Here is a 69,928-nt window from a genome sequence, read left to right as displayed (position 1 = left end):
TAGGAGCGGCGCCGCGTCATTTACCCGCGCCGGGCCTTGGCGCCGCACGAGAGCGGCGCCGCGTAGATGACGCGACCGGCGCCGCGTAAATGACGTGACCCGCGCACGCGCGGTTTCCGGCCTCCCCGCGGTCGCCCCGCAAGAAGATGGCGGATGGATCTTGCGGGGCGGCGGAGGAAAGGAGGTCCTCCTTCAGAGAGGCCCACCGATCGGCGGGCCAGACCCCTTTTGAGCCCCCCCCCGGTGCAGGAACCCCCCCCCCCCCGAACAGGCCTCCCCCCCCCCAGCGTTCCCGCGCTGTTCCCGCCGGCAGCGACCAGGTGTGGACGGCGCCGGCGGGAACCCGTCGCGTTGGGCAGGCCGCTCGGCCCATTCGGGCCGGAGAATCGCCGCTCGCCCGTTACCAACGGCGAGCGGCGATTCTCCCAGCGGCCAGCCGTGATTCGCGCCGCGCCGGTTTGGGGGGGGGGGGGGGAATATCGCGCGCGGGCGTCGGGACGGCGTGGCGGGACACGAGCGGCGCCCGGGCGATTCTCCCCCCCCCCCCGGCGTGGGGGGGGGGGGAGAATTCCGCCCATGATGTCCGCAAACCCCAGCCAAAATCCCCCAAGCTTCGGACATGCCCAGAACATGTGGACGTGGTTCGCCGGTCCTCCCGCACATTTTGCACACCTGTCTTCCACCCCAAAGAATCCGCTCATCCCGGCCACTGCCATGTGACCCCGGTGAACGGCCCTGAATTGGATCAGGCTGAGCCGCGCACATATGACGGACTTGTTCACTCTCCTCAGCGCGTCCGCCCAGAGACCATCCTCTATCTCTCCTCCCAGCTCCTCCTCCCACTTGCGCTTCAGCTCCTCGGTCTGCGTCTCCTCCGACCCCATAAGTTCCTTGTAAATGTCCGAGACGCTCCCTTCTCCTGCCCACCTTCTGGAAACTACCCTGTCCTGAATCCCCCGTAGGAGCGGGAAGGTTGACGCCTGTTTACGTAGGAAGTCCCACACCTGCAGATACCTGAATATGTGTCCCCTCACGACCCAAACTTCTCCTCCAGCGCCCTCGTACTCGGAAAGCTTCCCTCTATGAACATATCCCCCATCCTCTCAATCCCCGCTCTCCGCCATATCCAGAACCCCCCATCCATACTTCCCGGGGCAAACCGGTGATTATTACAGATTGGGGACCAGACCGACGCTCCCTCTGCTCCCACGTTTCCTCAATTGCCCCCAGACTCTCAGGGCCGCCCACCACCACGGGGCTGGTGGTGTACCGCGTCGGCGGGAACGGCAGAGGCACAGTTACCAATGCCCCCAGACTGGTGCCCTTGCATGAAGCCGCCTCCATACGCTCCCATGCCGACCCCTCCCCCCCACCACCCACTTCCTGATCACGGCGATATTCACCGCCCAGTAATCGTTACTAAAATTTGGCAGCGCCAGCCCTCCCTCTCCCCGACTCTGTAACCTCCTCCAGCCCCTTCAACCCTCCGTATCTCTGTAACCTCCTCCAGCCCCTGCAGCCCTCCCTATCTCTGTTACCTCCTCCAGCCCCTACAACTCTCCCTATCTCTGTAACCTCCCCCAGTCCCTTCAACCCTCCGTATCTCTGTAACCTCCTCCAGCCCCTGCAACCCTCCCTATCTCTGTAACATCCTCCAGCCCCTGCAACCGTCCCTCTCTCTGTAACCTCCTCCAGCCCCTACAACCCTCCCTATCTCTGTAACCTCCTCCAGCCCCTACACCCCTCCCTATCTCTGTAACCTCCTCCAGTCCCTACAACCCTCCCTATCTCTGTAACCTCCTCCAGCCCCTTCAACCCTCCGTATCTCTCTAACCTCCTCCAGCCCCTACAACCCTCCCTATCTCTGTAACCTCCTCCAGCCTCTACAACCCTCCCTATCTCTGTAATCTCCTCCAGCCCCTACACCCCTCCCTATCTCTGTAACCTCCTCCAGCCCCTACACCCCTCCCTATCTCTGTAACCTCCTCCAGCCCCCTACAACCCTCCCTATCTCTGTAACCTCCTCAAGCCCCTACACCGCTCCCTATCTCTGTAACATCCTCCAGCCCCTACACCCCTCCCTATCTTTGTAACCTCCTCCACCCCCTACACCCCCCCATCTCTGTAACCTCCTCCAGCCCCTACACCCCTCCCTATCTCTGTAACCTCCTCCACCCCCTACACCCCCCCCATCTTTGAAACCTCCTCCAGCCCCTACACCCCTCCCTATCTCTGTAACCTCCTTCAGTCCCTACAACACTCCCTATCTCTGTAACCTCCTCCAGCCCCTACACCCCTCCCTATCTCTGTAACCTCCTCCAGTCCCTACAACCCTCCCTATGTCTGTAACCTCCTCCTGCCCCTACAACCCTCCCCGACTCTGTAACCTCCTCGAGCCCCTTCAACCCTCCCTATCTCTGTAACCTCCTCCAGTCCCTACAACCCTCCCTATCTCTGTAACCTCCTCCAGTACCTACAACACTCCCTATCTCTGTAACCTCCTCCAGCCCCTTCAACCCTCCCCATCTCTGTAACCTCCTCCAGCCCCTTCAACCCTCCCCATCTCTGTAACCTCCTCCAGCCCCGACAACACTCCCTATCTCTGTAACCTCCTCCAGTCCCTACAACCCTCCCTATCTCTGTAACCTCCTCCAGCCCCTTCAACCCTCCGTATCTCTCTAACCTCCTCCAGCCCCTACAACCCTCCCTATCTCTGTAACCTCCTCCAGCCCCGACACCCCTCCATATCTCTCTAACCTCCTCCAGCCCCTACAACCCTCCCTATCTCTGTAACCTCCTCCAGCCTCTACAACCCTCCCTATCTCTGTAACCTCCTCCAGCCCCTACACCCCTCCCTATCTCTGTAACCTCCTCCAGCCCCTACACCCCTCCCTATCTCTGTAACCTCCTCCAGCCCCCTACAACCCTCCCTATCTCTGTAACCTCCTCAAGCCCCTACACCCCTCCCTATCTCTGTAACATCCTCCAGCCCCTACACCCCTCCCTATCTCTGTAACCTCCTCCACCCCCTACACCCCCCCATCTCTGAAACCTCCTCCAGCCCCTACACCCCTCCCTATCTCTGTAACCTCCTCCAGTACCTACAACACTCCCTATCTCTGTAACCTCCTCCAGCCCCTACACCCCTCCCTATCTCTGTAACCTCCTCCAGCCCCTACACCCCTCCCTATCTCTGTAACCTCCTCCAGCCCCTACACCCCTCCCTATCTCTGTAACCTCCTCCAGTCCCTACAACCCTCCCTATGTCTGTAACCTCCTCCTGCCCCTACAACCCTCCCCGACTCTGTAACCTCCTCTAGCCCCTTCAACCCTCCCTATCTCTGTAACCTCCTCCAGTCCCTACAACCCTCCCTATCTCTGTAACCTCCTCCAGCCCCCACAACCCTCCCTGTCTGTGTAACCACCTCCAGCCCCAACAACCCTCCCTGTCTGTGTAACCTCCTCCAGCCCCTACAACCCTCCCTATCTCTGTCACCTCCTCCAGCCCCGACAACCCTCCCTGTCTGTGTAACCACCTCCAGCCCCTACACCCCTCCCTATCTCTGTAACCTCCTCCAGCCCCTACAACCCTCCCGATCTCTGTAACCTCCTCCAGCCCCTACAACCCTCCTTATCTCTGTAACCTCCTCCAGCCCCTACAACCCTCCCGATCTCTGTAACCTCCTCCAGCCCCTGCAACCCTCCCTATCTCTGTAACCTCCCCCAGCCCCTACAACCCTCCCTATCTCTGTAACCTCCTCCAGCCCCTACACCCCTCCCTATCTCTGTAACCTCCTCCAGTCCCTACAACCCTCCCTATCTCTGTAACCTCCTCCAGCCCCTTCAACCCTCCGTATCTCTCTAACCTCCTCCAGCCCCTACAACCCTCCCTATCTCTGTAACCTCCTCCAGCCCCTTCAACCCTCCGTATCTCTCTAACCTCCTCCAGCCCCTACAACCCTCCCTATCTCTGTAACCTCCTCCAGCCCCGACAACCCTCCATATCTCTCTAACCTCCTCCAGCCCCTACAACCCTCCCTATCTCTGTAACCTCCTCCAGCCTCTACAACCCTCCCTATCTCTGTAACCTCCTCCAGCCCCTACACCCCTCCCTATCTCTGTAACCTCCTCCAGCCCCTACACCCCTCCCTATCTCTGTAACCTCCTCCAGCCCCCTACAACCCTCCTTATCTCTGTAACCTCCTCAAGTCCCTACACCCCTCCCTATCTCTGTAACATCCTCCAGCCCCTACACCCCTCCCTATCTCTGTAACCTCCTCCACCCCCTACACCCCCCCCATCTCTGAAACCTCCTCCAGCCCCTACACCCCTCCCTATCTCTGTAACCTCCTCCAATACCTACAACACTCCCTATCTCTGTAACCTCCTCCAGCCCCTACACCCCTCCCTATCTCTGTAACCTCCTCCAGCCCCTACACCCCTCCCTATCTCTGTAACCTCCTCCAGCCCCTACAACCCTCCCTATCTCTGTAACCTCCTCCAGTGCCTACAACCCTCCCTATCTCTGTAACCTCCTCCAGCCCCTACACCCCTCCCTATCTCTGTAACCTCCTCCACCCCCTACACCCCCCATCTCTGAAACCTCCTCCAGCCCCTACACCCCTCCCTATCTCTGTAACCTCCTCCAGTCCCTACAACACTCCCTATCTCTGTAACCTCCTCCAGCCCCTACACCCCTCCCTATCTCTGTAACCTCCTCCAGTCCCTACAACCCTCCCTATGTCTGTAACCTCCTCCTGCCCCTACATCCCTCCCCGACTCTGTAACCTCCTCTAGCCCCTTCAACCCTCCCTATCTCTGTAACCTCCTCCAGTCCCTACAACCCTCCCTATCTCTGTAACCTCCTCCAGCCCCCACAACCCTCCCTGTCTGTGTAACCACCTCCAGTCCCCACAACCCTCCCTGTCTGTGTAACCTCCTCCAGTCCCTACAACCCTCCCTATCTCTGTCACCTCCTCCAGCCCCGACAACCCTCCCTGTCTGTGTAACCACCTCCAGCCCCTACACCCCTCCCTATCTCTGTAACCTCCTCCAGCCCCTACAACCCTCCCGATCTCTGTAACCTCCTCCAGCCCCTACAACCCTCCTTATCTCTGTAACCTCCTCCAGCCCCTACAACCCTCCCGATCTCTGTAACCTCCTCCAGCCCCTACAACCCTCCCTATCTCTGTAACCTCCTCCAGCCCCCACAACCCTCCCTATCTCTGTAACCTCCTCCAGCCCCTACAACCCTCCCTGTCTGTGTAACCACCTCCAGCCCCTACAACCCTCCCTGTCTGTGTAACCACCTCCAGCCCCTACAACCCTCCCTGTCTGTGTAACCACCTCCAGCCCCTACAACCCTCCCTGTCTGTGTAACCTCCTCCAGCCCCTACAACACGAAGCCCCACTTCGAGTCCCAACACCAGTGAATTCACCAATAATTCTTCTTTTTTCTAAATAAACATTTTATCGAGGTATTTTTTGGTGTTATAACAACAACACAATAAACACTGTACATGAAACTGTAAACCTAGTGCAAAAGCCATGTCCCTGCCTTACAGGTCCCACGTTTATTAACCCCCTACTCTAAGCTAAACTAACCCCCCCACCCCCCTTCTGCTGACGATTAATTTCCCCGCGAAGAAGTCGACGAACGGTTGCCACCTCCGGGCGAACCCTAACAGTGACCCTCTCAAGGCGAACTTGATTTTCTCCAAACGGAGAAAGCTAGCCATGTCCGATAGCCAGGTCTCCGGCTTCGGGGGCTTTGAGCCCCTCCGTGCTAATAGTATCCGTCTCCGGGCTAGCAGGGAAGCAAAGGCCAGAACGTCTGCCTCTTTCTCCTCCTGGACTCCCGGGTCTTCCGTCACCCCGAAAATCGCCCCCCCTGGACTCGGCGCCCCCCTTGTTTTTAACACCGTGGGCAGGGGGCGCAATTCTCCCGTCGGGGGACTAAGTCCCGAGGCCGGGGTGAAAACCGGAGTGTTTCACTCCGGCGTCGGAGGCCGTTCCCAGCCCCCGTATTCTCCGCCCCCCCCCCCCGGGGGGCTAGGAGCGGTGCCGCATCATTTACCCGCGCCGGGCCTTGGCGCCGCACGAGAGCGGCGCCGCGTAGATGACGCGACCGGCGCCGCGTAAATGACGTCACCCGCGCACGCGCGGTTTGCGGCCCCCCCGCCGCCGCCCCGCAAGAAGATGGCGGATGGATCTTGCGGGGCGGCGGAGGAAAGGAGGTCCTCCTTCAGAGAGGCCCACCGATCGGCGGGCCAGACCCCTTTTGAGCCCCCCCCCCGGTGCAGGAACCCCCCCCCCCCCCGAACAGGCCGCCCCCCCACCCCCAGCATTCCCGCGCTGTTCCCGCCGGCAGCGACCAGGTGTGGACGGCGCCGGCGGGAACCCGTCGCGTTGGGCAGGCCGCTCGGCCCATTCGGGCCGGAGAATCGCCGCTCGCCCGTTACCAACGGCGAGCGGCGATTCTCCCAGCGGCCAGCCGTGATTCGCGCCGCGCCGGTTTGGGGGGGGGGGGGGAATATCGCGCGCGGGCGTCGGGACGGCGTGGCGGGACACGAGCGATTCTCCCCCCCCGGCGTGGGGATGGGGGGGGGGGGAGAATTCCGCCCATGATGTCCGCAAACCCCAGCCAAAATCCCCCAAGCTTCGGACATGCCCAGAACATGTGGACGTGGTTCGCCGGTCCTCCCGCACATTTTGCACACCTGTCTTCCACCCCAAAGAATCCGCTCATCCGGGCCACTGCCATGTGACCCCGGTGAACGGCCCTGAATTGGATCAGGCTGAGCCGCGCACATATGACGGACTTGTTGACTCTCCTCAGCGCGTCCGCCCAGAGACCATCCTCTATCTCCCCTCCCAGCTCCTCCTCCCACTTGCGCTTCAGCTCCTCGGTCTGCGTCTCCTCCGACCCCATAAGTTCCTTGTAAATGTCCGAGACGCTCCCTTCTCCTGCCCACCCTCTGGAAACTACCCTGTCCTGAATCCCCCGTAGGAGCGGGAAGGTTGACGCCTGTTTACGTAGGAAGTCCCACACCTGCAGATACCTGAATATGTGTCCCCTCGCCACCCAAACTTCTCCTCCAGCGCCCTCGTACTCGGAAAGCTCCCCTCTATAAACATGTCCCCCAACCTCTCAATCCCCCCTCTCCGCCATATCCAGAACCCCCCATCCATACTTCCCGGGGCAAACCGGTGATTATTACAGATTGGGGACCAGACCGACGCTCCCTCTGCTCCCACGTTTCCTCAATTGCCCCCAGACTCTCAGGGCCGCCCACCACCACGGGGCTGGTGGAGTACCGCGTCGGCGGGAACGGCAGAGGCACAGTTACCAACGCCCCCAGACTGGTGCCCTTGCATGAAGCCGCCTCCATACGCTCCCATGCCGACCCCTCCCCCCACCACCCACTTCCTGATCACGGCGATATTCACCGCCCAGTAATCGTTACTAAAATTTGGCAGCACCAGCCCGCCCTCTCCCCGACTCTGTAACCTCCTCCAGCCCCTTCAACCCTCCGTATCTCTGTAACCTCCTCCAGCCCCTCCAACCCTCCCTATCTCTGTAACCTCCTCCAGCCCCTACACCCCTCCCTATCTCTGTAACCTCCTCCAGCCCCTACAACCCTCCCTATCTCTGTAACCTCCTCCAGCCCCTACACCCCTCCCTATCTCTGTAACCTCCTCCAGCCCTACAAACCTCCCTATCTCCGTAACCTCCTCCAGTCCCTACAACCCTCCCTATCTCTGTAACCTCCTCCAGCCCCTAAACCCTACTCTATCTCTGTAACCTCCTCCAGCCCCTACAACCCTCCCTATCTCTGTAACCTCCTCCAGTCCCTACAACTCTCCGTATCTCTGTAACATCCTCCAGTCCCTACAACTCTCCATATCTCTGGAACCTCCTCCAGTCCCTACAACTCTCCGTATCTCTGTAACCTCCTCCAGTCCCTACAACCCTCCCTACCTCTGTAACCTCCTCCAGTCCCTACAACTCTCCGTATCTCTGTAACCTCCTCCAGTCCCTACAACCCTCCCAATGTCTGTAACCTCCTCCAGCCCCTACAACCCTCCCTGACTCTGTAACCTCCTCCAGTCCCTACAACCCTCCCTATCTCTGAAACCTCCTCCAGTCCCTACAACCCTCCCAATCTCTGTAACCTCCTCCAGCCCCTACAACCCTCCCTATCTCTGTAACCTCCTCCAGCACCTACAACTCTCCCAATCTCTGTAACCTCCTCCAGCCCCCTACAACCCTCCCTATCCCTGTAACCACCTCCAGCCCCGACAACCCTCCCTATCTCTGTAACCTCCTCCAGCCCCCTACAACCCTCCCTATCTCTGTAACCTCCTCCAGCCCCTACAACCCTCCCTATCTCTGTAACCTCCTCCAGCCCCTACACCCCTCCCTATCTCTGTAACCTCCTCCAGTACCTACAACCCTGCCTATCTCTGTAACCTCCTTCAGCCCCTACAACCCTCCCTATCTCTGTAACCTCCTCCAGCCCCTACAACCCTCCCGATCTCTGTAACCTCCTCCAGCCCCTACAACCCTCCCTATCTCTGTAACCTCCTCCAGCCCCTACAACCCTCCCTATCTCTGTAACCTCCTCCAGCCCCGACAACCCTCCCTACCTCTGTAACCTCCTCCAGCCCCTACAACCCTCCCTATCTCTGTAACCTCCTCCAGCCCCTACAACCCTCCCGATCTCTGTAACCTCCTCCAGCCCCTACAACCCTCCCTATCTCTGTAACCTCCTCCAGCCCCGACAACCCTCCCTATCTCTGTAACCTCCTCCAGCCCCTACAACCCTCCCTGTCTGTGTAACCTCCTCCAGCCCCTACAACCCTCCCTATCTCTGTAACCTCCTCCAGCCCCTACAACCCTCCCTGTCTGTGTAACCACCTCCAGCCCCGACAACCCTCCCTGTCTGTGTAACCACCTCCAGCCCCTACAACACGAAGCCCCACCTCGAGTCCCAACACCAGTGAATTCACCAATAATTCTTCTTTTTTCTAAATAAACATTTTATCCAGGTATTTTTTGGTGTTATAACAACAACACAATAAACACTGTACATGAAACTGTAAACCTAGTGCAAAAGCCATGTCCCTGCCTTACAGGTCCCACGTTTATTAACCCCCTACTCTAAGCTAAACTAACCCCCCCACCCCCCTTCTGCTGACGATTAATTTTCCATGAAGAAGTCGACGAACGGTTGCCACCTCCGGGTGAACCCTAACATTGACCCTCTCAAGGCGAACTTGATTTTCTCCAAACGGAGAAAGCTAGCCATGTCCGATAGCCAGGTCTCCGACTTCGGGGGCTTTGAGCCCCTCCGTGCTAATAGTATCCGTCTCCGGGCTAGCAGGGAAGCAAAGGCCAGAACGTCTGCCTCTTTCTCCTCCTGGACTCCCGGGTCTTCCGTCACCCCGAAAATCGCCCCCTCTGGACCCGGCGCCCCCCTTGTTTTTAACACCGTGGGCAGGGGGCGCAATTCTCCCGTCGGGGGACTAAGTCCCGAGGCCGGGGTGAAAACCGGAGTGTTCCACTCCGGCGTCGGAGGCCGTTCCCAGCCCCCGTATTCTCCCGCCCCCCCCCCCCCGGGGGGCTAGGAGCGGCGCCGCGTCATTTACCCGCGCCGGGCCTTGGCGCCGCATGAGAGCGGCGCCGCGTAGATGACGCGACCGGCGCCGCGTAAATGACGTCACCCGCGCACGCGCGGTTTGCGGCCCCCCCGCCGCCGCCCCGCAAGAAGATGGCGGATGGATCTTGCGGGGCGGCGGAGGAAAGGAGGTCCTCCTTCAGAGAGGCCCGCCGATCGGCGGGCCAGACCCCTTTTGAGGCCCCCCCCGGTGCAGGAACCCCCCCCCCCGAACAGGCCGCCCCCCCCAGCGTTCCCGCGCTGTTCCCGCCGGCAGCGACCAGGTGTGGACGGCGCCGGCGGGAACCCGTCGCGTTGGGCAGGCCGCTCGGCCCATTCGGGCCGGAGAATCGCCGCTCACCCGTTACCAACGGCGAGCGGCGATTCTCCCAGCGGCCAGCCGTGATTCGCGCCGCGCCGGTTTGGGGGGGGGGTGGGGGAGTATCGCGTGCGGGCGTCGGGACGGCGTGGCGGGACACAAGCGACGCCCGGGCGATTCTCCCCCCCCCCGGCGTGGGGATGGGGGGGGGGGGGGGGAGAATTCCGCCCATGATGTCCGCAAACCCCAGCCAAAATCCCCCAAGCTTCGGACATGCCCAGAACATGTGGACATGGTTCGCCGGTCCTCCCGCACATTTTGCACACCTGTCTTCCACCCCAAAGAATCCGCTCATCCGGGCCACTGCCATGTGACCCCGGTGAACGGCCCTGAATTGGATCAGGCTGAGCCTGGCACATATTACGGACTTGTTCACTCTCCTCAGCGCGTCCGCCCAGAGACCATCCTCTATCTCTCCTCCCAGCTCCTCCTCCCACTTGCGCTTCAGCTCCTCGGTCTGCGTCTCCTCCGACCCCATAAGTTCCTTGTAAATGTCCGAGACGCTCCCTTCTCCTCCCCACCTTCTGGAAACTACCCTGTCCTGAATCCCCCGTAGGAGCGGGAAGGTTGACGCCTGTTTACGTAGGAAGTCCCACACCTGCAGATACCTGAATATGTGTCCCCTCACTACCCAAACTTCTCCTCCAGCGCCCTCGTACTCGGAAAGCTCCCCTCTATAAACATGTCCCCCATCCTCTCAATCCCTGCTCTCCGCCATATCCAGAACCCCCCATCCATACTTCCCGGGGCAAACCGGTGATTATTACAGATTGGGGACCAGACCAACGCTCCCTCTGCTCCCACGTTTCCTCAATTGCCCCCAGACTCTCAGGGCCGCCCACCACCACGGGGCTGGTGGTGTACCGCGCCGGCGGGAACGGCAGAGGCACAGTTACCAACGCCCCCAGACTGGTGCCCTTGCATGAAGCCGCCTCCATACGCTCCCATGCCGACCCCTCCCCCCACCACCCACTTCCTGATCACGGCGATATTCACCGCCCAGTAATCGTTACTAAAATTTTGCAGCGCCAGCCCGCCCTCTCCCCGACTCTGTAACCTCCTCCAGTCCCTCCAACTCTCCGTATCTCTGTAACCTCCTCCAGTCCCTACAACCCTCCCTATCTCTGTAACCTCCTCCAGCCCCTACAACCCTCCCTATCTCTGTAACCTCCTCCAGTCCCTACAACTCTCCGTATCTCTGTAACCTCCTCCAGCCCCTACAACTCTCCGTATCTCTGTAACCTCCTCCAGCCCCTACAACCCTCCCTATCTCTGTAACCTCCTCCAGTCCCTACAACCCTCCGTATCTCTGTAACCTCCTCCAGCCCCGACAACCCTCCCTATCTCGGTAACCTCCTCCAGCCCTACAACCCTCCCTATCTCTGTAACCTCCTCCAGTCCCTACAACCCTCCCTATCTCTGTAACCTCCTCCAGCCCCTACAACTCTCCCTATCTCTGTAATCTCCTCCAGCCCCTACAACTCTCCGTATCTCTGTAACCTCCTCCAGCCCCTACAACCCTCCCTATCTCTGTAACCTCCTCCAGCCCCGACAACCCTCCCTATCTCTGTAACCTCCTCCAGCCCCTACAATCCTCACTATCTCTGTAACCTCCTCCAGTCCCTACAACCGTCCCCATCTCTGTAACCTCCTCCAGCCCCTACAACCCTCCCTGTCTCTGTAACCTCCTCGAGCCCCTACAACCCTCCCTGTCTCTGTAACCTCCTCCAGCCCCTACAACCCTCCCTATCTCTGTAACCTCCTCCAGCCCCTACAACCCTCCCTATCTCTGTAATCTCCTCCAGCCCCTTCAACCCTCCCTATCCCTGTAACCTCCTCCAGTCCCTACAACCCTCCCTATCTCTGAAACTTCCTCTACTCTCCTACAACCCTCCCAATCTCTGTAACCTCCAGCCCCTATAACCCTCCCTATCTCTGTAACCTCCCCCAGCCCCTACAACCCTCCCTATCTCTGTAATCTCCTCCAGCCCCTTCAACCCTCCCTATCCCTGTAACCTCCTCCAGTCCCTACAACCCTCCCTATCTCTGAAACTTCCTCCACTCTCCTACAACCCTCCCTATCTCTGTAACCTCCAGCACCTATAACCCTCCCTATCTCTGTAACCTCCCCCAGCCCCTACAACCCTCCCTATCTCTGTAACCTCCTCCAGCCCCTACAACCTTCCCTATCTCTGTAACCTCCTCCAGCCCCTACAACACTCCCTATCTCTGTAACCTCCTCCAGCCCCTACACCCCTCCCTATCTCTGTAACCTCCTCCAGCCCCTTCAACCCTCCCTATCTCTGTATCCTCCTCCAGTCCCTACAACCCTCCCTATCTCTGTATCCTCCTCCAGTCCCTACAACTCTCCCTATCTCTGTAACCTCCTCCAGCCCCTACAACCCTCCCTATCTCTGTATCCTCCTCCAGCCCCTTCAACCCTCCCTATCTCTGTAACCTCCTCCAGCCCTACACCCCTCCCTATCTCTGTATCCTCCTCCAGTCCCTACAACTCTCCCTATCTCTGTAACCTCCTCCAGCCCCTACAACCCTCCCTATCTCTGTAACCCCCTCTAGCCCCTACAACCCTCCCTATCTCTATAACCTCCTCCAGCCCCTACACCCCTCCTTATCTCTGTAACCTCCTCCAGCCCCTACAACCCTCCGTATCTCTGTAACCTCCTCCAGCCCCTACAACCCTCCCTATCTCTGTAACCTCCTCCAGTCCCTACAACCCTCCGTATCTCTGTAACCTCCTCCAGCCCCGACAACCCTCCCTATCTCGGTAACCTCCTCCAGCCCTACAACCCTCCCTATCTCTGTAACCTCCTCCAGTCCCTACAACCCTCCGTATCTCTGAAACCTCCTCCAGCCCCTACAACTCTCCCTATCTCTGTAACCTCCTCCAGCCCCTACAACTCTCCGTATCTCTGTAACCTCCTCCAGCCCCTACAACCCTCCCTATCTCTGTAACCTCCTCCAGCCCCGACAACCCTCCCTATCTCTGTAACCTCCTCCAGCCCCTACAACCCTCCCTATCTCTGTAACCTCCTCCAGCCCCGACAACCCTCCCTATCTCTGTAACCTCCTCCAGCCCCTACAACCCTCACTATCTCTGTAATCTCCTCCAGTCCCTACAACCGTCCCCATCTCTGTAACCTCCTCCAGCCCCTACAACCCTCCCTATCTCTGTAACCTCCTCGAGCCCCTACAACCCTCCCTGTCTCTGTAACCTCCTCCAGCCCCTACAACCCTCCCTATCTCTGTAACCTCCTCCAGCCCCTACAACCCTCCCTATCTCTGTAACCTCCTCCAGCCCCTACAACCCTCCCTATCTCTGTAACCTCCTCCAGTCCCTACAACCCTCCCTATCTCTGTAACCTCCTCCAGTCCCTACAACCCTCCCTATCTCTGTAACCTCCTCCAGTCCCTACAACCCTCCCTATCTCTGAAACTTCCTCCACTCTCCTACAACCCTCCCTATCTCTGTAACCTCCTCCAGTCCCTACAACCCTCCCTATCTCTGTAACCTCCTCCAGACCCGACAACCCTCCCTATCTCTGTAACCTCCTCCAGTCCCTACAACCCTCCCTATCTCTGAAACTTCCTCCAATCTCCTACAACCCTCCCTATCTCTGTAACCTCCTCCAGCCCCTTTAACCCTCCCTATCTCTGAGACCTCCTACGATCCTCTGAGATCTCGAATTCCGGCCTCTTCAGCCTCCCTCGATTTGAATCCCTCCACCATTGGCGGCCGTGCCTCCAGCCGGCTGGGCTCCCGATCTCTGGAATTCCCTCCCCTGAACGTCCATGCCTCCCTCGAGACCAAGATGCGAATTGGGATCAGTAGTCGGCCGCTCGGCCCCTCGACCCTGCTCCCCCGTTCGATAAGTCCGAGGCTGATCTGATCGTGACCGCGACCCTACATTCCTGCCGACGCCCCCCCCCCCACCCCCCCCGTGAACTTTCACCCCCCTCGTTAATCAGGAATCCCGCCCCCTCTGCCTTAGAAATATTCCCAGATCCTGCTCCCGCTGCCTTTTGAGGAAGAGAGGTCCGGAGACTCCCCGGCCTCCGAGAGAGAACACTCTTCCCCATCTCCGTTTGAAACGACCCCTTTCCTTCAGTAAGGAGACCGACACTGTGCGCAATACTCCAGATGTGGCCTCCCCAACGCCCTGGACACCGAATCACAACCTCCCGACTTTTATATTCAATTCCCCCTCCCAGTAAACAGCGACATTCCTTAACTTTCCCAATCACTCGCTGTACCCGAACCCCGGCCTTTTGTGGTTCATGCCCTCAGACACCCAGATCCCTCTGTAGCTCGGAGCTCTGCAATCTCTATCTCTCCTTTCTTTTTCTTTAAAATTTCGAGTATGCAATTCATTTTTTCCAATTAAGGGGCAATTTAGCGTGGCCAATCCACCTACCCTGCACATAGATACGTAGAACATACAGTGCTGAAGGGGGCCATTCGGCCCATCGAGTCTGCACCGACCCACTTAAGCCCTCACTTCCACCCTATCCCCGTAACTCAATAACCCCTCCTAACCTTTTTGGACACTAAGGCCAATTTAGAACATAGAACATAGAACATTACAGCGCAGTACAGGCCCTTCGGCCCTCTATGTTGCGCCGACCTGTGAAACCACTCTAAAGCCCATCTACACTATTCCCTTATCGTCCATCCGTCTATCCAATGACCATTTGAATACCCTTAGTGTTGGCGAGTCCACTACTGTTGCAGGCAGGGCATTCCACGCCCTTACTACTCTCTGGGTAAAGAACCTACCTCTGACATCTGTCCTATATCTATCTCCCCTCAATTTAAAGCTATGTCCCCTCGTGCTGGACATCACCATCCGAGGAAAAAGGCTCTCACTGTCCACCCTATCCAATCCTCTGATCATCTTGTATGCCTCAATTAAGTCACCTCTAAACCTTCTTCTCTCTAACGAAAACAGCCTCAAGTCCCTCAGCCTTTCCTCATGAGATCTTCCCTCCAGACCAGGCAACATTCTGGTAAATCTCCTCTGCACCCTTTCCAATGCTTCCACATCCTTCCTATAATGTGGCGACCAGAATTGCACGCAATACTCCAAATGCGGCCGCACCAGAGTTTTGTACAGCTGCAACATGACCTCATGGCTCCGAAACTCAATCCCTCTACCAATAAAAGCTAACACACCGTACGCCTTCTTAACAACCCTCTCAACCTGGGTGGCAACTTTCAGGGATCTACGTACATGGACACCGAGATCTCTCTGCTCATCCACACTGCCAAGAATCTTACCATTAGCCTAGTATTCTGTCTTCCTGTTATTCCTTCCAAAATTAATCACCTCACACTTTTCTGCATTAAACTCCATTTGCCACCTCTCAGCCCAGCGCTGCAGCTTATCTATGTCCCTCTGTAACTTGTAACAACCTTCCGCACTGTCCACAACTCCACCGACTTTAGTGTCATCTGCAAATTTACTCACGCATCCTTCTACGCCCTCCTCCAGGTCATTTATAAAAATGACAAACAGCAGTGGCTCCAAAACAGATCCTTGTGGTACATTTTGCCCACAACCTGCACGTCTTTGGACTGTGGGAGGAAACCGGAGCACCCGGAGGAAACCCACGCAGACACGGGGAGAACGTGCAGACTCCGCACGGACAGTGGCCCAGCGGGGAATCAAACCTGGGACCTTGGCACCGTGAGGTAGCAGGGCTAACCCACTGCGCCACTGTGCTGCCCTGTCTATCTCTGTTTTAAGACGCTTGTCCAAACCTTCCACCTTTGGGCTTTCGGTCAGTTGTCCTAATACGTGGTTAGATGTCAATTTTCTTTATGGAGTCGCCCATGTTGAAGTGCCTTCAACTTTATTGTGACGGTCAAGGCGGTGTTTAAATGATGCCTTGCATATGTGGATGTGGTGAACCGCTGTAATAGGAGCTGTAAGGTCGGACCTGCACTACAGGTTCGCCGGTAGCCCCTGCCGGCTGGCTCCGCCCACTAACATCTGTATAAATATGCGTGACCTCCAGTGCCCTGCCATTTCGCCAGCTGCAGCAGGAGGCCACGCATCTGACTGTAATAAAGCCACAGTTGTACCCAATCTGCGTCTTTGTACAATTGATCGTGCATCAAGTTATCACACTCAGATGTTCCACAGAATGGATATCCGAATTAAGCCCGATCGCCCGCAGCTGGATCCGCACTCGCCCGATGCCAGAAAAGTCTTTACTCACTGGCTGGCATGTTTCGAGGCCTACATCAACGCGGCGGACCCCGCGCCAATGGAGGCTCAGAAGATAAACGTCATGTACTCCAGACTGAGCTCCAGCGGGTTCCCGTTGAGCCACGAATTACGCAAAAGCAATGGAACTCCTTAAGGAACACTACGCGCGGAAGGCGAACACGCTCTTCGCCAGGCACTCGCCACCCGCTCGCAACTACCTGGTGAGTCCATCGAAGGCTTCTGGCGGGCCCTAATTCCACTTGTCCGGGACTGTGACTGTCAGGCCGTTACGGCCGCTGAACACGCTAATCTCCTCATGCGCGACGCCTTTGTGACGGGGATTGCGTCGGACCGCATCCGAGAACGATTACTGGAAGGGGCCACGCTCGAACTGGCGGAGATGAAAACTTTGGCGCTTTCCATGACGGTCGCGTCCCGTAACGTACAATCGGACCCCTCCCGCCGCGCTGCCCACCCTTCTACCCCTTCCTACCCCTCCTGGACCCCGCCGACGACCTCCTCAGCCGGGGCCCTGCCTTCCCAATACGCCTGCACCGCACGCCGATCCGCGCACCCCGGGGGTCCCCGCTGCTACTTCTGCGGTCAGCAGAAGCACCCCCGCCAACACTGCCCGGCTCGCACTGCAGCTTGTAAAACCTGCAGTAAAAAGGGCCACTTCGCGGCGGTGTGCCAGGCCCGGGCAGTCGCTGCGATCGCGCCCGCTATCGCCCCCTCCCCACGCCAGACGCACAATGGGAGCCGCCATCTTCTCCTCCCGGGGCCATTTGCGGCCAATGGGCGCCGCCATCTTGTCCCGACCCCGCAATGTGCAGCCCCTGAGCACTGCCATCTTGTCCCGACCCCGCAATGTGCGCACCATGGGCGCCGCCATCTTGTCCTGACCCCACAATGTGCGCACCATGGGTGCCGCCATCTTGTCCCGACCCCGCAATGTGCGCCCCCTGAGCGCCGCCACCTTGTCCCGACCTCGCAATGTGCGCACCATGGGCGCCGCCATCTTGTCCCCCTTCGGCCATGTGCGCCCCATGGGCGCCGCCATCTTGTCCCGACCCCGCAATGTGCGCACCATGGGCACCGCCATCTTGTCCCCCACGGGGTCTCCGGACATCCCGACATCGGAACCGCACACCCTCGCCATCCGAAACATCCGACGACTACCCGCAGCTCGCTTCGATGACGCTGGACCAATCTCGCCCGCACAACCTGGCCACCGCGTCGACGACGGTCAAAATCAACGGCCACGCGACCTCGTGCCTGCTGGACTCCGGGAGCACCGAAAGCTTCGTTCACCCAGATACGGTAAGGCGCTGCTCCCTCGCGGTCCACCCTGCCAATCAAAGGATCTCCCTAGCCTCCGGATCCCACTCCGTCCCGATCCGAGGCTTTCGTACAGTCACCCTCACGGTCCAGGGCGTAGAATTCAGCGGCTTCCGCCTCTATGTCCTCCCTAATCTCTGCGCTGCACTCCTGTTGGGTCTGGACTTCCAGTGCAACCTCCAGAGCCTCACCCTCAAATTCGGCGGGCCCTTAACCCCCCTTACCGTTTGCGGCCTCGCGACCCTCAAGGTCGATCCCCCCCTCCCTTTTTGCCAATCTAACCCCGGATTGCAAGCCCGTCGCCACCAGGAGCAGACGGTACAGCACCCAGGACAAGACCTTCATCAGGTCCGAAGTCCAGCGGCTGCTTAAGGAGGGTATTATTGAGGCCAGCAACAGCCCCTGGAGAGCCCAAGTGGTAGTGGTTAAAACTGGGGAGAAACACAGGATGGTCGTGGACGACAGCCAGACCATCAATCGGTACACGCAGCTCGAAGCGTACCCCCTCCCACACATATCTGATTTGGTCAATCAGATTGCGCAGTACCGAGTCTTCTCAACGGTGGACCTGAAATCCGCCTACCCCCAGCTCCCCATCCGGAAGTCGGACCGGCTATACACGGCCTTCGAGGCGGACGGTCGCCTCTACCACTTCCTTAGGGTCCCTTACGATGTCACCAATGGGGTCTCAGTCTTCCAAAGAGAGATGGACCGAATGGTCGACCAGTACGGTTTGCGGGCCACCTTTCCGTGCCCAGGCAACGTCACCATCTGCGGCCATGACCAGCAGGACCACGATGCCAACCTCGATAAATTCCTCCGCACTGCCACTCTTCTCAACCTGACCTACGACAAAGAGAAGTGTGTGTTCAGCACGACCCGGTTCGCCATTCTCGGCTATGTGGTTCAGACCGGAGTTCTCGGGCCCGACCCCGACCGCATGCGCCCCCTCATGGAGCTCCCCCTCCCCCACTGCCCCAAGGCCCTCAAACGCTGCCTGGGGTTCTTTTCCTACGACGCTCAGTGGGTCCCAAACTACGCGGACAAGGCCCGCCCACTCATTCAGTCCACCCAATTCCCCCTCACGGCCGAGGCACAACACGCTTTCGCCCGCATCAGAGCAGACATCGCCAAGGCCGGGATGCGCGCAGTGGACGAGTCACTGCCTTTCCAAGTAGAAAGCGACGCTTCAGACGTCGCCCTTGCCGCCACTCTAAACCAGGCGGGCATGCCCGTGGCATTCTTTTCCCACACCCTTCATGCCTCTGAAATTCGACACTCATCCGTCGAAAAGGAGGCCCAAGCTATCGTTGAAGCTGTGCGACATTGGAGGCATTACCTGGCCGGTAAGAGATTCACTCTCCTCACTGACCAGCGGTCGGCAGCCTTCATGTTCAATAACACACAGCGGGGCAAGATCAAAAATGATAAAATCTTGCGGTGGAGAATCGAGCTCTCCACCTATAATTACGAGATCTGATATCTCCCCGGTAAACTCAACGAGCCCCCAGACGCCCTCTCCCGAGGTACATGTGCCAGCACACAAGTGGACCAACTCTGGGCCCTACAGGACAGCCTTTGTCACCTGGGGGTCACTCGATTGTACCATCTGGTCAAAGCTCGCAATCTGCCCTACTCCGTCGAGGAAGTAAGGACGATCACCAAGGACTGCCAGGTCTGTGCGGAGTGCAAGCCGCACTTCTACCGGCCGGACCGTGCGCACCTGGTGAAGGCTTCCCGCCCCTTTGAACACCTCAGCGTGGATTTCAAAGGGCCCCTCCCCTCCACCGACCGTAACACGTACATTCACAGTGTGGTCGATGAGTACTCCAGATTCCCCTTCGCCATCCCATGCCCCGATATGACGTCTGCCACCATCATCAAAACCCTCAGCACCATCTTCGCTCTGTTCGGTTTCCCTGCCTACATCCACAGTGACAGGGGATCCTCATTCATGAGCGATGAGCTGCGTCAGTTCCTGCTCAGCAGGGGTATAGCCTCCAGCAGGACGACCAACCCCCGGGGGAACGGGCAAGTAGAACGGGAGAATGGGACGGTTTGGAGGGCTGTCCAGCTGGAGGGCTGTCCAGCTGGCCCTACGGTCCAGGAACCTCCCAGCCTCTCGCTGGCAGGAGGTCCTCCCTGACGCTCGACACTCCATCCGATGACTATTGTGCACCGCCACTAATAACACACCCCATGAACGTGTTTTTACCTTCCCCAGGAAGTCCACATCCGGGGTGTCCCTCCCGACTTGGCTCGCTGTTCCAGGACCGGTCCTCCTCCGTAGGCACGTCCGACTCCACAAGGCGAACCCCTTGGTGGACAGGGTTCACCTGCTCCACACCAACCCTCAATATGCCCACGTGGAGTTCCCCCGACGGCCGCCAAGATAGTGTCTCACTCAGGGACCTGGCACCGTCAGGGACCTGGCCCCTACCAATGCGCCCCCCCCCTCCCACCGCGCCACCAATATTGACCCCACCAGACCACACCCCCCCCTCCCCTTTTCCGCACAAGAGGACGAAGAGGATTTCGGCACGCTCCCGGAGTTCCCCCATGACTGGCCAGTATCAGCACCGCCATCAGCACCGCCGCCACCGGCGCCACCGCCAGCACCGACTTCGCCGCCACCGTTACGCCGCTCCCAACGAAGCACCAAAGCTCCGGACCGGCTGAACCTTGGACGGACTCCGGACCGTCAACATGGACTTTTCTTTCCCTACCACTGCACATAATTCCACTAATTGTGTATAGTTTCACGTCACCCCCGCCGGACTCATTTTTAACAGGGGGTGAATGTGGTGAACCGCTGTAATAGGAGATGTAAGGTTGGACCTGCACTACAGGTTCGCCGGTAGCCCCTGCCGGCTGGCCCCGCCCACTAAGATCTGGAAAACATGCGTGACCTCCAGTGCCCTACAATTTCGCCAGCTGCAGCAGGAGGCCACGCATCTGACTGTAATAAAGCCACAGTTGTACCCAATCTGCGTCTTTGTGCAATTGATCGTGCATCAGTGGAATGGAATTTGCGAAGGAAAATAACACATTTCTCACAGCCCCCTGCGTCCCATGATAACCCTTTCAATGTTCAGTTTTGCTATCAAAGGATTCAAGTCTGGACAAGCAGAAAGCAATGTTCCTGGAATTAAAGGCCAGAGTTGGAAGCTTTCTGCACTGCTAACTGGGTGATCTCATCGCCGATGCACAGGCAAATGAGGCAGGCAGAGAGGTGAGGGCAGGGAAATGGCAGAGGGAGTGGCACAGAGAAGAAGTGGAGTGAGACAGAGAGGAAGCTCGGTCAATGCGAGGGAGAGGAGGAGAGGGATAGACAGTGGGCGAGGGAGGGAGGGAGAGGTGGAGAGACAGCAAGACAGGTAGAGACAGAGGAGGGAGAGAGAGGAGCGAGAGAGAGGGGAGGGTGGCAGAGAGAGGAGAGAGAGGGGGAGAGAGGCAGAAGAGAAGAGAGACAGTCAGATGGAGATTGAGAGAGGAGAGAGGGCTGAGAGAGAGGAGAGAGAAAGACAGTCGGACGGAGGCAGAGAGGAGCAAGAGAGAGAGGCGTGAGAGTCAGATAGAGAGAGAAAGAGGGAGAGAGGAGAGGGAGAGAAAGAGAGATGTGTGAGGCGGAGGAGGAGAGAAAGAGAGACAGACAGTGAGACAGAAGAGCGAGAGAGGCAGAGACAGCCCACCCTCAGTGCTGACCCTCTGATAGTGCGGCCCTCCCTCAGTACTCACCCACTGACAGTGCGGCACTCCCTCAGTACTGACCCTCTGACAGTGCGGCCCTCCCTCAGTACTGACCCACTGACAGTGCGGCACTCCCTCAGTACTGACCCTCTGACAGTGAGGCACTCCCTCAGTACTGACCCACTGACAGTGCAGCACTCCCTCAATACTGACCCTCTGACAGTGCGGCACTCCCTCAATACTGACCCTCTGACAGTGCGGCACTCCCTCAGTATTGACCCTCTGACAGTGCAGCACTCACTCAGTACTGACCCTCTGACAGTGCAGCACTCCGTCAGTACTGACCCTCTGACAGTGCAGAACTCCCTCAGTACTGACCCTCTGACAGTGCGGCACTCCCTCAGTACTGACCCTCTGACAGTGCGGCACTCCCTCAGTACTGACCCACTGACAGTGCAGCACTCCCTCAATACTGACCCTCTGACAGTGCGGCACTCCCTCAATACTGACCCTCTGACAGTGCGGCACTCCCTCAGTATTGACCCTCTGACAGTGCAGCACTCACTCAGTACTGACCCTCTGACAGTGCAGCACTCCGTCAGTACTGACCCTCTGACAGTGCAGAACTCCCTCAGTACTGACCCTCTGACAGTGCGGCACTCCCTCAGTACTGACCCTCTGACAGTGCAGCACTCACTCAGTACTGACCCTCAGACAGTGCGGCCCTCACTCAGTACTGACCCTCTGACAGTGCGGCACTCCCTCAATACTGACCCTCTGACAGTGCGGCACTCCCTCAATACTGACCCTCTGACAGTGCAGGACTCCCTCAGTACTGACCCTCAGACAGTGCTGCACTCCCTCAATACTGACCCTCTGACAGTGCGGCACTCCCTCAATACTGACACTCTGACAGTGCTGCACTCCCTCAATACTGACCCTCTGACAGTGCAGCACTCCCTCAGTACTGACCCTCTGACAGTGCAGCACTCCCTCAGTACTGACCCTCTGACAGTGCAGCTCTCCCTCAGTACTGACCCTCTGACAGTGCAGCACTCCCTCAGTAGTGACCCTCTGACAATGCGGCACTCCCTCAATACTGACCCTCTGACAGTGCAGCACTCCCTCAGTACTGACCCTCTGACAGTGCAGCACACCCTCAGTACTGACCCTCTGACAGTGCAGCACTCCCTCAGTACTGACCCTCTGACAGTGCGGCACTCCCTCAGTACTGACCCTCTGACAGTGCAGCACTCCCTCAGTACTGACCCTCTGACAGTGCAGCACTCCCTCAGTACTGACCCTCTGACAGTGCGGCACTCCCTCAGTACTGACCCTCTGACAGTGCAGCACTCCCTCAGTACTGACCCTCTGACAGTGCAGCACTCCCTCAGTACTGACCCTCTGACAGTGCGGCACTCTCTCAGCACTGACGCTCCGACGCTCCTTCTGTCCTGACCCACCAACAGTCCAGTGCTCCCCAACTCATATCTGTCTCCCAACCCAATCGCATCCCATTCATGCCTCCTCAGTTCAACGGCCATTAATCCTCAATCCATCCTACAGAATTCATACAACATGAGAAGAGGGTGCCGATTCGTTGGCAAGTCGAGTCTGATAGAATCATAGAATCTACAGTGCGGACGGAGGCCATTCGGCCCATCGAGTCTGCACCGGCCCTTGGCAAGAGCACCCCATTTAAGGCCACACTCCCAACCTATCCCGTAACCCAGTAACCCCACCTAAATTTTTTTGGGACCCGCAGGGCAATTTATCACGGCCAGTCCAACTAACCTGCACACCTTTGGACTGTGGGCGGAAACCGGAGCACCCGGAGGAAACCCACGCAGACACGGGGGAGAACGTGCAGACTCCGCACTGGCAGTGACCCGAGCCGGGAATCGAACCCGGGACCCTGGAGCTGTGAAGCGACAGTGCTAACCACTGTGCAACCCGTGGTTGGGGTGTTGCCATGGAAAAGGCAATGGGCAACCATAGGCTCCAAATCCTTAGTAATTTGGAAAGGCCCAAGGCATGATGCAAATCCATGGGTTGGATGTGGGTATAGAGGGATAAGGCAGTAGGAGGCGTACAGAGCAAGGCCCTCCGTCACAGTTAATCCTCTGCCATGAATTTGTGTGCGTGTGTGTGGCCCCTTTTTGAAGCGGTTATTCGTTCTACAAAATAACTCAACAGCCAAGCGTCATTGTTGGACAGGTTGAAGGTTAGTTCATTCCAAAAATACTGCTGATACTGCTCCCCGTGACTGCGAGGGTCTCGCCCCCACAACCTAAAGATGGCCACGCTAAATTGCCCCTTCACTGGGGGGGGGGGGGGGGAAAGAATAATTGGGTCCTCTCAATTTAAGAAACAAAAAAATACGGATGAAGGCTGCTTGTTGAACAGCGACCAAGCTGTCAGCTGAAAGGCCGACAGAACGATTCGAATTGGGCAACGGGTAAAATAATTCTTTAAGAATTATTCAAATCCGTCGCTGTAAAATTGGACAAAGCTCAAATGATTCCTTGAGAATGATTCAAATTCGGCCAGCCGCCGCTGGTCCGCTGGGAAGGGGCGGGAATTTGCAGTTTGGTTCAGTAGCTGCGATGGCCTGTGTAGTCGAACAGTCGGAGTTTTCCTTTGTGGGCGAATCCGGCAGGTAAAGCAGATGCTGGAAGGGAGCAGACTAGGGATGGTTGGACTGGATGTATTTCTTGTGGAGCTTGACAAATACGTGAATAGGATGGGAATAGAGGGATACGGACCCAGGAAGTGGGGAAGATTTTAGTTTAGACGGGCAGCATGGTCGGCGCAATGGCACCCAACGCCAGGGTACCCCAGCGCTCACACGAGGCTCACGTTGGTTGTTTCCCCTACGGGATTGAAGCCTTTCGCCCTGCCATGATGGAGGCTGGCAACCTCCCCTTCACGCAGCTCAAAGACGGCTGCTAGGTTAATTTCCAACAAGTCATTCCTTCAAACGAGGAAGGAGGTTGATTACGCTGGTGTCCTCTGCGTAAAAAACCTGCCTCGGGCGTCTCCTCTAAACTTTGCCCCACGGACCTTAAACCTATGCCCCCTGGTGACTGACCCCTTCACCCTGGGGAAGAGTGCCTGCCCGTCCACTCTATCCATTCCTTCTTGTCGACCTCTGTCAGGTCACCCCTCAACTTCCGTCGTTCTAATGAAAACAGTCGGAGTCTATTCAGCCTCTCGGCATCGCTAACACCCTCCAGACCGGGCAACATCCTGGTGAACCTCCTCTGCACCCTCTCCAAAGCCTCCACATCCTTCTGGTAGCGTGGCGGCCAGAGTTGTGCGCAATATTCCAAGTGCGGCCTTGCCAAGGTTCTGCACAACTGCAGCCTGACTCGCCAGTTTCAATACTCGCTGCCCCGTCCAATGAAGGCGAGCATTCCGTATGCCTTCTTGACTGCCTTGTCCACTTGTGTTGCCGCCGTCAAAGATCTGTAGACCTGCACGCCCAGATCTCTCTGACTTTCTATGTTCAAAGAACAAAGAACAAAGAAAGGTGCAGCACAGGAACAGGCCCTTCGGCCCTCGAAGCCCGTGCCGACCATGCTGCCCGTCTAAACTAAAATCTTCTGCACTTCCGGGGTCCGTATCCCTCTATTCCCCATCCTATTCATGTATTTGTCAAGATGCCCCTTAAATGTCACTATCGTCCCTGCTTCCACCACCTCCTCCGTCAGCGAGTTCCAGGCACCCACTACCCTCTGTGTGAAAAACTCGCCTCGTACATCTCCTCTAAACCTTGCCCCTCGCACCTTAAACCTATGCCCCCTAGTAATTGACCCCTCTACCCTGGGGAAAAGCCTCTGACTATCCACTCTGTCTCTGCCCCTCATAATTTTGTAGACCTCTATCAGGTCGCCCCTCAACCTCCGTCGTTCCAGTGAGAACAAACTGAGTTTATTCAACCGCTCCTCATAGCTAATTCCCTCCATACCAGGCAACATCCTGGTAAATCTCTTCTGCACCCTCTCTAAAGCCTCCACATCCTTCTGGTAGTGTGGCGACCAGAATTGAACACTATACTCCAAGTGTGGCCTAACTAAGGTTCTATACAGCTGCAACACGACTTGCCAATTCTTATACTCAGTGCCCCGGCCAATGAAGGCAAGCATGCCGTATGCCTTCTTGACTACCTTCTCCACCTGTGTCGCCCCTTTCAGTGACCTGTGGACCTGTACACCGAGATCTCTCTGACTGTCAATACTCTTGAGGGTTCTACCATTTACTGTATATTCCCTACCTGCATTAGACCCTCCAAATGCATTACCTCACATTTGTCCGGATTAAACTCCATCTGCCATCTCTCCGCCCAAGTCTCCAAACGATCTAAATCCTGCTGTATCCTCTGACAGTCCTCATCGCTATCCGCAATTCCACCAACCTTTGTGTCGTCCGCAAACTTACTAATCAGACCAGTTACATTTTCCTCCAAATCATTTATATATAGTACGAACAGCAAAGGTCCCAGCACTGATCCCTGCGAACAGTACTAGGCACAGCCCTCCAATCAGAAAAGCACCCTTCCATTGCCACTCTCTGTCCTCTATGACCGAGCCAGTTCTGTATCCACCTTGCCAGCTCACCCCTGATTCGTCAGAGTGTTGCCATTTACAAACAAAGCAAATACATGAGCAAGAGCAGCATAGGGCGCCGTGAATAGTGTTCTTACAGGGAACAGATCAGTCCCAGGGGGAGTCGTTGAGGAGTCTGGTAGCTGTGGGGAAGAGGCTGTTCCTATGTCCGGATGTGCGGGTCTTCCGCCTCCTGTACCTTCTGTCTGACGGAAGGGTCTGGAAGAGGGCAATGCCTGGGTGGGAGGGGTCTCTGACAATGCCGTCTGCCTTCCCGAAGCTACGGGAGGCGTAGACAGAATCAATGTGGGGGTGGCGAGCTTGTGTGATGGGCTGGGCTGAGTTCACCACACTCTGCACTTTCTTGCGATCCTGGGCCGAGCAGTTGCCAGACCAGGCTGTGATGCAGCCGGATAGGATGCTCTCTATCGCACATCTGTCGAAGTTTGCGAGAGTCGATGCAGATATGGCAAATTTCTCCAGCTACCGTAGGAAGTAGAGACGTTGTTGGGCTTTCGTGGCTGTTGCATCAACGTGAGTGGACCAGGACAGACTGTTGGTGATGGTGACCCCCAGGAACCTAAAGCGATCGACCACCTCCACTTCGGAGCCATTGATGCAGACGGAGGGGGGGGATTGTTGTGCTACACTTCCTGATCCTTGGTCTTTCCAACATTTACTTCAGGTGTTACTGAATATACTGAATGTTGATAAGCTAATTTAGCTCTAACTCCCAAGTCAGTAACATTGCTCTTACTGCAAGGATTTGCAGATATCATGTCTGCTGTTCTTTACGATGCCCAGCTGATGTTTTATGGTGGTACCTATCTAGCCGCTGACCCCTGAAGTCAACGTGGGCCCCAAACTCTTCAGTGTAATGAACTCCAAGCTTGCTTTAATTGCAATGACCACATTTTCTATGGTTGGCATCAATAATGCGGCAAGATGGGAGGAGGCTGGAGTAAGTATAAACACCGCAGCGGACTTCCGGTTGCGGTGATGCCTCGCTAGCCGCACGTTTCGGCGGCTCCAGCTCCGACGGACCTTCGGGCTCTTTTAAGAGCCCCAACGGGGAATTTTTCGACGACCCAGCCCGGTGTGGGGTGTGTGAGAAGGGAGTCCCCCCCCCCCAACGAAGGAGGAAAAAACCGGCGGCGGCGGCTGCAGCGCGAGGAATCGTCGACCAAAGGGTCAGAAAGAGAGAAGCACAAGATGGTACGTAGGGAAGAGGTGTTGGCAATTCTGGACAGGCTGAAAATAGATAAGTCCCCGGGACCTGATGGGATTTATCCTAGGATTCTCTGGGAGGCCAGGGAAGAGATTGCTGGACCATTGGCTTTGATTTTTATGTCATCATTGGCTGCAGGAATAGTGCCAGAGGACTGGAGGACAGCAAATGTGGTCCCTTTGTTCAAAAAGGGGAGCAGAGACAACCCCGGCAACTATAGACCGGTGAGCCTCACGTCTGTAGTGGGTAAAGTCTTGGAGGGGATTATAAGAGACAAGATTTATAATCATCTAGATAGGAATAATATGATCAGGGATAGTCAGCATGGCTTTGTGAAGGGTAGGTCATGCCTCACAAACCTTATCGAGTTCTTTGAGAAGGTGACTGAACAGGTAGACGAGGGTAGAGCAGTTGATGTGGTGTATATGGATTTCAGCAAAGCGTTTGATAAGGTTCCCCATGGTAGGCTATTGCAGAAAATACGGAGGCTGGGGATTGAGGGGGATTTAGAGATGTGGATCAGAAATTGGCTAGCTGAAAGAAGACAGAGGGTGGTGGTTGATGGGAAATGTTCAGAATGGAGTACAGTCACAAGTGGAGTACCACAAGGATCTGTTCTGGGGCCGTTGCTGTTTGTCATTTTTATCAATGACCTAGAGGAAGGCGCAGAAGGGTGGGTGAGTAAATTTGCAGACGATACTAAAGTCGGTGGTGTTGTCGATAGTGTGGAAGGAAGTAGCAGGTTACAGAGGGATATTGATAAGCTGCAGTGCTGGGCTGAGAGGTGGCAAATGGAGTTTAATGTAGAGAAGTGTGAGGTGATTCACTTTGGAAGGAAAAACAGGAATGTGGAATATTTGGCTAATGGAAAAGTTCTTGAAAGTGTGGATGAGCAGAGGGATCTAGATGTCCATGTACATAGATCCCTGAAAGTTGCCACCCAGGTTGATAGGGTGGTGAAGAAGGCCTATGGAGTGTTGGCCTTTATTGGTAGAGGGATTGAGTTCCGGAGTCAGGAGGTCATGTTGCAGCTGTACAGAACTCTGGTACGGCCGCATTTGGAGTATTGCGTACAGCTCTGGTCACCGCATCATAGGAAGGACGTGGAGGCTTTGGAACGGGTGCAGAGGAGATTTACCAGGATGTTGCCTGGTATGGCGGGAAAAGCTTATGAGGAAAGGCTGATGGACTTGAGGTTGTTTTCGTGAGAGAGAAGAAGGTTAAGAGGAGACTTAATAGAGGCATACAAAATGATCAGGGGGTTGGATAGGGTGGACAGTGAGAGCCTTCTCCCGCGGATGGAAATGGCTAGCACGAGGGGACATAGCTTTAAACTGAGGGGTAATAGATATAGGACAGAGGTCAGAGGTAGGTTCTTTACGCAAAGAGTAGTGAGGCCGTGGAATGCCCTACCTGCTACAGTAGTGAACTCGCCAACATTGAGGGCATTTAAAAGTTTATTGGATAAACATATGGATGATAATGGCATAGTGTAGGTTAGATGGCTTTTGTTTCGGTGCAACATCGTGGGGCGAAGGGCCTGTACTGCGCTGTATTGTTCTATGTTCTATGTTCTATGGCGGCGGAGAAAGCGCAGGCGACATGGGGGCCTGAGCAGGATGAAATTTTGAGATGGTGCATGGAGCTGCTGAAGAGGGAGGTGCTGACCCCGATGCTACAGGCAATTGAGGGGCTCAAGGAGACACTAAAGACCCAGGAGACAGAGCTCCGCGTGGTGGAGCAGAAGGTGACAGATATTGAGGACGAGATCCTGGGCCTGGCGGTTAAGACACAGACGCACGAGGCACTTCATAAAAAGTGGACTGAAAGGATCGAGGCCCTAGAAAACGGAGCGCGAAGGAAGAACCTTCGGATACTGGGTCTCCCTGAGGGTGTGGAAGGAGTGGACTGTGGAGCGTACGCAAGTACGATGCTGAGCTCACTGATGGGTGCTGAGGCCCCTACGGGCCCCATGGAGGTGGAGTGGGCAAATCGTATCCCGGCGAGAAGACCAAAAGCGGGAGAACCACCCAGGGCGATAATCGTGCGATTTTACCGCCTTAAGGACAGAGAAGAGGTCCTGAGATGGGCTAAAAAGGTGCGGAGAAGCAGATGGGAGAATGCAGTGGTACGGATATACCAGGATTGGAGTGCGGAGGTGGCGAGAAGGAGGGCGAGCTTCAACCGAGCCAAAGAGGTGTTGCATAAAAGGAAGGTGAAGTTAAGGATGCTGCAGCCGGCAAGACTATGGGTCACGTATCAGGAGAGACACCATTATTTTGAGACGGCGGAGGAAGCATGGTCCTTCATCAAAGAAGAGAAATTGGATGGGAACTGAGGGACTGATGCTGCAGTAAATGTTATTGTTATTGATTTTGTTCATGTTATGGGTGAAGTTAATTGAGAAGCAAACTTGGAAGTGGGTGGACATTGGGGAAATGTGGGCGCCGGTGATGGGGGAAAGACGGGACACAGTCGGAGAATGGGGAAGGGGAGGGGGAGGGGAAAGGGAGCTGTGCCATAAGAGGCGGGTCAGGTAAACGGATGTTCCCGCGCTAGAAAGAATAAGGCGGGAAGACAGGCGCAAGGCGGATGGGAGTTCTCCCACACGGGGGGGGTCGAGGAGTGAGCAGGAGCAGCCGGGGTCAGTTGAAGTCAGCTGACTTACGGAAGTGACATGGGGGGAGCAATCACGCTAGAAAGAGATCTAGCGGGGGGGGGGGGGGGACAACTGGGTTGCTGCTGCGGAAATCCAAAAGGAAATGGCTAAAGAGTGGGTGGACGGGGATGGTGTGCGACGCTGGGGGAGCGAGCGGGAGCGCGGAGGCGGGATATGGGACTGGCCTAGAGAAGGTAATGGCTAGTTGACACGGGAGGGGAGCAGGTAGCCCCCTAGTGAGGCTGATCACGTGGAACGTGAGAGGCCTGAACGGACCGATAAAAAGGGCCCGAGCGCTCGCGCATTTGAAAGGACCAAGGGCAGACGTGGTTATGCTCCAAGAGACGCACCTAAAGGTGGCGGACCAAGTTAGGCTAGGGAAAGGATGGGTGGGACAGGTGTTCCACTCAGGACTGGAAGCAAAGAACAGAGGGGTGGCCATTTTGGTGGGGAAACGGGTAGCATTTGAAGCAAAGAACATCGTAGCAGATAGCGGAGGTAGATATGTAATGGTGAGTGGTAGGCTGGAGGGAATGGAGGTCGTGTTGGTTAATGTGTATGCCCCAAGTTGGGACGATGCGGGATTTATGAGACGGATGCTGGGGCGTATACCGGACCTGGAGGTAGGAAACTTGATTTTAGGAGGGGACTTTAATACGGTGCTGGACCCGGGGCTAGATAGATCCAGCTCAAGGACCGAAAGAAGGCCGGCAGCGGCCAAGGTACTTAAGGGGTTTATGGACCAAATGGGGGGAGTGGATCCATGGCGATTTCTTAGACCTAGGGCCAGGGAGTTTTCCTTCTTCTCCCATGTCCATAAAGTGTACTCCCGGATAGATTTTTTTGTTTTGGGAAGGTCGTTGATCTCTAGGGTGGAAGAAGCTGAGTACTCAGCCATAGCGGTTTCGGATCATGCCCCACATTGGGTGGACCTGGAATTAGGAGAGGGCAGGGAGCAGAGAACACTCCGGCGATTAGATGTGGGACTGATGGCAGATGAGGGAGTGTGTGCAAGAGTGCGGGGGTGTATTGAGAGATACCTGGAGGTCAATGACGACGGCGAGGTCCCTGTGGGAGTGGTCTGGGAAGCACTAAAAGCGGTGGTCAGAGGAGAGCTGATCTCTATTGGGGCCCACAAAAGGAAAACAGAGGCCAAGGAAAGGGAAAGATTACTGGGGGAGATTTTAAGGGTGGATAGGGAATTTGCAGAGACCCCGGAGGAGGAACTGTACAGGGAGAGGAGACGACTCCAGGCGGAGTTTGACCTTCTGACCACCAGATAGGCGGAGGTACTGTGGAGGAAGGCACAGGGGAGGAGGTATGAATATGGGGAAAATGCTAGTCGCCTGTTGGCTCATCGATTGCGAAAGAGGGCAGCAGCGAGGGAGATAGGAGGAGTTAGAGACGAAAGGGGAGACACGGTGCGAAGGGCAGGAAAGATAAATGAGGTGTTCAAGACCTTCTATGAGGAACTGTATAGGTCTCAACCCCCAGAGGGAGAGGAGGGGATGCGGCAGTTCCTGTACCAATTGAGGTTCCCGAAAGTGGAGGAGCAGGAGGTGGTAGGCCTGGGGGCACCGATTGAGGTGGATGAGGTTATTAAGGGACTGGGAAGCATGCAAGCAGGGAAGGCCCCGGGGCCAGACGGGTTCCCGGTGGAATATTACAGAAAATATGTGGACTTGTTGGCCCCGTTGATGGCGAGGACGTTCAATGAGGCCAGGGAAGGGGGGACTCTACCCCCGACGATGTCGGAGGCGACGATATCGCTAATTTTGAAGAGGGACAAAGATCCGTTGCAGTGCGGGTCCTATAGACCTATTTCACTATTGAACGTGGACGCCAAATTGCTGGCAAAGGTACTGGCATCGAGGATAGAGGACTGTGTCCCGGGGGTGGTGCACGAAGACCAGACAGGGTTCGTAAAAGGGAGACAACTGAATGTTAACGTGCGACGACTATTAGGGGTGATAATGATGCCCCTAGTGGAGGGGGAGGCAGAGATAGTGGCGGCAATGGACGCAGAGAAGGCATTTGATAGGGTGGAGTGGGAGTATTTATGGGAACTGTTAAGGAGGTTTGGGTTTGGGAACGGGTTTATTAGCTGGGTTAGACTTCTTTATGGGGCTCCAACGGCAAGCGTAGTTACAGGTCGACATAGATCGGAGTATTTCCGACTATATAGGGGAACAAGACAGGGATGCCCACTGTCTCCATTGTTGTTCGCGTTGGCAGTTGAACCTCTGGCCATGGCGTTGAGAGACTCCAGGAAATGGAGAGGGGTGATTAGAGGGGGAGAAGAACACCGAGTCTCGTTATACGCAGATGACCTATTGTTATACGTGTCGGACCCAGCGGGGGGGATGATAGAGGTTATGCGAATTTTAAGGGGGTTCGGGGAATTCTCGGGGTATGGGCTAAACATGGGGAAGAGTGAATTATTTGTGATACATCCAGGGGACCAGAGTAGAGAGATAGAAGGCTTGCCTCTAAGGAAAGTGGAAAGAAACTTCCGATACCTGGGGATTCAGATCGCTAGGAGCTGGGGAACCTTGCACAGACTTAATCTGACACGGCTGGTAGAACAAATGGAGGACTTCAAGAGGTGGGACATGCAGCCTCTGTCGCTGGCGGGCAGGGTGCAAGCAATCAAGATGATGGTCCTCCCGAGGCTCTTATTTGTATTTCAATGTCTCCCTATTCTAATCACGAAGACCTTTTTTAATAAAATAGACAGGAGCATAACGAGCTTTGTGTGGGCAGGGAAAGTTCCGAGAGTAAGGAGGGGGTTCCTTCAGCGTAGTAGGGACAGAGGAGGATTGGCACTACCGAACTTGGGCGATTACTATTGGGCCGCCAATGTGGCAATGATACGTAAATGGATGATGGAGGGTGAGGGAGCGGCGTGGAAAAGACTGGAGAGAAAGTCCTGTAAAGGGACGAGTTTAGAGGCGCTGGTGACGGCGCCGCTACCGTTCTCACCTAAAAAGCTTACCACGAATCCGGTGGTGGCGGCAACATTGAATATCTGGGGACAGTGGAGGCGACAGAGAGGGGTGCGGGGAGCCCTGGTGGGGTCCCCAATCAGGAACAACCATAGGTTCGCCCCAGGAAGAATGGATGGAGGATTTCAGAGCTGGCACCAGTTGGGAATTAGGAGGGTGGGAGATTTGTTTATAGATGGGACTTTTGCGAGCTTGGGAGCATTGGAGGAAAAGTATGGGTTGCCCCGGGGAAATTTCTTGAGATATATGCAGGTGAGGGCGTTTACTAGACAACAGATGAGGGAATTTCCGTTGCTCCCGACACAGGGGATTCAGGACAGAGTGCTTTCAGGGGTGTGGGTCGGAGAGGACAAGGTGTCAGAGATATACCGAGAGATGAGGGAAGAGGGGGAGGAGTCGGTGGGCGAACTAAAAGGAAAGTGGGAAGAAGAACTAGGGGAGGAGATAGAGGAGGGTATGTGGGCTGATGCCCTAAGCAGGGTAAATTCCTCTTCCTCATGCGCCAGGCTTAGCCTGATTCAATTTAAGGTGCTACATAGAGCACACATAACGGGAGCAAGATTGAGCAGGTTCTTTGGAGTGGAGGACAGATGTGGGAGGTGTGGCGGGAGCCCGGCAAACCACGCACATATGTTTTGGGCATGCCCGACACTGGAAGGGTATTGGAAGGGAGTGACGGGAGTGATTTCGCGGGTGGTGAAGGCCCGGGTCAAACCAGGCTCCATTTGGAGTTGCGGAAGAGCCGGGAGTGCAGGAGGCGAAAGAGGCCGACGTCGTGGCCTTTGCGTCCCTCGTAGCCCGGCGCAGGATCCTACTCATGTGGAAGGAGGCAAAACCCCCCCGGACTGGAGGCCTGGGTAAACGACATGGCGGGGTTCATTAAACTGGAGCAGATAAAGTTTGCCCTGAGAGGATCGGCTCAAGGGTTCACCAGGCGGTGGCAGCCATTTCTCGACTACCTAGGGGAACGTTAGAGGGAAGACAGATGACCAGCAGCAGCAACCCAGGGGGAAGGGGGGGGGTTAGTTTAGTTTATGTCAAAAGATAATGGGGTTTTGTTATTTGTGTATTGTTAAAAATTTCTTTATTGTTACGTTTGCTTTGTAAGAGGGGAAAAATTGTTCTCTGGAAAAAAATTTAAATAAAATATATATTTTTTTAAAATAAACACCGCAGCGGGCGTATTGGGCCAAATGCGACGCACCCAGTGGCACCCGGAGAGACAGGGCTATTTGACTGGGTGGGGTGGCCATAATTGGTGGTCATGTGAGCACCCCTCCTGGAATCTGCTCAGAGTTGGCAACTGCCTTTCCCACACACTTTTAGACTGTGGGGCGTGGTTGAAGAATGAAGACAGGCTGGGGGCCCCATCAGTAACTGTGGTGTTTGCTGATAGCCATTGACCATTTTCCTGGGGGTGAGGGTGGGGGAGGGGCGGGGTCGCCAGCAAGATGGCGCCGGCTGGGGAGGGAGCACGCGTCTCTTCCCGCGCTCACAGTCACGTGAGCGGCCCCGCGTGCCCCGGCCGTTTAGAACGCCCAGCCTTCAAACCCACCAATCAGAACCAGCCCCGCCCACGTGGGGGCGACCGGCTCTCTGACCAATGGCGGGAAGCCGGCGGCGAGCGGGGGGGGGGGCCAAACGGGGCAGCCAATGGCGATTGGGAGGGCGGGGCCGGCACCTGGCTGTGATTGGCGGGCGGCAGAACCTGGGGGGGGGGGATTTATGAATGGGGCGGAGGGATTGGAGTGGGCGGAGTCAGAGAGAGGAGAGCGAGAGGTGGGGGAGGGGGCACCGGGGGTAACTGGGAGAGGGGGAGGGGGGAATGGGGAGGGGGGATTTTGGGGGAATGCGGATGGGGGATTTTGGGGGGAATGGGGAGGGGGGATTTTGGGGGGAATGGGGAGGGGGGATTTTGGGGGGAATGGGGAGGGGGGATTTTGGGGGGAATGGGGAGGGGGGATTTTGGGGGGAATGGGGAGGGGGGATTTTGGGGGAATGGGGAGGGGGGATTTTGGGGGGAATGGGGAGGGGGGATTTTGGGGGGAATGGGGAGGGGGGATTTTGGGGGGAATGGGGAGGGGGGATTTTGGGGGGAATGCGGAGTGGGGGAATGGGGAGGGGGGATTTTGGGGGGAATGGGGAGGGGGGATTTTGGGGGGAATGCGGAGTGGGGGAATGGGGAGGGGGGATTTTGGGGGGAATGCGGATGGGGGAGAGGGGATTGTGGGGGGAATGCGGAGTGGGGGATTTTGGGGGGAATGCGGATGGGGGAGGGGGGATTGTGGGGGGAATGCGGATGGGGGATTTTGGGGGGAATGGGGAGGGGGGATTTTGGGGGGAATGGGGAGGGGGGATTTTGGGGGAATGCGGATGGGGGATTGTGGGGGGAATGGGGAGGGGGGATTTTGGGGGGAATGGGGAGGGGGGATTTTGGGGGGAATGGGGAGGGGGGATTTTGGGGGGAATGGGGAGGGGGGATTTTGGGGGGAATGGGGAGGGGGGATTTTGGGGGGAATGGGGAGGGGGGATTTTGGGGGGAATGCGGAGTGGGGGAATGGGGAGGGGGATTTTGGGGGGAATGCGGATGGGGAGGGGGGATTGTGGGGGGAATGCGGATGGGGAGGGGGGATTGTGGGGGAATGCGGAGTGGGGGATTTTGGGGGGAATGCGGATGGGGGAGGGGGGATTGTGGGGGGGATGCGGATGGGACATTTGGGGGGAATGGGGAGGGGGGATTTTGGGGGGAATGGGGAGGGGGGATTTTTGGGGGGAATGGGGAGGGGGGATTTTGGGGGGAATGGGGAGGGGGGATTTTGGGGGGAATGGGGAGGGGGGATTTTGGGGGGAATGGGGAGGGGGGATTTTGGGGGGAATGCGGAGTGGGGGAATGGGGAGGGGGGATTTTGGGGGGAATGCGGATGGGGGAGAGGGGATTGTGGGGGGAATGCGGAGTGGGGGATTTTGGGGGGAATGCGGGTGGGGGATTTGGGGGGGAATGGGGAGGGGGGATTTTGGGGGGAATGGGGAGGGGGGATTTTTGGGGGGAATGGGGAGGTGGGATTTTGGGGGGAATGGGGAGGGGGGATTTTGGGGGGGAATGGGGAGGGGGGATTTTGGGGGGAATGGGGAGGGGGGATTTTGGGGGGAATGTGGAGGGGGGTTGTGGGGGGAATGCGGAGTGGGGGAATGGGGATGGGGGATTTTGGGGGGAATGCGGATGGGGGAGGGGGGATTGTGGGGGGAATGCGGATGGGGAGGGGGGATTGTGGGGGGAATGCGGAGTGGGGGATTTTGGGGGGAATGCGGATGGGGGAGGGGGGATTGTGGGGGGGATGCGGATGGGACATTTGGGGGGAATGGGGAGGGGGGATTTTGGGGGGAATGGGGAGGGGGGATTTTTGGGGGGAATGGGGAGGGGGGATTTTGGGGGGAATGGGGAGGGGGGATTTTGGGGGGATTTTGGGGGGAATGGGGAGGGGGGATTTTGGGGGGAATGGGGAGGGGGGATTTTGGGGGGAATGCGGAGTGGGGGAATGGGGAGGGGGGATTTTGGGGGGAATGCGGATGGGGGAGAGGGGATTGTGGGGGGAATGCGGAGTGGGGGATTTTGGGGGGAATGCGGATGGGGGAGGGGGGATTGTGGGGGGAATGCGGGTGGGGGATTTTGGGGGGAATGGGGAGGGGGGATTTTGGGGGGAATGGGGAGGGGGGATTTTGGGGGGGAATGGGGAGGTGGGATTTTGGGGGGAATGGGGAGGGGGGATTTTGGGGGGGAATGGGGAGGGGGGATTTTGGGGGGAATGGGGAGGGGGGATTTTGGGGGGAATGTGGAGGGGGGTTGTGGGGGGAATGCGGAGTGGGGGATTTTGGGCGGAATGCGGATGGGGAGGGGGGATTTTGGGAGGAATGGGAGGGGGGATTTTGGGGGAGGGAGGAATGGGGAGGGGGGATTTTGGGAGGAATGGGGATGGGGGATTTTGGAGGAGGGAGGAATGGGGAGGGGGGATTTTGGGAGGAATGGGAGTGGGATTTTGGGGGGAATGGGGAGGAGGATATTGGGGGGAGGGGGGATTGTGGGGGAGGGTTTTTTGGGGGGAATGGGGAGGGGGGACTTTGGGAGGACAGGGAGGGGGATTTTGGGGGGAGGGGGGATTGTGGGGGGAGGGTTTTTGGGGGGGAATGGGGAGGTTTTTTTGGGGGGGATTGGGAGGGTGGATTTTATGGGGGAGGGGGGATTTTGGGGGGAATGGGGAGGGGGGCTTTTTGGGGGAGGGGAGATTTTGGGGGGAATGCAGAGGGGGATTTTGGGGGGAATGGGGAGGGGGGATTTTTTTTGGGGGGGAGGGGATTTTGGGGGGCAGAATGGGGCCTCCTCCTGTTCCTGTGTAACAGGCTGGAGAAGGGGCTGAATGGGGCCTCCTCCTGTTCCTGTGTAACCGGCTGGAGAAGGGGCTGAATGGGGCCTCCTCCTGTTCCTGTGTAACGGGCTGGAGAAGGGGCTGAATGGGGCCTCCTCCAGTTCCTTTGTAACCGGCTGGAGAAGGGGATGAATGGGGCCTCCTCCTGTTCCTGTGTAACAGGCTGGAGAAGGGGCTGAATGGGGCCTCCTCCTGTTCCTGTGTAACAGGCTGGAGAAGGGGCTGAATGGGGCCTCCTCCTGTTCCTGTGTAACAGGCAGAAGAAGGGGCTGAATGGGGCCTCCTCCTGTTCCTGTGTAACGGGCTGGAGAAGGGTCTGAATGGGGCCTCCTCCTGTTCCTGTGTAACAGGCTGGAGAAGGGGCTGAATGGGGCCTCCTCCTATTCCTGTGTAACAGGCTGGAGAAGGGGCTGAATGGGGCCTCCTCCTGTTCCTGTGTAACCGGCTGGAGAAGGGGCTGAATGGGGCCTCCTCCTGTTCCTGTGTAACGGGCTGGAGAATGGGCTGAATGGGGCCTCCTCCAGTTCCTTTGTAACCGGCTGGAGAAGGGGATGAATGGGGCCTCCTCCTGTTCCTGTGTAACAGGCTGGAGAAGGGGCTGAATGGGGCCTCCTCCTGTTCCTGTGTAACAGGCTGGAGAAGGGGCTGAATGGGGCCTCCTCCTGTTCCTGTGTAACAGGCAGAAGAAGGGGCTGAATGGGGCCTCCTCCTGTTCCTGTGTAACGGGCTGGAGAAGGGGCTGAATGGGGCCTCCTCCTGTTCCTGTGTAACAGGCTGGAGAAGGGGCTGAATGGGGCCTCCTGTTCCTGTGTAACCGGCTGGAGAAGGGGCTGAATGGGGCCTCCTCCTGTTCCTGTGTAACAGGCTGAAGAAGGGGCTGAATGAGGCCTCCTCAAGTTCCTTTGTAACCGGCTGGAGAAGGGGCTGAATGGGGCCTCCTCCTGTTCCTGTGTAACAGGCTGGAGAAGGGGCTGAATGGGGCCTCCTCCTGTTCCTGTGTAACAGGCTGAAGAAGGGGCTGAATGGGGCCTCCTCCAGTTCCTTTGTAACCGGCTGGAGAAAGGGGTGAATGGGGCCTCCTCCTGTTCCTGTGTAACAGGCTGGAGAAGGGGCTGAATGGGGCTTCCTCCTGTTCCTGTGTAACAGGCTGAAGAAGGGGCTGAATGGGGCCTCCTCCAGTTCCTTTGTAACCGGCTGGAGAAGGGGCTGAATGGGGCCTCCTCCTGTTCCTGTGTAACGGGCTGGAGAAGGGGCTGAATGGGGCCTCCTCCTGTTCCTGTGTAACCGTCTGGAGAAGGGGCTGAATGGGGCCTCCTCCTGTTCCTGTGTAACGGGCTGGAGAAGGGGCTGAATGGGGCCTCCTCCAGTTCCTTTGTAACCGGCTGGAGAAGGGGCTGAATGGGGCCTCCTCCTGTTCCTGTGTAACGGGCTGGAGAAGGGGCTGAATGGGGCCTCCTCCTGTTCCTGTGTAACAGGCTGGAGAAGGGGCTGAATGGGGCCTCCTGTTTCTGTGTAACAGACTGGAGAAGGGGCTGAATGGGGCCTCCTCCTGTTCCCCTGTAACGGGCTGGAGAAGGGGCTGAATGGGGCCTCCTCCTGTTCCTGTGTAACAGGCTGGAGAAGGGGCTGAATGGGGCCTCCTCCTGTTCCCGTGTAACAGGCTGGAGAAGGGGCTGAATGGGGCCTCCTCCTGTTCCCGTGTAACAGGCTGGAGAAGGGGCTGAATGGGGCCTCCTCCTGTTCCCGTGTAACGGGCTGGAGAAGGGGCTGAATGGGGCCTCCTCCTGTTCCTGTTTAACAGGCTGGAGAAGGGGCTGAATGGGGCCTCCTCCTGTTCCCGTGTAACAGGCTGGAGAAGGGGCTGAATGGGGCCTCCTCCTGTTCCCGTGTAACAGGCTGGAGAAGGGACTGAATGGGGCCTCCTCCTATTCCTGTTTAACAGTCTGGAGAAGGGTCTGAATGGGGCCTCCTCCTGTTCCTGTGTAACGGGCTGGAGAAGGGGCTGAATGGGGCCTCCTCCTGTTCCTGTGTAACAGGCTGGAGAAGGGGCTGAATGGGGCCTCCTCCTGTTCCCGTGTAACAGGCTGGAGAAGGGGCTGAATGGGGCCTCCTCCTGTTCCTGTGTAATAGGCTGGAGAAGGGGCTGAATGGGCCCTCCTCCTGTTCCCGTGTAACAGGTTGGAGAAGGGGCTGAATGGGGCCTCCTCCTGTTCCTGTTTAACAGGCTGGAGAAGGGGCTGAATGGGGCCTCCTCCTGTTCCCGTGTAACAGGCTGGAGAAGGGGCTGAATGGGGCCTCCTCCTGTTCCCGTGTAACAGGCTGGAGAAGGGGCTGAATGGGGTCTCCTCCTGTTCCTGTTTAACAGTCTGGAGAAGGGTCTGAATGGGGCCTCTTCCTGTTCCTGTGTAACAGGCTGGAGAAGGGGCTGAATGGGGCCCCCTCCTGTTCCCGTGTAACGGTCTGGAGAAGGGGCTGAATGGGGCCTCCTCCTGTTCCTGTGTAACGGGCTGGAGAAGGGGCTGAATGCGGCCTCCTCCTGTTCCTGTGTAACGGGCTGGAGAAGGGGCTGAATGGGGCCTCCTCCTGTTCCCGTGTAACGGGCTGGAGATGGGGCTGAATGGGGCCTCCTCCTGTTCCCGTGTAACAGGCTGGAGAAGGGGCCGAATGGGGCCTCCTCCTGTTCCTGTGTAACGGGCTGGAGATGGGGCTGAATGGGGCCTCCTCCTGTCCCTGTGTAACAGGCTGGAGAAGGGGCTGAATGGGGCCTCCTCCTGTTCCTGTGTAACGGGCTGGAGATGGGGCTGAATGGGGCCTCCTCCTGTTCCTGTGTAACGGGCTGGAGATGGGGCTGAATGGGGCCTCCTCCTGTTCCTGTGTAACGGGCTGGAGAAGGGGCCGAATGGGTCCTTCTCCTGTTCCTGTGTAACGGGCTGGAGAAGGGTCTGAATGGGGCCTCCTCCTGTTCCTGTGTAACGGGCTGGAGAAGGGGCTGAATGGGGCCTCCTCCTGTTCCTGTGTAACGGGCTGGAGAAGGGTCTGAATGGGGCCTCCTCCTGTTCCTGTGTAACAGGCTGGAGAAGGGGCTGAATGGGGCCTCCTCCTGTTCCTGTGTAACGGGCTGGAGATGGGGCTGAATGGGGCCTCCTCCTGTTCCTGTGTAACAGGCTGGAGAAGGGGCTGAATGGGGCCTCCTCCTGTTCCTGTGTAACGGGCTGGAGAAGGGTCTGAATGGGGCCTCCTCCTGTTCCTGTGTAACAGGCTGGAGAAGGGGCTGAATGGGGCCTCCTCCTGTTCCTGTGTAACGGGCTGGAGAAGGGTCTGAATGGGGCCTCCTCCTGTTCCTGTGTAACAGGCTGGAGAAGGGGCTGAATGCGGCCTCCTCCTGTTCCTGTGTAACGGGCTGGAGATGGGGCTGAATGGGGCCTCCTCCTGTTCCTGTGTAACGGGCTGGAGAAGGGGCCGAATGGGTCCTTCTCCTGTTCCTGTGTAACGGGCTGGAGAAGGGGCTGAATGGGGCCTCCTCCTGTTCCTGTGTAACGGGCTGGAGAAGGGTCTGAATGGGGCCTCCTCCTGTTCCTGTGTAACAGGCTGGAGAAGGGGCTGAATGGGGCCCCCTCCTGTTCCTGTGTAACAGGCTGGAGAAGGGTCTGAATGGGGCCTCCTCCTGTTCCTGTGTAACGGGCTGGAGAAGGGACTGAATGGGGCCTCCTCCTGTTCCTGTTTAACAGGCTGGAGAAGGGGCTGAATGGGGCCTCCTCCTGTTCCCGTGTAACAGGCTGGAGAAGGGGCTGAATGGGGCCTCCTCCTGTTCCCGTGTAATAGGCTGGAGAAGGGGCTGAATGGGCCCTCCTCCTGTTCCCGTGTAACAGGTTGGAGAAGGGGCTGAATGGGGCCTCCTCCTGTTCCTGTTTAACAGGCTGGAGAAGGGGCTGAATGGGGCCTCCTCCTGTTCCCGTGTAACAGGCTGGAGAAGGGGCTGAATGGGGCCTCCTCCTGTTCCCGTGTAACAGGCTGGAGAAGGGGCTGAATGGGGCCCCCTCCTGTTCCTGTGTAACAGGCTGGAGAAGGGTCTGAATGGGGCCTCCTCCTGTTCCTGTGTAACGGGCTGGAGAAGGGACTGAATGGGGCCTCCTCCTGTTCCTGTTTAACAGGCTGGAGAAGGGGCTGAATGGGGCCTCCTCCTGTTCCCGTGTAACAGGCTGGAGAAGGGGCTGAATGGGGCCTCCTCCTGTTCCCGTGTAACAGGTTGGAGAAGGGGCTGAATGGGGCCTCCTCCTGTTCCTGTTTAACAGGCTGGAGAAGGGGCTGAATGGGGCCTCCTCCTGTTCCCGTGTAACAGGCTGGAGAAGGGGCTGAATGGGGCCTCCTCCTGTTCCCGTGTAACAGGCTGGAGAAGGGGCTGAATGGGGTCTCCTCCTGTTCCTGTTTAACAGTCTGGAGAAGGGTCTGAATGGGGCCTCTTCCTGTTCCTGTGTAACAGGCTGGAGAAGGGGCTGAATGGGGCCCCTTCCTGTTCCCGTGTAACGGTCTGGAGAAGGGTCTGAATGGGGCCTCCTCCTGTTCCTGTGTAACGGGCTGGAGAAGGGGCTGAATGCGGCCTCCTCCTGTTCCTGTGTAACGGGCTGGAGAAGGGGCTGAATGGGGCCTCCTCCTGTTCCCGTGTAACGGGCTGGAGATGGGGCTGAATGGGGCCTCCTCCTGTTCCCGTGTAACAGGCTGGAGAAGGGGCCGAATGGGGCCTCCTCCTGTTCCTGTGTAACGGGCTGGAGATGGGGCTGAATGGGGCCTCCTCCTGTCCCTGTGTAACAGGCTGGAGAAGGGGCTGAATGGGGCCTCCTCCTGTTCCTGTGTAACGGGCTGGAGATGGGGCTGAATGGGGCCTCCTCCTGTTCCTGTGTAACGGGCTGGAGATGGGGCTGAATGGGGCCTCCTCCTGTTCCTGTGTAACGGGCTGGAGATGGGGCTGAATGGGGCCTCCTCCTGTTCCTGTGTAACGGGCTGGAGAAGGGGCCGAATGGGTCCTTCTCCTGTTCCTGTGTAACGGGCTGGAGAAGGGTCTGAATGGGGCCTCCTCCTGTTCCTGTGTAACGGGCTGGAGAAGGGTCTGAATGGGGCCTCCTCCTGTTCCTGTGTAACGGGCTGGAGAAGGGGCTGAATGGGGCCTCCTCCTGTTCCTGTGTAACGGGCTGGAGATGGGGCTGAATGGGGCCTCCTCCTGTTCCTGTGTAACAGGCTGGAGAAGGGGCTGAATGGGGCCTCCTCCTGTTCCTGTGTAACGGGCTGGAGAAGGGTCTGAATGGGGCCTCCTCCTGTTCCTGTGTAACAGGCTGGAGAAGGGGCTGAATGGGGCCTCCTCCTGTTCCTGTGTAACGGGCTGGAGAAGGGTCTGAATGGGGCCTCCTCCTGTTCCTGTGTAACGGGCTGGAGAAGGGTCTGAATGGGGCCTCCTCCTGTTCCTGTGTAACAGGCTGGAGAAGGGGCTGAATGCGGCCTCCTCCTGTTCCTGTGTAACGGGCTGGAGATGGGGCTGAATGGGGCCTCCTCCTGTTCCTGTGTAACGGGCTGGAGAAGGGGCTGAATGGGGCCTCCTCCTGTTCCTGTGTAACGGGCTGGAGAAGGGTCTGAATGGGGCCTCCTCCTGTTCCTGTGTAACAGGCTGGAGAAGGGGCTGAATGGGGCCTCCTCCTGTTCCTGTGTAACGGGCTGGAGATGGGGCTGAATGGGGCCTCCTCCTGTTCCTGTGTAACAGGCTGGAGAAGGGGCTGAATGGGGCCTCCTCCTGTTCCTGTGTAACGGGCTGGAGAAGGGTCTGAATGGGGCCTCCTCCTGTTCCTGTGTAACAGGCTGGAGAAGGGGCTGAATGGGGCCTCCTCCTGTTCCTGTGTAACGGGCTGGAGAAGGGTCTGAATGGGGCCTCCTCCTGTTCCTGTGTAACAGGCTGGAGAAGGGGCTGAATGCGGCCTCCTCCTGTTCCTGTGTAACGGGCTGGAGATGGGGCTGAATGGGGCCTCCTCCTGTTCCTGTGTAACGGGCTGGAGAAGGGGCCGAATGGGTCCTTCTCCTGTTCCTGTGTAACGGGCTGGAGAAGGGGCTGAATGGGGCCTCCTCCTGTTCCTGTGTAACGGGCTGGAGAAGGGTCTGAATGGGGCCTCCTCCTGTTCCTGTGTAACAGGCTGGAGAAGGGGCTGAATGGGGCCCCCTCCTGTTCCTGTGTAACAGGCTGGAGAAGGGTCTGAATGGGGCCTCCTCCTGTTCCTGTGTAACGGGCTGGAGAAGGGACTGAATGGGGCCTCCTCCTGTTCCTGTTTAACAGGCTGGAGAAGGGGCTGAATGGGGCCTCCTCCTGTTCCCGTGTAACAGGCTGGAGAAGGGGCTGAATGGGGCCTCCTCCTGTTCCCGTGTAATAGGCTGGAGAAGGGGCTGAATGGGCCCTCCTCCTGTTCCCGTGTAACAGGTTGGAGAAGGGGCTGAATGGGGCCTCCTCCTGTTCCTGTTTAACAGGCTGGAGAAGGGGCTGAATGGGGCCTCCTCCTGTTCCCGTGTAACAGGCTGGAGAAGGGGCTGAATGGGGCCTCCTCCTGTTCCCGTGTAACAGGCTGGAGAAGGGGCTGAATGGGGCCCCCTCCTGTTCCTGTGTAACAGGCTGGAGAAGGGTCTGAATGGGGCCTCCTCCTGTTCCTGTGTAACGGGCTGGAGAAGGGACTGAATGGGGCCTCCTCCTGTTCCTGTTTAACAGGCTGGAGAAGGGGCTGAATGGGGCCTCCTCCTGTTCCCGTGTAACAGGCTGGAGAAGGGGCTGAATGGGGCCTCCTCCTGTTCCCGTGTAATAGGCTGGAGAAGGGGCTGAATGGGCCCTCCTCCTGTTCCCGTGTAACAGGTTGGAGAAGGGGCTGAATGGGGCCTCCTCCTGTTCCTGTTTAACAGTCTGGAGAAGGGTCTGAATGGGGCCTCTTCCTGTTCCTGTGTAACAGGCTGGAGAAGGGGCTGAATGGGGCCCCCTCCTGTTCCCGTGTAACGGTCTGGAGAAGGGGCTGAATGGGGCCTCCTCCTGTTCCTGTGTAACGGGCTGGAGAAGGGGCTGAATGCGGCCTCCTCCTGTTCCTGTGTAACGGGCTGGAGAAGGGGCTGAATGGGGCCTCCTCCTGTTCCCGTGTAACGGGCTGGAGATGGGGCTGAATGGGGCCTCCTCCTGTTCCCGTGTAACAGGCTGGAGAAGGGGCCGAATGGGGCCTCCTCCTGTTCCTGTGTAACGGGCTGGAGATGGGGCTGAATGGGGCCTCCTCCTGTCCCTGTGTAACAGGCTGGAGAAGGGGCTGAATGGGGCCTCCTCCTGTTCCTGTGTAACGGGCTGGAGATGGGGCTGAATGGGGCCTCCTCCTGTTCCTGTGTAACGGGCTGGAGATGGGGCTGAATGGGGCCTCCTCCTGTTCCTGTGTAACGGGCTGGAGAAGGGGCCGAATGGGTCCTTCTCCTGTTCCTGTGTAACGGGCTGGAGAAGGGTCTGAATGGGGCCTCCTCCTGTTCCTGTGTAACGGGCTGGAGAAGGGGCTGAATGGGGCCTCCTCCTGTTCCTGTGTAACGGGCTGGAGAAGGGTCTGAATGGGGCCTCCTCCTGTTCCTGTGTAACAGGCTGGAGAAGGGGCTGAATGGGGCCTCCTCCTGTTCCTGTGTAACGGGCTGGAGATGGGGCTGAATGGGGCCTCCTCCTGTTCCTGTGTAACAGGCTGGAGAAGGGGCTGAATGGGGCCTCCTCCTGTTCCTGTGTAACGGGCTGGAGAAGGGTCTGAATGGGGCCTCCTCCTGTTCCTGTGTAACAGGCTGGAGAAGGGGCTGAATGGGGCCTCCTCCTGTTCCTGTGTAACGGGCTGGAGAAGGGTCTGAATGGGGCCTCCTCCTGTTCCTGTGTAACAGGCTGGAGAAGGGGCTGAATGCGGCCTCCTCCTGTTCCTGTGTAACGGGCTGGAGATGGGGCTGAATGGGGCCTCCTCCTGTTCCTGTGTAACGGGCTGGAGAAGGGGCCGAATGGGTCCTTCTCCTGTTCCTGTGTAACGGGCTGGAGAAGGGGCTGAATGGGGCCTCCTCCTGTTCCTGTGTAACGGGCTGGAGAAGGGTCTGAATGGGGCCTCCTCCTGTTCCTGTGTAACAGGCTGGAGAAGGGGCTGAATGGGGCCCCCTCCTGTTCCTGTGTAACAGGCTGGAGAAGGGTCTGAATGGGGCCTCCTCCTGTTCCTGTGTAACGGGCTGGAGAAGGGACTGAATGGGGCCTCCTCCTGTTCCTGTTTAACAGGCTGGAGAAGGGGCTGAATGGGGCCTCCTCCTGTTCCCGTGTAACAGGCTGGAGAAGGGGCTGAATGGGGCCTCCTCCTGTTCCCGTGTAATAGGCTGGAGAAGGGGCTGAATGGGCCCTCCTCCTGTTCCCGTGTAACAGGTTGGAGAAGGGGCTGAATGGGGCCTCCTCCTGTTCCTGTTTAACAGGCTGGAGAAGGGGCTGAATGGGGCCTCCTCCTGTTCCCGTGTAACAGGCTGGAGAAGGGGCTGAATGGGGCCTCCTCCTGTTCCCGTGTAACAGGCTGGAGAAGGGGCTGAATGGGGCCCCCTCCTGTTCCTGTGTAACAGGCTGGAGAAGGGTCTGAATGGGGCCTCCTCCTGTTCCTGTGTAACGGGCTGGAGAAGGGACTGAATGGGGCCTCCTCCTGTTCCTGTTTAACAGGCTGGAGAAGGGGCTGAATGGGGCCTCCTCCTGTTCCCGTGTAACAGGCTGGAGAAGGGGCTGAATGGGGCCTCCTCCTGTTCCCGTGTAACAGGTTGGAGAAGGGGCTGAATGGGGCCTCCTCCTGTTCCTGTTTAACAGGCTGGAGAAGGGGCTGAATGGGGCCTCCTCCTGTTCCCGTGTAACAGGCTGGAGAAGGGGCTGAATGGGGCCTCCTCCTGTTCCCGTGTAACAGGCTGGAGAAGGGGCTGAATGGGGTCTCCTCCTGTTCCTGTTTAACAGTCTGGAGAAGGGTCTGAATGGGGCCTCTTCCTGTTCCTGTGTAACAGGCTGGAGAAGGGGCTGAATGGGGCCCCTTCCTGTTCCCGTGTAACGGTCTGGAGAAGGGTCTGAATGGGGCCTCCTCCTGTTCCTGTGTAACGGGCTGGAGAAGGGGCTGAATGCGGCCTCCTCCTGTTCCTGTGTAACGGGCTGGAGAAGGGGCTGAATGGGGCCTCCTCCTGTTCCCGTGTAACGGGCTGGAGATGGGGCTGAATGGGGCCTCCTCCTGTTCCCGTGTAACAGGCTGGAGAAGGGGCCGAATGGGGCCTCCTCCTGTTCCTGTGTAACGGGCTGGAGATGGGGCTGAATGGGGCCTCCTCCTGTCCCTGTGTAACAGGCTGGAGAAGGGGCTGAATGGGGCCTCCTCCTGTTCCTGTGTAACGGGCTGGAGATGGGGCTGAATGGGGCCTCCTCCTGTTCCTGTGTAACGGGCTGGAGATGGGGCTGAATGGGGCCTCCTCCTGTTCCTGTGTAACGGGCTGGAGATGGGGCTGAATGGGGCCTCCTCCTGTTCCTGTGTAACGGGCTGGAGAAGGGGCCGAATGGGTCCTTCTCCTGTTCCTGTGTAACGGGCTGGAGAAGGGTCTGAATGGGGCCTCCTCCTGTTCCTGTGTAACGGGCTGGAGAAGGGTCTGAATGGGGCCTCCTCCTGTTCCTGTGTAACGGGCTGGAGAAGGGGCTGAATGGGGCCTCCTCCTGTTCCTGTGTAACGGGCTGGAGATGGGGCTGAATGGGGCCTCCTCCTGTTCCTGTGTAACAGGCTGGAGAAGGGGCTGAATGGGGCCTCCTCCTGTTCCTGTGTAACGGGCTGGAGAAGGGTCTGAATGGGGCCTCCTCCTGTTCCTGTGTAACAGGCTGGAGAAGGGGCTGAATGGGGCCTCCTCCTGTTCCTGTGTAACGGGCTGGAGAAGGGTCTGAATGGGGCCTCCTCCTGTTCCTGTGTAACGGGCTGGAGAAGGGTCTGAATGGGGCCTCCTCCTGTTCCTGTGTAACAGGCTGGAGAAGGGGCTGAATGCGGCCTCCTCCTGTTCCTGTGTAACGGGCTGGAGATGGGGCTGAATGGGGCCTCCTCCTGTTCCTGTGTAACGGGCTGGAGAAGGGGCTGAATGGGGCCTCCTCCTGTTCCTGTGTAACGGGCTGGAGAAGGGTCTGAATGGGGCCTCCTCCTGTTCCTGTGTAACAGGCTGGAGAAGGGGCTGAATGGGGCCTCCTCCTGTTCCTGTGTAACGGGCTGGAGATGGGGCTGAATGGGGCCTCCTCCTGTTCCTGTGTAACAGGCTGGAGAAGGGGCTGAATGGGGCCTCCTCCTGTTCCTGTGTAACAGGCTGGAGAAGGGGCTGAATGGGGCCTCCTCCTGTTCCTGTGTAACAGGCTGGAGAAGGGGCTGAATGGGGCCTCCTCCTGTTCCTGTGTAACAGGCTGGAGAAGGGGCTGAATGGGGCCTCCTCCTGTTCCTGTGTAACGGGCTGGAGATGGGGCTGAATGGGGCCTCCTCCTGTTCCTGTGTAACAGGCTGGAGAAGGGGCTGAATGGGGCCTCCTCCTGTTCCTGTGTAACGGGCTGGAGAAGGGTCTGAATGGGGCCTCCTCCTGTTCCTGTGTAACAGGCTGGAGAAGGGGCTGAATGGGGCCTCCTCCTGTTCCTGTGTAACGGGCTGGAGAAGGGTCTGAATGGGGCCTCCTCCTGTTCCTGTGTAACAGGCTGGAGAAGGGGCTGAATGCGGCCTCCTCCTGTTCCTGTGTAACGGGCTGGAGATGGGGCTGAATGGGGCCTCCTCCTGTTCCTGTGTAACGGGCTGGAGAAGGGGCCGAATGGGTCCTTCTCCTGTTCCTGTGTAACGGGCTGGAGAAGGGGCTGAATGGGGCCTCCTCCTGTTCCTGTGTAACGGGCTGGAGAAGGGTCTGAATGGGGCCTCCTCCTGTTCCTGTGTAACAGGCTGGAGAAGGGGCTGAATGGGGCCCCCTCCTGTTCCTGTGTAACAGGCTGGAGAAGGGTCTGAATGGGGCCTCCTCCTGTTCCTGTGTAACGGGCTGGAGAAGGGACTGAATGGGGCCTCCTCCTGTTCCTGTTTAACAGGCTGGAGAAGGGGCTGAATGGGGCCTCCTCCTGTTCCCGTGTAACAGGCTGGAGAAGGGGCTGAATGGGGCCTCCTCCTGTTCCCGTGTAATAGGCTGGAGAAGGGGCTGAATGGGCCCTCCTCCTGTTCCCGTGTAACAGGTTGGAGAAGGGGCTGAATGGGGCCTCCTCCTGTTCCTGTTTAACAGGCTGGAGAAGGGGCTGAATGGGGCCTCCTCCTGTTCCCGTGTAACAGGCTGGAGAAGGGGCTGAATGGGGCCTCCTCCTGTTCCCGTGTAACAGGCTGGAGAAGGGGCTGAATGGGGCCCCCTCCTGTTCCTGTGTAACAGGCTGGAGAAGGGTCTGAATGGGGCCTCCTCCTGTTCCTGTGTAACGGGCTGGAGAAGGGACTGAATGGGGCCTCCTCCTGTTCCTGTTTAACAGGCTGGAGAAGGGGCTGAATGGGGCCTCCTCCTGTTCCCGTGTAACAGGCTGGAGAAGGGGCTGAATGGGGCCTCCTCCTGTTCCCGTGTAACAGGTTGGAGAAGGGGCTGAATGGGGCCTCCTCCTGTTCCTGTTTAACAGGCTGGAGAAGGGGCTGAATGGGGCCTCCTCCTGTTCCCGTGTAACAGGCTGGAGAAGGGGCTGAATGGGGCCTCCTCCTGTTCCCGTGTAACAGGCTGGAGAAGGGGCTGAATGGGGTCTCCTCCTGTTCCTGTTTAACAGTCTGGAGAAGGGTCTGAATGGGGCCTCTTCCTGTTCCTGTGTAACAGGCTGGAGAAGGGGCTGAATGGGGCCCCTTCCTGTTCCCGTGTAACGGTCTGGAGAAGGGTCTGAATGGGGCCTCCTCCTGTTCCTGTGTAACGGGCTGGAGAAGGGGCTGAATGCGGCCTCCTCCTGTTCCTGTGTAACGGGCTGGAGAAGGGGCTGAATGGGGCCTCCTCCTGTTCCCGTGTAACGGGCTGGAGATGGGGCTGAATGGGGCCTCCTCCTGTTCCCGTGTAACAGGCTGGAGAAGGGGCCGAATGGGGCCTCCTCCTGTTCCTGTGTAACGGGCTGGAGATGGGGCTGAATGGGGCCTCCTCCTGTCCCTGTGTAACAGGCTGGAGAAGGGGCTGAATGGGGCCTCCTCCTGTTCCTGTGTAACGGGCTGGAGATGGGGCTGAATGGGGCCTCCTCCTGTTCCTGTGTAACGGGCTGGAGATGGGGCTGAATGGGGCCTCCTCCTGTTCCTGTGTAACGGGCTGGAGATGGGGCTGAATGGGGCCTCCTCCTGTTCCTGTGTAACGGGCTGGAGAAGGGGCCGAATGGGTCCTACTCCTGTTCCTGTGTAACGGGCTGGAGAAGGGTCCGAATGGGGCCTCCTCCTGTTCCTGTGTAACGGGCTGGAGAAGGGTCTGAATGGGGCCTCCTCCTGTTCCTGTGTAACGGGCTGGAGAAGGGGCTGAATGGGGCCTCCTCCTGTTCCTGTGTAACGGGCTGGAGATGGGGCTGAATGGGGCCTCCTCCTGTTCCTGTGTAACAGGCTGGAGAAGGGGCTGAATGGGGCCTCCTCCTGTTCCTGTGTAACGGGCTGGAGAAGGGTCTGAATGGGGCCTCCTCCTGTTCCTGTGTAACAGGCTGGAGAAGGGGCTGAATGGGGCCTCCTCCTGTTCCTGTGTAACGGGCTGGAGAAGGGTCTGAATGGGGCCTCCTCCTGTTCCTGTGTAACGGGCTGGAGAAGGGTCTGAATGGGGCCTCCTCCTGTTCCTGTGTAACAGGCTGGAGAAGGGGCTGAATGCGGCCTCCTCCTGTTCCTGTGTAACGGGCTGGAGATGGGGCTGAATGGGGCCTCCTCCTGTTCCTGTGTAACGGGCTGGAGAAGGGGCTGAATGGGGCCTCCTCCTGTTCCTGTGTAACGGGCTGGAGAAGGGTCTGAATGGGGCCTCCTCCTGTTCCTGTGTAACAGGCTGGAGAAGGGGCTGAATGGGGCCTCCTCCTGTTCCTGTGTAACGGGCTGGAGATGGGGCTGAATGGGGCCTCCTCCTGTTCCTGTGTAACAGGCTGGAGAAGGGGCTGAATGGGGCCTCCTCCTGTTCCTGTGTAACGGGCTGGAGAAGGGTCTGAATGGGGCCTCCTCCTGTTCCTGTGTAACAGGCTGGAGAAGGGGCTGAATGGGGCCTCCTCCTGTTCCTGTGTAACGGGCTGGAGAAGGGTCTGAATGGGGCCTCCTCCTGTTCCTGTGTAACAGGCTGGAGAAGGGGCTGAATGCGGCCTCCTCCTGTTCCTGTGTAACGGGCTGGAGATGGGGCTGAATGGGGCCTCCTCCTGTTCCTGTGTAACGGGCTGGAGAAGGGGCCGAATGGGTCCTTCTCCTGTTCCTGTGTAACGGGCTGGAGAAGGGGCTGAATGGGGCCTCCTCCTGTTCCTGTGTAACGGGCTGGAGAAGGGTCTGAATGGGGCCTCCTCCTGTTCCTGTGTAACAGGCTGGAGAAGGGGCTGAATGGGGCCCCCTCCTGTTCCTGTGTAACAGGCTGGAGAAGGGTCTGAATGGGGCCTCCTCCTGTTCCTGTGTAACGGGCTGGAGAAGGGACTGAATGGGGCCTCCTCCTGTTCCTGTTTAACAGGCTGGAGAAGGGGCTGAATGGGGCCTCCTCCTGTTCCCGTGTAACAGGCTGGAGAAGGGGCTGAATGGGGCCTCCTCCTGTTCCCGTGTAATAGGCTGGAGAAGGGGCTGAATGGGCCCTCCTCCTGTTCCCGTGTAACAGGTTGGAGAAGGGGCTGAATGGGGCCTCCTCCTGTTCCTGTTTAACAGGCTGGAGAAGGGGCTGAATGGGGCCTCCTCCTGTTCCCGTGTAACAGGCTGGAGAAGGGGCTGAATGGGGCCTCCTCCTGTTCCCGTGTAACAGGCTGGAGAAGGGGCTGAATGGGGCCCCCTCCTGTTCCTGTGTAACAGGCTGGAGAAGGGTCTGAATGGGGCCTCCTCCTGTTCCTGTGTAACGGGCTGGAGAAGGGACTGAATGGGGCCTCCTCCTGTTCCTGTTTAACAGGCTGGAGAAGGGGCTGAATGGGGCCTCCTCCTGTTCCCGTGTAACAGGCTGGAGAAGGGGCTGAATGGGGCCTCCTCCTGTTCCCGTGTAATAGGCTGGAGAAGGGGCTGAATGGGCCCTCCTCCTGTTCCCGTGTAACAGGTTGGAGAAGGGGCTGAATGGGGCCTCCTCCTGTTCCTGTTTAACAGGCTGGAGAAGGGGCTGAATGGGGCCTCCTCCTGTTCCCGTGTAACAGGCTGGAGAAGGGGCTGAATGGGGCCTCCTCCTGTTCCCGTGTAACAGGCTGGAGAAGGGGCTGAATGGGGTCTCCTCCTGTTCCTGTTTAACAGTCTGGAGAAGGGTCTGAATGGGGCCTCTTCCTGTTCCTGTGTAACAGGCTGGAGAAGGGGCTGAATGGGGCCCCTTCCTGTTCCCGTGTAACGGTCTGGAGAAGGGTCTGAATGGGGCCTCCTCCTGTTCCTGTGTAACGGGCTGGAGAAGGGGCTGAATGCGGCCTCCTCCTGTTCCTGTGTAACGGGCTGGAGAAGGGGCTGAATGGGGCCTCCTCCTGTTCCCGTGTAACGGGCTGGAGATGGGGCTGAATGGGGCCTCCTCCTGTTCCCGTGTAACAGGCTGGAGAAGGGGCCGAATGGGGCCTCCTCCTGTTCCTGTGTAACGGGCTGGAGATGGGGCTGAATGGGGCCTCCTCCTGTCCCTGTGTAACAGGCTGGAGAAGGGGCTGAATGGGGCCTCCTCCTGTTCCTGTGTAACGGGCTGGAGATGGGGCTGAATGGGGCCTCCTCCTGTTCCTGTGTAACGGGCTGGAGATGGGGCTGAATGGGGCCTCCTCCTGTTCCTGTGTAACGGGCTGGAGATGGGGCTGAATGGGGCCTCCTCCTGTTCCTGTGTAACGGGCTGGAGAAGGGGCCGAATGGGTCCTTCTCCTGTTCCTGTGTAACGGGCTGGAGAAGGGTCTGAATGGGGCCTCCTCCTGTTCCTGTGTAACGGGCTGGAGAAGGGTCTGAATGGGGCCTCCTCCTGTTCCTGTGTAACGGGCTGGAGAAGGGGCTGAATGGGGCCTCCTCCTGTTCCTGTGTAACGGGCTGGAGATGGGGCTGAATGGGGCCTCCTCCTGTTCCTGTGTAACAGGCTGGAGAAGGGGCTGAATGGGGCCTCCTCCTGTTCCTGTGTAACGGGCTGGAGAAGGGTCTGAATGGGGCCTCCTCCTGTTCCTGTGTAACAGGCTGGAGAAGGGGCTGAATGGGGCCTCCTCCTGTTCCTGTGTAACGGGCTGGAGAAGGGTCTGAATGGGGCCTCCTCCTGTTCCTGTGTAACGGGCTGGAGAAGGGTCTGAATGGGGCCTCCTCCTGTTCCTGTGTAACAGGCTGGAGAAGGGGCTGAATGCGGCCTCCTCCTGTTCCTGTGTAACGGGCTGGAGATGGGGCTGAATGGGGCCTCCTCCTGTTCCTGTGTAACGGGCTGGAGAAGGGGCCGAATGGGTCCTTCTCCTGTTCCTGTGTAACGGGCTGGAGAAGGGGCTGAATGGGGCCTCCTCCTGTTCCTGTGTAACGGGCTGGAGAAGGGTCTGAATGGGGCCTCCTCCTGTTCCTGTGTAACAGGCTGGAGAAGGGGCTGAATGGGGCCTCCTCCTGTTCCTGTGTAACGGGCTGGAGAAGGGGCCGAATGGGTCCTTCTCCTGTTCCTGTGTAACAGGCTGGGGAAGGGGCTGAATGGGGCCTCCTCCTGTTCCTGTGTAACGGGCTGGAGAAGGGTCTGAATGGGGCCTCCTCCTGTTCCTGTGTAACAGGCTGGAGAAGGGGCTGAATGGGGCCTCCTCCTGTTCCCGTGTAACAGGCTGGAGAAGGGGTTGAATGGGGCCTCCTCCTGTTCCCGTGTGCCTATTTCCTCCTCTCTGGTTTTAACTTTATCGCCACGAGTAAACATTTGATAACCCAGTTTCCTTGTCATTCTCCTTCGGTGATCAGGTTAAGGATTAAGTGAAGTTTGAGCTGCGAGACTGTTCACTGCTGCTCCATTGCCCCTTGCCCCCGGATCAGATACGACATTGTCAAGCGTCAGTACATTTGTTGACGGTTCCCGGCGTTCCAGGCGTGCCAAAGTTCGCCGACTGGGAGGGTGGGGTCGCAATAAAGCTGGACTGCGTCTTGCCTACGAGTGCGCAGTCTTGCCTGCCTGGCTTGTCCACTCTTCCGTGCTTTTAGCACCTCACTCCCCGCCTATTCCCCCCTCCCCCCCGCTTTCCCCCTCTGGAACATTCCGCTGGCCCCGCCTCCTCGCTCGCACTGGGACCCCGAGTTGTGAGCCCGCTGCCCGAGAGGGCGACGGAAGCAGATCGAACAGAGCGTTCAAAATGGCGGATTGGGTAAATGCGCGAAGGGGAATGTTTGGCCCCGATAGGGGGATACGGGGGGCGCTCTTTGGAAAGGCAGGCGCATGGTCTGCTTTTGTGCCACGCGGTTCTGTGACTGTGTAACAAACTCGTCAGCGCGGGTGGGACGATTCGGCCATCCCGATGTGCCATTTTGTTTTGCCCTCTGATTGCAGATAACTCTGAAGAGCCTGACTGAAGATGGAGGGTTCGGATCGGAGCCCTACTCCCTGTCTTCCGAAGACTTTCTTTGCGAACCTGCACAGACAGCAGCAGCAGGATCTGTTCTGCGACGCCGTCTTGTATGCAGAAGGTGAGACTGGGCCTCTGTCGCCCGCACAAGCGGCAAGTCTCATCATCTATCTGCCCTCCTCTGCTCTCGCTCACACTCTCGCCCGCGCTCTATCTCGCCCGGTCTCTCTCTCGCTTCCTCTCTCTCGCCCGCGCTCTCTCTCGCTTCCTCTCTCTCGCTCGCGCTCTCTCTCGCTTCCTCTCTCTCGCCCGCTCTCTCTCTCGCCCGCTCTCTCTCTCGCTCACCCTCCCGCTCGGGCTCTCTCTCTCGCTCACCCTCCCGCTCGGGCTCTATCTCTCGCTCACCCTCTCGCCCGCGCTCCCTCGCCCGCGCTCTCTCTCGCTTCCTCTCTCTCGCCCGCGCTCTCTCTCGCTTCCTCTCGCCCGCGCTCTCTCTCGCCCGCTCTCTCTCTCGCTCACCCTCCCGCTCGGGCTCTCTCTCTCGCTCACCCTACCGCTCAGGCTCTCTCTCTCGCTCACCCTCTCGCCCGCGCTCTCTCGCCCGCGCTCTCTCTCGCTTCCTCTCTCTCGCCCGCGCTCTCTCTCGCTTCCTCTCTCTCGCCCGCGCTCTCTCTCGCTTCCTCTCTCTCGCCCGCGCTCTCTCTCGCTTCCTCTCTCTCGCCCGCGCCCTCTCTCGCTTCCTCTCTCTCGCCCGCGCTCTCTCTCGCTTCCTCTCTCTCGCCCGCGCTCTCTCTCTCGCTTCCTCTCTCTCGCCCGTGCTCTCTCTCTCGCTTCCTCTCTCTCGCCCGCGCTCTCTCTCGCTTCCTCTCTCTCGCCCGCGCTCTCTCTCGCTTCCTCTCTCTCGCCCGCGCTCTCTCTCGCTGCCTCTCTCTCGCCCGCGCTCTCTCTCGCTTCCTCTCTCTCGCCCCCGCTCTCTCTCGCTTCCTCTCTCTCGCCCGCGCTCTCTCTCGCTTCCTCTCTCTCGCCCGCGCTCTCTCTCGCTTCCTCTCTCTCGCCCGCGCTCTCTCTCGCTTCCTCTCTCTCGCCCGCGCTCTCTCTCGCTTCCTCCCTCTCGCCCGCGCTCTCTCTCGCTTCCTCTCTCTCGCCCGCGCTCTCTCTCGCTTCCTGTCTCTCGCCCGCGCTCTCTCTCGCTTCCTCTCTCTCGCCCGCGCTCTCTCTCGCTTCCTCTCTCTCGCCCGCGCTCTCTCTCGCTTCCTCTCTCTCGCCCGCGCTCTCTCTCGCTTCCTCTCTCTCGCCCGCGCTCTCTCTCGCTTCCTCTCTCTCGCCCGCGCTCTCTCTCGCTTCCTCTCTCTCGCCCGCGCTCTCTCTCGCTTCCTCTCTCTCGCCCGCGCTCTCTCTCGCTTCCTCTCTCTCGCCCGCGCTCTCTCTCGCTTCCTCTCTCTCGCCCGCGCTCTCTCTCGCTTCCTCTCTCTCGCCCGCACTCTCTCTCGCTTCCTCTCTCTCGCCCGCGCTCTCTCGCGCTTCCTCTCTCTCGCCCGCGCTCTCTCTCGCTTCCTCTCTCTCGCCCGCGCTCTCTCTCGCTTCCTCTCTCTCGCCCGCGCTCTCTCTCGCTTCCTCTCTCTCGCCCGCGCTCTCTCTCGCTTCCTCTCTCTCGCCCGCGCTCTCTCTCGCTTCCTCTCTCTCGCTCGCCCTCCCGCTCGGGCTCTCTCTCTCGCTCGCCCTCCCGCTCGGGCTCTCTCTCTCGCTCGCCCTCCCGCTCGGGCTCTCTCTCTCGCTCACCCTCTCGCCCACGCTCTCTCGCCCGCGCTCTCTCTCGCTTCCTCTCTCTCGCCCGCGCTCTCTCTCGCCCGCTCTCTCTCTCGCTCACCCTCCCGCTCGGGCTCTCTCTCTCGCTCACCCTCCCGCTCGGGCTCTATCTCTCGCTCACCCTCTCGCCCGCGCTCTCTCGCCCGCGCTCTCTCTCGCTTCCTCTCTCTCGCCCGCGCTCTCTCTCGCTTCCTCTCGCCCGCGCTCTCTCTTGCCCGCTCTCTCTCTCGCTCACCCTCCCGCTCGGGCTCTCTCTCTCGCTCACCCTACCGCTCGGGCTCTCTCTCTCGCTCACCCTACCGCTCGGGCTCTCTCTCTCGCTCACCCTCTCGCCCGCGCTCTCTCGCCCGCGCTCTCTCTCGCCCGTGCTCTCTCTCGCTTCCTCTCTCTCGCCCGCGCTCTCTCTCGCTTCCTCTCTCTCGCCCGCGCTCTCTCTCGCTTCCTCTCTGCCGCCCGCGCTCTCTCTCGCTTCCTCACTCTCGCCCGCGCTCTCTCTCGCTTCCTCTCTCTCGCCCGCGCTCTCTCTCGCTTCCTCTCTCTCGCCTGCGCTCTCTCTCGCTTCCTCTCTCTCGCTTCCTCTCTCTCGCCCGCGCTCTCTCTCGCCCGCTCTCTCTCTCACTCACCCTCCCGCTCGGGCTCTCTCTCTCGCTCACCCTCCCGCTCTGGCTCTATCTCTCGCTTCCTCTCTCTCGCCCACGCTCTCTCTCGCTTCCTCTCTCTCGCCCGCGCTCTCTCTTGCTTCCTATCTCTCACCCACGCTGTCTCTCGCCCGCTCTCTCTCTCTCGCTCACCCTCCCGCTCGGGCTCTCTCTCTTGCTCACCCTCCTGCTCGGGCTCTATCTCTCGCTCACCCTCTCGCCCGCACTCTCTCTCGCCCGCGCTCTCTCTCACCCGCGCTCTCTCTCGCCCGCTCTCTCTCTCGCTCACCCTCCCGCTCGGGCTCTCTCTCTCGCTCACCCTCTCGCCCGCGCTCTCTCTCTCTCGCCCGCGCTCTCTCTCGCCCGCGCTCTCTCTCGCCCGCGCTCTCTCTCGCCCGCGCTCTCTCTCGCCCGCGCTCTCTCTCGCCCGCTCTCTCGCTCAGCCTCCCGCTCGGGCTCTCTCTCTCGCTCACCCTCCCGCTCGGGCTCTATCTCTCGCTCACCCTCTCGCCCGCGCTCTCTCCCGCCCGCGCTCTCGCCCATGCTCTCTCTCGCCCGCTCTCTCTCGCTCACCCTCCCGCTCGGGCTCTCTCTCTCGCTCACCCTCCCGCTCGGGCTCTATCTCTCGCTCACCCTCTCGCCTGCGCTCTGTCTCGCCCGCTCTCTCTCTCGCCCGCGCTCTCTCTCTCGCCCGCGCTTTCTCTCTCGCCCGCGCTTTCTCTCTCGCCCGCGCTCTCTCTCTCGCCCGCGCTCTCTCTCTCGCCCGCGCTCTCTCCCTCCCGCGCTCTCTCTCTCGCCCGCGCTCTCTCTCTCGCCCGCGCTCTCTCTCTCGCCCGCGCTCTCTCTCTCGCCCGCGCTCTCTCTCTCGCCCGCGCTCTCTCTCTCGCCCGCGCTCTCTCTCTCGCCCGCGCTCTCTCTCTCGCCCGCGCTCTCTCCCTCCCGCGCTCTCTCTCTCTCACCCGCGCTCTCTCTCGCCCGCTCTCTCTCTCGCTCACCCTCCCGCTCGGCTCTCTCTCTCGCTCACCCTCCCACTCGGGCTCTATCTCTCGCTCACCCTCTCGCCCGCGCTCTATCTCTCGCTCACCCTCTCGCCCGCACTCTCTCTCGCCCGCTCTCTCTCTCGCTCACCCTCCCGCTCGGCTCTCTCTCTCGCTCACCCTCCCGCTCGGGCTCTATTTCTCGCTCACCCTCTTGCCCGCGCTCTCTTGCCCGCGCTCTCTCGCCCGCGCTCTCTCTCGCCCGCGCTCTCTCTCGCCCGCGCTCTCTCTCGCCCGCGCTCTCTCTCGCCCGCGCTCTCTCTCTCGCCCGCGCTCTCTCTCTCGCCCGCGCTCTCTCGCCCGCGCTCTCTCTCTCGCCCGCGCTCTCTCTCTCGCCCGCGCTCTCTCCCTCCCGCGCTCTCTCTCCCTCCCGCGCTCTCTCTCTCGCCCGCGCTCTCTCTCTCGCCCGCGCTCTCTCTCTCGCCCGCGCTCTCTCTCTCGCCCGCGCTCTCTCTCTCGCCCGCGCTCTCTCTCTCGCCCGCGCTCTCTCTCTCGCCCGCGCTCTCTCTCTCGCCCGCGCTCTCTCTCTCGCCCGCGCTCTCTCTCTCGCCCGCGCTCTCTCTCTCGCCCGCGCTCTCTCTCTCGCCCGCGCTCTCTCTCTCGCCCGCGCTCTCTCTCTCGCCCGCGCTCTCTCTCTCGCCCGCGCTCTCTCTCTCGCCCGCGCTCTCTCTCTCGCCCGCGCTCTCTCTCTCGCCCGCGCTCTCTCTCTCGCCCGCGCTCTCTCTCTCGCCCGCGCTCTCTCTCTCGCCCGCGCTCTCTCTCTCGCCCGCGCTCTCTCTCTCGCCCGCGCTCTCTCTCTCGCCCGCGCTCTCTCTCTCGCCCGCGCTCTCTCTCTCGCCCGCGCTCTCTCTCTCGCCCGCGCTCTCTCTCTCGCCCGCGCTCTCTCCCTCCAGCGCTCTCTCTCTCTCACCCGCGCTCTCTCTCGCCCGCTCTCTCTCTCGCTCACCCTCCCGCTCGGCTCTCTCTCTCGCTCACCCTCCCGCTCGGCTCTCTCTCTCGCTCACCCTCCCGCTCGGGCTCTATCTCTCGCTCACCCTCTCGCCCGCACTCTCTCTCGCCCGCTCTCTCTCTCGCTCACCCTCCCGCTCGGCTCTCTCTCTCGCTCACCCTCCTGCTCGGGCTCTATCTCTCGCTCACCCTCTCGCCCGCGCGCTCTCGCCCGCGCTCTCTCTCGCCCGCGCTCTCTCTCGCCCGCGCTCTCTCTCACCCGCGCTCTCTCTCACCCGCGCTCTCTCTCACCCGCGCTCTCTCTCACCCGCGCTCTCTCTCACCCGCGCTCTCTCGTCCGCGCTCTCTCTTGCCCGCTCTCTCTCGCTCACCCGCCCGCTTGGGCTCTCTCTCTCGCTCACCCTCCCGCTCGGGCTCTATCTCTCGCTCACCCTCTCGCCCGCGCTCTCTCCCGTCCGCGCTCTCTCCCGCCCGCGCTCTCGCCCACGCTCTCTCTCGCCCACGCTCTCTCTCACCCGCGCTCTCTCTCGCCCGCGCTCTCTCTTGCCCGCTCTCTCTCTCGCTCACCCTCCCGCTCGGGCTCTCTCTCTCGCTCACCCTCCCGCTCGGGCTCTATCTCTCGCTCACCCTCTCGCCCGCGCTCTCTCTCGCCCGCTCTCTCTCTCGCTCACCCTCCCGCTCGGGCTCTCTCTCTCGCTCACCCTCCCGCTCGGGCTCTATCTCTCGCTCACCCTTTCGCCGGCGCTCTCTCTAGCCCGCGCTCTCTCGCCCGCGCTCTCTCTCGCCCGCTCTCTCTCTCGCTCACCCTCCCGCTCGGGCTCTCTCTCTCGCTCACCCTCCCGCTCGGGCTCTATCTCTCGCTCACCCTCTCGCCGGCGCTCTCTCTAGCCCGCGCTCTCTCTCGCCCGCGCTCTCTCTCGCTCACCCTCCCGCTCGGGCTCTCTCTCTCGCTCACCCTCCCGCTCGGGCTCTATCTCTCGCCCGCGCTCTCTCTCGCTTCCTCTCTCTCGCTTCCTCTCTCTCGCCCGCGCTCTCTCTCGCCCGCTCTCTCTCTCACCCGCGCTCTCTCGTCCGCGCTCTCTTTCTCGCTCACCCTCCCGCTCGGGCTCTCTCTCTCGCTCACCCTCCCGCTCGGGCTCTATCTCTCGCCCGCGCTCTCTCTCGCTTCCTCTCTCTCGCCCGCGCTCTCTCTCGCCCGCGCTCTCTCTCGCCCGCGCTCTCTCTCGCCCGCGCTCTCTCTCGCCCGCGCTCTCTCTCGCCCGCGCTCTCTCTCGCCCGCGCTCTCTCTCGCCCGCGCTCTCTCTCGCCCGCGCTCTCTCTCGCCCGCGCTCTCTCTCGCCCGCGCTCTCTCTCGCCCGCTCTCTCTCTCGCCCGCTCTCTCTCTCGCCCGCTCTCTCTCTCACCCGCGCTCTCTCTTGCCCGCTCTCTCTCTCGCTCACCCTCCCGCTCGGGCTCTCTCTCTCGCTCACCCTCCCGCTCGGGCTCTATCTCTCGCTCACCCTCTCGCCCGCGCTCTCTCGCCCGCGCTCTCTCGCCCGCGCTCTCTCTCGCCCGCGCTCTCTCTCGCCCGCGCTCTCTCTCACCCGCGCTCTCTCGTCCGCGCTCTCTCTCGCCCGCGCTCTCTCTCGCTCACCCTCCCGCTCGGGCTCTATTTCTCGCTCACCCTCTCGCCGGCGCTCTCTCTAGCCCGCGCTCTCTCGCCCGCGCTCTCTCGCCCGCGCTCTCTCGCCCGCGCTCTCTCTCGCCCGCGCTCTCTCTCGCCCGCGCTCTCTCTCGCCCGCGCTCTCTCTCACCCGCGCTCTCTCGTCCGCGCTCTCTCTCGCCCGCGCTCTCTCTCGCTCACCCTCCCGCTCGGGCTCTATTTCTCGCTCACCCTCTCGCCGGCGCTCTCTCTAGCCCGCGCTCTCTCGCCCGCGCTCTCTGTGGAACACACAGTCCATCGAAAAATCTGTTTCCAAAAATGCGGCTCAATGCACTGGTCCCCAGCCGAGGGGAGCTGACCTCTCCGTCACCATCCTGTCAAACCCCATCAGAATATTGGATGGTCCAATGAGACGTTCTCTCATTGTTCGAAACTCCAGAGAATATATCCCTAATTTACTGGGCCCCGCATCCCAGGGACCAATCTCGTGAATCTGGGGTGTTTACGGGGTGGTTTTCTGGACCAGTACGTTGAGGAACCAACACGGGAATAGGGTGCTGTGCAATGAGAAATGATTAGTCGGCAATCTCGTTATGAGTGAGGAACTGGGAAACATTACTGAAAGGAAGGACAGCGGACAAGCATCGGCAGCACTCGAACAAATAGCTGAACTCCAAAAGTTGCCTTTACCTATTTGCCGCAAGAGTAGAAAGGAAACTGCAGCCGAACCGTGGCTTACAAGGGAAATTAGAGACAGCATTCGATTCAAAGAGGCATACAAATTAGCAAGGAAAAGCAATAAAGCAGTTAATTCGGAACAGTTTAAAATTCAACAAAGGTGGACCAAGGGATTGATTAAGAAGAATAAAAAACAATTTGAAAGTAAGCTAGCAAGGAAAATAAAAACTGACTGAAAAAGTTTCTGGAAAAGTAGAGAGGAGAAGATTGATAAAAACTAATGTCGGCCCTTTAAGGGGCAACTCATAACAGGGAACAAAGAAATGGCTGAGGAACCAAATTCGTCCTTCGCTCCTGTCTACACAAAGGGAGGCGTGAATTGTTTTTTTAATAAATTTAGAGTACCCAATTCATTTCTTAAAAATTAAGGGGCAATTTAGCGTGGCCAATCCACCTCCCCCTGCACATCTTTAAGGTTGTGGGGGCGAAACCCACGCAGACACGGGGAGAATGCGCAAACTCCACACGGACAGTGACCCCGGGGCCGGGTTCGAACCTGGGACCTCAGCGCCGTGAGACAGAAATTCTAACCACTGCGCCACCGTGCTGACCTGCAAAGGAAGACTTGAATAATGTACAGGAGGTTCTGAGAAACGGAAGTTTTAGTGAGGAGCTGAAGGAAATTAATATTAGTAGAGAAATGGTTTGGGGGAAATTAACGGGATTGAACGCGGATAAATTTCCAGGGCCAGATTATCTGCATCGCAGTGTATTTAAGGAAGTGGCTGTGGAAATAGTAGATCCATTGGTCGTCATATTCCAAAATTCTTTGGACTCTGGAATGAACAAAGAACAAAGAAACGTACAGCACAGGAACAGGCCCTTCGGCCCTCCAAGCCTGTGCCGACCATGCTGCCCGTCTAAACTAAAATCTTCTACACTTCCGGGGTCCGTATCCCTCTATTCGCATCCTGGTTCCTACAGCTTGGAGGGTAGCGAATGTAACCCGGCTATTCAAAAAGAGAGGTAGAGAGAAAACGGAACTATATAACCGCGAGCCTGACGTCGGTAGTTGCTGGAGTCCATGAAATGAAAATCCGCTTCTTGTCACAAGTAGGCTTCAAATGAAGTTACTGTGAAAAGCCCCTCGTCGCCACATTCCGGCGCCTGTTCGGGGAGGCTGGTACGGGAATTGAACTCTCGCTGCTGGCCTGCCTTGGTCTGCTTTAAAAGCCAGTTATTTAGCCCTGTGCTAAACCTGCCCCTTATCCATGGAAAGGACTGGTGTAATCAGACTAAGTCAGCATGGATTTACGAAAGGAAATTCATGCTTGACAAATCTACTGGAATTCTTTGACGATGTAACGAGTAGAGTTGACCAGGAAGAACCAGTGGATGCGGTTTATTTAGACTTTCAGAAGGCTTTCTACAAGGTCTCACAAAACAGATTAATATATAAAGTTAAAGGGCATGGGATTGCGGGTAGTGTCTTAGATACATAGAACATTACAGCGCAGTACAGGCCCTTCGGCCCTCGATGTTGCGCCGACCTGTGAAACCACTAAAGCCCAGCTACACTATTCCCTTATCGTCCATATGTCTATCCAATGACCATTTGAATGCCCTTAGTGTTGGCGAGTCCACTACTGTTGCAGGCAGGGCATTCCACGCCCTTACTACTCTCTGGGTAAAGAACCTGCCTCTGACATCTGTCTTATATCTATCTCCCCTCAATTTAAAGCTATGTCCCCCTCGTGCTAGACGTCACCATCCGAGGAAAAAGGCTCTCACTGTCCACCCTATCCAATCCTCTGATCATCTTGTATGCCTCAATTAAAGTCACCTCTTAACCTTCTTCTCTCGAATGAAAACAGCCTCAAGTCCCTCAGCCTTCCCTCATAAGATCTTCCCTCCATACCAGGCAACATTCTGGTAAATCTCCTCTGCACCCTTTCCAATGCTTCCACATCCTTCCTATAATGCGGCGACCAGAATTGCACGCAATACTCCAAATGCGGCCGCACCAGAGTTTTGTACAGCTGCAACATGACCTCATGGCTCCGAAACTCAATCCCTCTACCAATAAAAGCTAACACACCGTACGCCTTCTTAACAACCCTCTCAACCTGGGTGGCACCTTTCAGGGATCTACGTACACGGACACCGAGATCTCTCTGCTCATCCACACTGCCAAGAATCTTACCATTAGCCCAGTACTCTGTCTTCCTGTTATTCCTTCCAAAATGAATCACCTCACACTTTTCTGCATTAAACTCCATTTGCCACCTCTCAGCCCAGCGCTGCAGCTTATCTATGTCCCTCTGTAACTTGTAACATCCTTCCGCACTGTCCACAACTCCACCGACTTTAGTGTCATCTGCAAATTTACTCACCCATCCTTCTACGCCCTCCTCCAGGTCATTTATAAAAATGACAAACAGCAGTGGCCCCAAAACAGGTCCCTGTGGTACACTAGTAACTGGACTAGAGATGGATCAAAAGCCGGTGAGCAGACAGGAAGCAAAACGTTGGAATAAATGGGCCTTTTTCTGATTGGCAGGCAGTGACTAGTGGGGTTATCGCAGGGATCTGTGTTGGGACCCCAGCTGTTGACAATATATATTAATGATTTGGACGAGGGAACTAAATGTATTATCTCCAGATTTGCAGATGGTACAAAGTTGGATGGGAGGGTGAGCTGCGAGGAGGATGCAGAGATGCTTCAGCGGGATTTGGGCAGGCTGAGGGAGTGGGCACATGTGTGGCAGATGCAATATAATGTGGATAAATGTGAGGTTATCCGCTTCGGGAACAAACATAGGAAGGCAGATTATTATTGGAATGGGTGTAAATTGGGAGAGGCGGATACTCAGCGAGATCTTGGTGTCCTCGTGTATCAGTCGCTGAGAGTAAGCTCGCAGACACAGCAGGCAGGAAAGGAGGCAAATGGTAGGTTGGCCTTCATAGCGAGAGGATTTGAGTAGCAATAGAGATGTTTTACTGCAATTGCATCGGGCCTTGGGGAGGCCACACCTGGAGTATTGTGGGCAGCTCAGGTGTCCTTCTCTGAGGAAGGATGTTCTTGCTATGGAGGGAGTGCAGCGAAGGTTCACCAGACTGATTCCAGGGATGGCGGGACTGTCCTAGCAGGAGAGACTAAATCAGTCAGGGTTATATTCATTCGGGCGTCACGGCGGCACAGTGGTTAGCACTGCTGCCTCTTAATGCTGAAGATCCGGGTTCGAAACCCGGCCCCGGGTCACTGTCCGTGTGGAGTTTGCACATTCTCCCCGTGTCTGCGTGGGTCTCACCCCCACAACCCAAAGATGGGCAGGTTAGCTGAATTGGCTTAAATTGCCCCTGAATAAAACAAATTCATTGGAGTTCAGAAGAGTGAGAGGGAATCTCATAGACAGTTATAAAATTCCCAACAGGGTAGATTCAGAAAGAAAGTTCCCGATGGTGGGGGCGTCCAGAACTAGGGGGGTCTTAGTTTGACGGTCAGGGGTAAACTTTTTAGGACAGGAGAAATTGGAGTGGTGAATCTGTGGAATTCCCTACCACAGGAAGTAGTTGAGGCCTAAACACTGCGTAATTTCAAGAAGGAATTCGATTTAGCTCTTGGGGCTGAAGGAATCGAGGAAGGTGGGATCAGGTATTGAACTTGATGATCAGCCATGATCATAATGAATGACGGAGCAGGCTCGAAGGGCCGAATGGCCTCCTCCTGCCTCTATTTTCAGTGTTGCTATATAACCCTCGCTGTGGCACCTCCAATTCAAGTGGATCTCACCTTAAACACGGAGACCAAAATGGTGCACGATATTCCCGGTGTGGTCTGTCCAAAGCCCTGTCCAATTGCAGCAAGACTTCTTCATTCCTGCTCTCTCCTCCCTCCTCAAGGATCAACGTGCCATTTGCCGTCCTAATTGCTTGTTGTACCTTCGTGCTAACCGTTTGCGTTCCTTGTACACCCAAGCCCCTCTGAGCCTCAACAGTTCCGAGTTTAACAACACTTCAGGTATTCTGCTTTTCCATTCTTACCACCAAAGTGAATAACCTCGCACTTCTCCGCTTTGCAATCCATCCGCCGTCTTGTTTCCCGCTCACTCAACCTGTCCCCCGTCTCTGTGCAGCCTCTCTGTATCCCCCCCACAGCTTACATTCCCCCGTCTCTGTGCAGCCTCTCTGTATCCCCCCCACAGCTTACATTCCCGCCTCGGTTTACACAACTCCCCTACTTTTTAAACTCTATATCTGTTGCAGCACAAAGCGATCTGTGAAAGTTTCAAAGGCCGGGGTAGATAGATTCTCAATAAATGGTTGGGGGGCAAGTGATCGGGGACGACAGGAGGTCACAATCAATTCAGCGATGATCTTATTGAACGGCGCAGCAGGGTCAAGGGGCTGAATGGCCTCCTCCTTATTCGTATGTACGTTCTTAATACCAAGTGCAAGCAAACCTTGCCGACTAGCAGCTATGACAAATGACTGAAGGTGCAAAGCGATCTTAAAACGCCGTGCGCTTCTGATCAGTCTATAACTGACGTGCGCAAGGATGCAGCGCTTGCTCTCTGAATGACCCGACGCTGTGTTTACTTAACTGCGTGACTTAGTTGGTCCCTTTAGTGACAATTGACATGGTAAAAAAAATCCTTAAGGTGCTCCACAGGAGTGGAATCAGATAAAACTTCACAACGTCACTTCAATCATGAGATAAGGGGTAGATGTGTTTTATTCCTGACTGGTTTTTATGTTGTCTCTTTCTTTTCCTGCTCAGGTGAAGGGATTCCAGTCCATCGCTGCATCCTCGCTGCTTTCAGCCCCTTCTTCCTCCAGCGATTCTCCTCACACGATGCCCAATCCCAAAGGGTGCCCATGGAACTCCCGGGGTTGAAGGCTGCCACCCTGAAGACTTTGGTGCGGTTCATGTACACCGCAGAGGCCCCGCTGCCCCAAGACGAGACGAAGGGATTCCTGCAGGCCGCCCGGAGGTTGTGCATCCTTGGCTTCACCGGAGGGCGCAGGTCATCGCCCGTTGCCGAGCCCCAGGGCTCTCTCACGCCGGCAGGGGACTGCATGCCACCACTACCGCAGCCCAGGGTCACCATGACACCAGTGCCGCCCCAGAGCCATCCAAAGACCCCAGGGTCGTCCGGGCAGGGCCGGACCCCCGGCGATGATGTTGCCAGGACCGTGGCAGATTGTGAACCCAAGGCCCCGGCTGTCCCTGCATCCTCCTCCCCTCTGCTCCAGAGGTCAAGGGGCAAGTGCGCCAACCCCCCGGGAAACCCGCCCGCCTTGAGCCTGGTCGCCAGTTGGCGCAGGATGAAAGTGTGCCGGCCCGCGACCGCCAACCCGCCCCTCTGTCCCAGACGTCCATGGAGGCAGAAGCGAGGGGAGCCCGGGGGCGACCAGGCTCTTCCTACCAGCCACAGGGCCAATACCGAAGGCTCCCGCCCGCCCCCACATTCTTCGCCCTCTCCGGCTCCAGGGAGGAGACTCTGCCCACTGCCCGAAACCCCTGAATACCCAGGGTCGGCCGGTGTACCCACGGGCGTCCAACCAGGCCCCAGACTGAGTGACTCCAGCCAAGAGAGGTCAGGTCAGGGTTCAGTCAGCCAGGCCACCCGTAGCGAGGAGGAAGGAGGTGAAGCAATTGAGAGCCCGGCCGAGGGGCTCGCCAAGCACGCGGGCCCGCTTTGTACCGCGAGGGGGTTTGCAACCGGCTCCGCTCCAGCCAGCGAATCGGAACAGACGGGTCCAGGACTTCCGCCGCAAGAGAGACATCCTGACCAAGCCAGGAGAGCGCCAACCCCAATTGGCTCCCCGCAGAGGAGCGCAGCTCACCCTGTCCCAGCCCGGGATACCCGGCAGGCAGCAGTGTCCCACGGCCTGCCCCGGCCTGAGCAGAGACGCCGAGCGGTCAGGGGTCCCACTCACCAGCCAGGGACATGGCTGGGCAAGGAGGGTTCGCCGCCTGGCGTTGGGGCAGCCTCGGAGCAAGCCGTTCCCTGTCCCACCGCTCCTCCTGGGACGGCGGGGCCCAGCGCCAACCCGAGCAACCAGGGAGACGTCAAGGGCGCCAATGTCCAACGGGGAAAGAGGTCATGCTGTCAGGACATTCCCCGGGACAGGCTTCTCGGGATTAAGTTGCAGAAGCTGACTCATTCCAGGGAATGGGTTGTCATTCCCGTGCCAGAAAACCAGGAGCTGGAACCCGTACCGGCGAGGAGCCGGGACCCAGGAACAGCCGGGCAATGTCCCGGAGATGGTGGCCAGGCCAGAACAGTGGCAGGGCCTCTCGTAGGGAGTCACTCCCAAACCGGAGGGGCAAGGCAGGGCCTTGCAACGCCAGGCAGAGCGGGGAGAAGGAAAGCATTAACCAATCCTGCTCAGTCGATGGCTGACTCGGTGGAAAGTGACCAGAGGCCGGAGAACATGGTGGGTAACCACAGGGCAGCAGGCCTGGGACTGGGGAGTGACCAGAGTTCAGGAAGCCTGGGGCCTGGGGCTGGTCCGAAATCAGGAGGCCTGGGGCCAGAGAGGAACCAGAGCCCGGGAGGCCCGGGGCTGGCGGCTGTTCAGAGATCGGGACGCCCGGGGCTGGGAGTTGACCAGAGATCGGGAGGCCCGGGTCTGGGGGGTGACCAGAGATCGGGAGGCCCGAGGAGTGACCAGAGATCGGGAGGCCCGGGGCTGGTGGGTGACCAGAGATCGGAACGCCCGGGGCTGGGAGTTGACCAGAGATCGGGAGGCCCGGGACTGGGAGTTGACCAGAGATCGGGAGGCCCGGGGGGTGACCAGAGATCGGGAGGCCCGGGACTGGGAGTTGACCAGAGATCGGGAGGCCCGGGACTGGGAGTTGACCAGAGATCGGGAGGCCCGGGACTGGGAGTTGACCAGAGATCGGGAGGCCCGGGACTGGGAGTTGACCAGAGATCGGGAGGCCCGGGGCTGGGGGGTGACCAGAGATCGGGAGGCCCGGGGGGTGACCAGAGATCGGGAGGCCCGGGGCTGGGAGTTGACCAGAGATCGGGAGGCCCGGGGCTGGGAGTTGACCAGAGATCGGGAGGCCCGGGACTGGGAGTTGACCAGAGATCGGGAGGCCCGGGACTGGGAGTTGACCAGAGATCGGGAGGCCCGGGACTGGGGAGTGACCAGAGATCGGGAGGCCTGGGACTGGGGTGTGACCAGAGATCGGGAGGCCTGGGACTGGGAGTTGACCAGAGATTGGGAGGCCCGGGACTGGCGGGTGACCAGAGATCGGGAGGCCCGGGACTGGGGGGTGACCGGAGATCGGGAGGCCCGGGGCTGGGGAGTGACCAGAGATCGGGAGGCCCGGGACTGGGGAGTGACCAGAGATCGGGAGGCCCGGGACTGGGGGGTGACCAGAGATCGGGAGGCCCGGGGCTGGGGGGTGACCAGAGATCGGGAGGCCCGGGGCTGGGGAGTGACCAGAGATCGGGAGGCCCGGGGCTGGGGAGTGACCAGAGATCGGGAGGCCCGGGACTGGGGGGTGACCAGAGATCGGGAGGCCCGGGGCTGGCGGCTGTTCAGAGATCGGGACGCCCGGGGCTGGGGGGTGACCAGAGATCGGGAGGCCCGGGGCTGGGGGTTGACCAGACATCGGGAGGCCCGGGGCTGGGGGTTGACCAGACATCGGGAGGCTCGGGGCTGCGGGTTGACCAGACATCGGGAGGCCCGGGGAGTGACCAGAGATCGGGAGACCCGGGGCTGGGAGTTGACCAGAGATCGGGAGGCCCGGGGCTGGGGAGTGACCAGAGATCGGGAGGCCCGGGGCTGGGGGGTGACCAGAGATCGGGAGGCCCGGGGCTGGTGGGTGACCAGAGATCGGAACGCCCGGGGCTGGGGAGTGACCAGAGATCGGAACGCCCGGGGCTGGGGAGTGACCAGAGATTGGGAGGCCCGGGGCTTGGGGGTGACCAGAGATCGGGAGGCCCGGGGCTGGGGAGTGACCAGAGATCGGAACGCCCGGGGCTGGGGAGTGACCAGAGATTGGGAGGCCCGGGACTGGTGGGTGACCAGAGATCGGGAGGCCCGAGGAGTGACCAGAGATCGGGAGGCCCGGGACTGGTGGGTGACCAGAGATCGGGAGGCCCGGGGCTGGGGAGTGACCAGAGATCGGGAGGCCCGGGACTGGGGAGTGACCAGAGATCGGGAGGCCCGGGACTGGGGAGTGACCAGAGATCGGGAGGCCCGGGACTGGGGAGTGACCAGAGATCGGGAGGCCCGGGGCTGGGGAGTGACCAGAGATCGGGAGGCTCGGGACTGGGGAGTGACCAGAGATCGGGAGGCCCGGGGCTGGGAGTTGACCAGAGATCGGGAGGCCCGGGGCTGGGGGGTGACCAGAGATCGGGAGGCCCGGGACTGGGGAGTGACCAGAGATCGGGAGGCCCGGGACTGGGGAGTGACCAGAGATCGGGAGGCCCGGGACTGGTGGGTGACCAGAGATCGGGAGGCCCGGGACTGGGGAGTGACCAGAGATCGGGAGGCCCGGGACTGGGGAGTGACCAGAGATCGGGAGGCCCGGGGCTGGGGAGTGACCAGAGATCGGGAGGCCCGGGGCTGGGGAGTGACCAGAGATCGGGAGGCCCGGGGCTGGGGAGTGACCAGAGATCGGGAGGCCCGGGACTGGTGGGTGACCAGAGATCGGGAGGCCCGGGGCTGGGGAGTGACCAGAGATCGGGAGGCCCGGGGCTGGGGAGTGACCAGAGATCGGGAGGCCCGGGACTGGTGGGTGACCAGAGATCGGGAGGCCCGGGGCTGGGGAGTGACCAGAGATCGGGAGGCCCGGGGCTGGGGAGTGACCAGAGATCGGGAGGCCTGGGGCTGAGGGGTGACCAGAGATCGGGAGGCCTGGGGGATGGTCGGAGGCCGGAATGCCTGAGTTTGAGGGATAACCAATGGTCTGGTGATTGGAAGGGGCACCAGGGCCCCGGATCCTCGGCCCTGAAGGGGACGATGTACCCTGGTCAGCGCGGCCCAGTTTCCTGCCCGACTCCCAGGCCGGAGCAGAGCCGGGCTGTCGGTGCCGTCATGTTCCCTCAGGAGCCCCGTGTCCAGGAAGCGGCCGAGCACCCATTCCCCCGGCCAGACCACTGGGGCCTCGCCCTGCCACGCGTCACCTCACAGGCCGGCGCCAGCCCCCCCGCCGAGGAATGGGGCTTTGGCTGGCTGCGGGTCAGGGGTCAAGTTGGCGTCAGGGCGACGCCTGACCCATGGGATGCTGGCCTGTCGCGGTTCATGGGCCTGCACCGGACGGAC

General features: G+C 58.8%; 1 protein-coding gene across 1 annotated transcript; it reads left to right on the top strand.

Moving 5' to 3' along the window:
- Window positions 1–23,382: 23,382 nt before the first annotated feature.
- LOC140406252 (uncharacterized) lies at window positions 23,383–68,225 on the top strand (the record flags this gene model as incomplete). The annotated part of the gene is made up of 3 exons (XM_072494365.1): window positions 23,383–23,520; window positions 53,876–54,012; window positions 65,421–68,225. Coding segments are annotated over exons 2-3 (2,917 nt in total), but the record flags the coding sequence as incomplete, so codon positions are not given.
- Window positions 68,226–69,928: the final 1,703 nt, after the last annotated feature.

This window comes from Scyliorhinus torazame, unplaced genomic scaffold (genome assembly GCF_047496885.1).
Source record: "Scyliorhinus torazame isolate Kashiwa2021f unplaced genomic scaffold, sScyTor2.1 scaffold_380, whole genome shotgun sequence".
Taxonomy (NCBI): Eukaryota; Metazoa; Chordata; class Chondrichthyes; order Carcharhiniformes; family Scyliorhinidae; genus Scyliorhinus; species Scyliorhinus torazame.
The sequence above is the reverse complement of the archived record's forward strand: the minus strand, read 5'-3'. Positions and strand labels throughout refer to the sequence as shown.